At 38.0% G+C, this 72,089-nt stretch overlaps 2 protein-coding genes and 1 long non-coding RNA gene across 4 annotated transcripts; 2 read left to right on the forward strand and 1 right to left on the reverse strand.

Annotated features, from left to right (window-relative positions):
* The first annotated feature begins 201 nt into the window (after nt 1-201).
* rtcb (RNA 2',3'-cyclic phosphate and 5'-OH ligase) lies at nt 202-12,599 on the forward strand. 2 transcript variants are annotated; one of them, XM_066667244.1, is made up of 12 exons: nt 202-361; nt 2,701-2,779; nt 2,871-2,938; nt 4,913-5,012; nt 5,173-5,329; nt 5,776-5,932; nt 6,100-6,259; nt 7,137-7,312; nt 7,918-8,106; nt 9,167-9,277; nt 10,351-10,470; nt 12,201-12,599. In XM_066667244.1, the coding sequence occupies exons 1-12, from the start codon at nt 269-271 to the stop codon at nt 12,306-12,308; spliced, it is 1,518 nt and encodes a 505-aa protein (XP_066523341.1). In that variant the 5' UTR covers nt 202-268; the 3' UTR covers nt 12,309-12,599. The 2 variants fall into 2 exon arrangements, with proteins under 2 accessions (XP_066523341.1, XP_066523342.1); XM_066667245.1 differs by lacking the exon at nt 12,201-12,599 and adding an exon at nt 10,564-12,139.
* A 96-nt stretch (nt 12,600-12,695) lies between these two features.
* Nucleotides 12,696-41,032, reverse strand: xpot (exportin, tRNA (nuclear export receptor for tRNAs)). Its single transcript, XM_066667243.1, has 25 exons — nt 40,662-41,032; nt 38,084-38,240; nt 30,497-30,579; nt 29,965-30,021; nt 28,507-28,576; nt 28,105-28,323; nt 26,783-26,967; nt 26,367-26,535; nt 26,021-26,257; nt 24,335-24,373; nt 24,181-24,243; nt 23,919-24,043; nt 23,665-23,809; nt 20,904-21,023; nt 20,699-20,793; nt 20,500-20,569; nt 20,181-20,419; nt 19,795-20,080; nt 19,256-19,445; nt 19,023-19,139; nt 17,334-17,449; nt 17,192-17,239; nt 16,730-16,801; nt 15,455-15,511; nt 12,696-15,333 (listed from the first exon to the last, which is right to left on the reverse strand). The coding sequence occupies exons 2-25, from the start codon at nt 38,171-38,173 to the stop codon at nt 15,307-15,309; spliced, it is 2,919 nt and encodes a 972-aa protein (XP_066523340.1). The 5' UTR covers nt 38,174-38,240; nt 40,662-41,032; the 3' UTR covers nt 12,696-15,306.
* Nucleotides 41,033-55,813: 14,781 nt separating this feature from the next.
* LOC136695429 (uncharacterized) lies at nt 55,814-60,823 on the forward strand. Its single transcript, XR_010802288.1, has 3 exons — nt 55,814-56,871; nt 57,000-57,066; nt 59,158-60,823. It is a non-coding gene; the product is annotated as an uncharacterized lncRNA (long non-coding RNA).
* The last annotated feature ends 11,266 nt before the right edge of the window (nt 60,824-72,089 follow it).

Consider the following 72,089-nt stretch of genomic DNA (forward strand, 5'->3'; position numbering starts at 1 on the left):
GGGCTCTCTCTCCCTTTCTGATCTCTATTTTTTTCACAGTCTAACTGAGGAGCTATTAAACATCTCTCTCTCTCTCTCTCTCTCTCTCTCTCTCTCTCTCTCTCTCTCTCTCTCTCTCTCTCTCTCTCTCTCTCTCTCTCTCTCTCTCATGAACCAGTAGAGGGCGATGATGTTAACATAGTTCTCTTTGTCTCGATTAAAAAGAGAAGAAGAAGTGAGAGACGAGCTGATTCAACGAATAAATTGGTCTAACTCGATATATATCACAATGAGTCGTTCTTACAACGACGAGTTACAATTTCTGGATAAGCTCAATAAAAACTGCTGGAGAATTAGAAAGGGCTTTGTCCCGAACATGCAGGTAAGACAGACATTTTCTTTACTGAACAGAGAAGAGAAGCGTGGAGGTGTGGATGATGTGGATTTATGGAGAAACAGCTGAGAGTTTAAATTCTGTTTCGCCAGAGTCTGATTGTGGACCCTGAGCCCACAGTGTTTAATATCCGCTCTACTAAATGGTTAGTAAGCATAAATAGTGTGCGTGTGTGACGTATCATGTTGGAACCAAAACCTGTAAAGCTCGCTTTTTTAAATGGAACGCCGTTGGCCTCTAAACGTGTTGGATTCTCCGTGTTAACACCTAGCGTATAATTTCGTGTTAACATGTTTAGATATTTATGTGTTAATGCGTTTTAAACGTGTTAACACGTTAACTTTGTGTGGATCTTTTCGCTGAGGGGAATCATGATGTTTGTGAATTATGATGCTTTACTGCCACCTACTGGTGCATGGCGTTATTGCTGAAAAAACATAATTTACACAATAACTGGAACATTTCATTGTTTAATGTTCTGAACAATGTCTTTTATGAGATTTTTTTTATAAACATTATACATGTAAAAATATGTAGTGTATGTTGTTGAACGTTTAAAAGCGTATATATATATATATATATATATAAACCCCTCACTTCAAATGATGACCACCACAGAATTCACTGCTGGAAAAAAAGCCATTTTTAATTTAGATTTTTTGTTCAGTACCATTTTGAAGGAGATTTAACCTCAGGAGTTTAATGTGTATATATAGAAGTAGATATAGACGATTAAATAAAACAATAAAACATGAGTAGATTGATGTATCTTTAAACATATTATACATGTTTACAGAAAGAGGAGGATCTGGAAAGTTAATTTCACCATGGGTTTGTATTGACACTATGTTTTAGCAGTATGCTATTAAAAGAATTTACATAATTTATCAATGTGAATGAACTATGCCTCAGTGTGTGTCACACACAGTGTGAGTGAATAGTGGCTTGTTTGATATAAAATTAGGAAAAGCTTTAGAGATTTTTATTTAGTGATATAATAATATGCATGTTTACACATTTTAAGGTATTAAACACCAGAGTCTTTTATTGTAAAAAATAAACTTCCAGTTGCCATGGGGATCAGCTTACTAGTATTGTTGTCGTCACATTGCTCACGTAGGGCTCAACATAGCCATATGAACGCCTGGATCACTATGTTATGTATAATTCAGATGAAAGGTAGGGAATACATTCACAAATGATTTATGTTTCGTGTCAGCTACAGTGTGTGATGCAAGTCCTATAATGAATATGTAAGTCCGCCCAGATTTGAGGCCTCCCATTGGTGGAAACCTTAAGACGCATGTAAACTTTTTAATAACGTGTTTACGCACATGTGTTCACATGTTTAGAGCCCAACGGCGATCCGTAATTTTAAGGTGCAGTCTAGTGTCACAATGTTCACTGGAGCAGATATCACCACGTTATGACTTTGTAGACACATCTTATAATTATTAAATTTAGCAAATTTACAATGAATTGTGGGCACATTCTCTGGAGTGATTAGTGACAGAAACATTCAAACAAGTACAGGTTAAAATAACTATTTTAAATTATTCATTAATTACAATAAGAATCTTATTGGTGTAAGAGTCTAAAAGTCAGTCTCATTACATTATAATTTGTCCAGTCAATGTCATAGGATGAATTGCTTATTTGTCTTATGCTCTAATTGTTTGTTAATGTTATTGTTAATCTATATGAAATTTAATTATCTAATATGATTTTGTGTAATTTATCTGTGATGTGTTGATGCAAAATGAAATGTTGTGTCCTGAGGACATGGTGCTAACATTAGTTCTACCTAAAAGCAGCACTGCTGCAAAACAACCCCCTGTAGGAGGGACTAACTCCTTTCGCTGCAGCACTGAATGATGGACAGGTAATTCTGGCTGCTGATTGGCTAAATAAAGGTGACCACCAATGAAAATGTTCTCTGTTTGAGGATCTGCATCTCACTCTGGCTGAGAGAGATGCGTGTTTCCATCGCTATAACAGTATGACCTCAAAAATACAGAACAAAAGCATCCGGTATCGGTTCCAAATGGAACGCAGTATCCAAATACGGGATGACTCCATATGTTACGGGATGGTTGGCAAGACCATGGTCACGTGCATGTTCTGTCAAGAAAGCAATACAGACCGATAGCCAGCGGCATCAAACAGCAGCAGCTCCCCCAGGTCCTTGTGCTCCCCAGGTTTATTACATTGTTAATATGGATACAGAGAGAACTGTTGTTGAAAATGAAAGAACTGTGGGGGGGGGGGGGCTACAGTCCCCCTAAAACAGATCTAACGACATTCAAGCTGTGTGCTGAAATCCATAGGTGGAGGGTGCGTTCTATGTGAATGATGCTCTGGAGAAGTTGATTTTTGAGGAGCTGCGAAATGCATGTCGTGGAGGAGGTACCATCAGTTCATAAACATTTATCCATGCAAAGAAACCAATTACTGGTGTCAGGCAGCAGTGTGTTTCATTCATATTTTATGTTTGCAGGTTTTGGGGGATTTCTTCCTGCAATGAAACAAATTGGAAATGTGGCCGCCCTCCCAGGAATCGTACATGTGAGCATATTGTTTCTTTGAAGATACAAACCCCATTTCTGCAAATATTTATTTGTTTATTTGTTTGGTTAAAAATATATCAAGAATCTTTAATAATTTTTATGAACATTTATGTAAATACAGGGTGGGCCATTTATATGGATACACCTTAATAAACTGGGAATGTTTGTGATGGTAAAAGGGTCATGTGACACATCAAACTTATTGGGAATTTTACAAGAAAAACAATGGTGGTTTTAACATAACTTTTCTTTCTGACCACTTATAAAATGTGTTCAAAGTGCTGCCCGTTGTGTTGGATTGTCAATGCAACCCTCTTCTCCCACTCTTCACACACTGATAGCAACACCGCAGGAGAAATGCTACACAGGCTTCTAGTATCCATAGTTCTAGGTGCTGCACGTCTTGATGGTGTGGTGTGGTATATGGGGTACAAAGATAGTGGGGCCATTCTTTATCTGTGGAAACCTCAAGGCCACTGGATATGCGAAATTGCTACATGATGATGTGTTTTCCTCTTTGTGCACTGAAGCTGGAACGTTCCCTGAGTTTTTCCAGCGAGATGGTGCACCACCACATTATGGGTGTCAGGTCAGAGCATTCCTAGATGAACAGTCTCCTGGAAAGGGGAGTGGTCATCGTGGGCCAGTTGAATGGCCCCCAAGGTCTCCCGATCTGACCCCCTTATATCTTCACAGCATAGACAATTGCCTTCAGATGACCCCAAATATAAAAGTCTGAGATGTGCAGCACCTGAAACTATGGATACTGGAAGCCTGTGCTAGCATTTCTCCTGTGGTGTTGCTATCAGTGTGTGAAGAGTGGGAGAAGAGGGCTTCATTGACAATCAACACAATGGGCGGCACTTTGAACACATTTTATAAGTGGTCAGAAATAACTCATATAAGAATAAAGTTACGTTAAAACCAAGCACACCATTGTTTTTCTTGTGAAATTCCCAGTAAGTTTGATGTGTCACATGACTCTCTTCTCATTGGAAAAAACAAAAGTCCATAAGTTTCACCTTTTGTGCATCACGAAGAGAAGAAACATACAGCAGTGACCATAGACTGTTGATCAATTGAAGTCTTGTTTTGAGCAAGAATGGGCAATAATTCCACTTGCAGAACTCTTAAAAGTTGGTATTTTCAATTTCTTAATTATTAAAATGTGTAATTCAAAGGAAAGTTGATGTAACACGGTAGTAAGCATGCCTGCCCTAATTTGAGTGTGTTGCAGGCATGCAAGTTCTAAGTTTGTTTCAAATGTTTTGCTGTCAATGTTAAAGCAAGCAGTTATTCTGGAGATCAGAAATTTGCCAAATTTGGCCATAACCTAATCAATCCATTTGTCTCTCAAGAGGTTGTTAAAACTGGGGTATGGAGGTGTTTTTCTGTTTGTGGCATGAGCTGCCCTGCTGTAGCATTAATTTTCTCCATTAAAATTTATGTCCAAACTGGTCCAACAATTTTGAATATAAAGTTATTCCTAAAACATTTACTCAGCACATTGACAGATTCTAATTCAAAAATCATTAAAACCACACTGAGATACTGATACACTGAGTGTCATGCCTGCCACACTGCACATTTATTCTCCTTCCCAAAACAAGTACAAGCATTTTAACTTTTAAAAATTGTTTAATCAGTTAACACCTCCAATACATTTATAATCTTCAGTTTAAAAAAGGAAATATATGATTAATCACAACAATTTTGCAATTAATTAGTTTCAGATTGTATTTGACCATATTTTTAACAGCCATATTATATTTACAAACTACAAACAAATTTACAAAAAAGGTATTTTGTCAGTGAAATGTATGTGCAACAGAACTAACTAATCACAGATTTGTTTTATTGCGTTTTACAAAAAATGGGGTTTGTACCTTCATATATCACTTAAGACTGTGACTACAGAACGTACTTAACTGTATGGTATGAGTTTTTATTACATGTTTATTTAACTGTATAGAAATCAATAGGTCTACCTGATGTACATTCTGGATATGGTTTTGCAATCGGAAATATGGCTGCTTTTGACATGAGTGACACGACAGCAGTTGTCTCACCAGGTAAGTAGAACTCAGGTGAAGTCAGTAAAGGACCAATTTTCACAAACCTTCAGTGCATATTAATTATAATGAATTTTTCCATTATGTTTTTATTCCTGTAGTGTATGGACATATGATAGTAGATACTGAGAATTTTGGCTAACATGTTTTTCATTCGTAGGTGGCGTTGGTTTTGACATTAACTGTGGTGTGCGTCTGCTGAGGACAAACCTGGATGAGGGAGATGTGCAGCCTGTGAAGGAGCAACTGGCTCAGGCACTGTTTGATCATATTCCTGTAGGAGTGGGTTCCAAAGGAGTTATACCAATGAGTGCCAAGTAAATATCAGCAAAATAATAAATAATAAAGTTACCAGCCACTAACAGATAAATTAAGATGTGTTTAATGATTTCTAGACATTGTTTATTGCTCCGGATATGAGTTGCAGGGGTTGCATTGTGCAGCCTGGGCTTGCATAACAATTACAGACATATTATTAGCACATTCAGAGAACCTACTTATCTTCTGAATTTATATATAACATTGTTAAATCATTGATGTCACATGGTACTGCAACACAGATAATCATGCCATGTAATATATTTTATTACGTTTCCTGTCTGGTTCATGTCACGATCAATTAAAGTAAAGAAAAATCACTCTGAAAATCACATTTTAACAGTCGAATCATACAGGATTTCCTTGAAATGATTTAAATCCACTTTTAGATTCTAAAGTAAGGAAAATATTTTATTGTGAAGAGAAATGTTTTATGTTTATTTAGAGACTTGGAAGAGGCCCTAGAGATGGGTGTGGACTGGTCTCTGCGTGAGGGCTATGCATGGGCAGAAGATAAGGAGCACTGTGAGGAGTATGGGAGGATGCTACAGGCAGACCCAAATAAAGTCTCCTCCAAGGCCAAGAAAAGGGGACTGCCACAGGTACACACACACACACACATTCATTTTCTATTTTAATGCTTTTTATTTGTATAATTTCTTTTGTTTGTTTGTTTCTTGTAGGTCTGAGAAAGAGTAAATGATTTATTACGTGATCCTTTATTTGGGCTATAAGATTTGATTCTGTGAATCTGGCTGATTTGTTGCAGTTAGGAACACTGGGAGCAGGTAATCACTATGCTGAAATCCAGGTGGTAGATGAAATCTACAATGATTATGCAGCCAAGAAAATGGGCATTGATCATAAGGGCCAGGTGTGTGTGATGATCCACAGTGGAAGTCGTGGTCTTGGACATCAGGTGGCAACGGGTCAGTACTCTCCTTATCCACTAATGTCAGGGTTCTGTCACAGTACACAAAATGTCTTGACCTATTTCCAAAAATACTTGGGACACTGCAAAATGTAATAAAAAAATCATTTAACCGATATACTTAATTGAAAATTATATACATTTACAAAGTTACAGTGCAACATAGAACTGTGTTGCATGATCTCTTGTTTTAAAAGTACCCTGTAGATGTTTGGGAACTGAGGAGACCAATTGCTGTATTTTATTCATTCATTGTCTCTAAATGCTTATCCAGTTCAGGGTCAGTTCAGTGAATCACTGGGCGCAGGGCAGGGACACACCCTGGAGGGGGCGTCAGTCCTTCGCATGGCAACACACTCACATTTACGGACACTTTTGAGTTGCCAATCCACCTACTATTGTGTGTTTTTGGCCTGTGGGAGGAAACCGGAGCACCTGGAGGGGAGAACACACCAAACTCCTCACAGTCACACAGAGCGGGACTGGAACCCCCAACCCCATGTCCTTGGTGCTGTATGACTGTGACACTACCTGCTGAGCCATCGTGCTGGCTATCAATTGCTGTAGTTTTGAATTTGAAATGTTTCTCCATAGGTCAAGGGCTGCATATGTTTTCCGTGATGCACCCTCTAGTTTCAGATATCTCCTTCCAGGCATTCAGCGCAATAAGCATAATATAAAGTCTATTAATTTCAAAAATGTGTTTTACTCAGGATACATACCAGTGTATACAGTAAACTATATTAATAAATACAAATGTGTGAGTGGTATACACTTTTTTGTCAGTCCAGATTTAATATTAATATCTATTTATATGATGTTTATGTGATGTATGAGCAGGAATAATTTAAGTATGCATCTGTGGTTTTGTGCAGATGCTTTGGTTGCTATGGAAAAGGCGATGAAGAGAGATAACATTGTGGTAAATGATCGTCAGCTTGCCTGCGCTCGCATCACTTCCCCTGAGGGCCAGGATTATCTGAAGGGCATGGCTGCTGCAGGCAACTATGCATGGGTCAACCGCTCCTCTATGACCTTCCTCACACGCCAGGTCAACTCACGCACCCACTCTCCACTATATCCTCCAAAGACTACATACATGTATATAAGCTCCAGCCCGTGAGAATATCAGATTATGACCCCAGTATCAAGAACCTATGGGTGCCATTTTTACAGTCCAATCTTCTATTCCATCTTACTCTACTGCAGTCAGATGTGCTCTGGGGTTAAAATGTCGCTGTCCAATTAAAGACCTAAATGGTGAAAAAGATTTTGTTATACTAAGTAATTTTGGAGCATTTATATTGGTCCATTCATCATTAAATTTTTACACAATGTGAAGGACAGTTGCTGTGTTCAAACGACACAGTAAACTAAAATTCCACAAAATAGAGATACATGTTCTTAATTGGACAGCCGTGAAAGTAGGTAGGCACATTTTATATTTATTTATTTATTATTAAGTTTATTTTGTTCTATAGTCACTTTTGGGACATGCAGCACTGCATGCCAGAGTAGGCAAAAACCTGTTTAAGCTTCTGCACCTCATGCATACTGGCCAGCTGTTTTGCACATCAGTTAACCCGGCCAGAGTGAGTTGTAGATCTCTTGTGGTGTCTGTTGCTTATAACCTTGTTCATGCCATGTTTTTGTCAGGCCTTCTCTAAAGTATTCAGTACGACACCAGATGACCTGGACATGCATGTGATTTATGATGTGTCACATAACATCGCTAAGGTAGAGGAGCACATGGTGGATGGTAAACAGAAGACCCTGCTGGTCCACCGCAAAGGTTCCACAAGAGCTTTCCCCCCTCACCACCCCCTCATTGCAGTCGACTACCAGGTAAAATGGAATGGATGTAATTTGCATTTTTGCTGCGCTAGCCATAATAACTCCATTTAAAGTTTTTAATACAGTTTTAAAAGTCTATGTATGAGTATACTGTTATACCACTGAGCCTATCAAGAATGGTTGATAACTCTGTAATTTGATCAAGGAATTATTTGTAATAACACAAATCCTATCACTCGTCTTATTAGTCATTCTGACCAGATGCAATAATGCCTAAAATGACACACATGCAAATGTTTGAACAATGCTGGTCAATTGATAACAATTGTTAAACGAAAATTTACTTCTTACGGAACTTAAAAAGTCAATTCATCTAAATAGTGCACAGTTTCTAAAATCTATTTTAGTTTCAAATCGTTAGGAAAAACTATTTGAAAAAGTCTAAACCTTCCAGTTTTAATGTTATTTTAGCAAATGCAGGTACAGTCAGCCTTCTGTATCTATGGGATCCACATACGCAGATTCAGCCAACTACAGATTGAAATATAAATGTAAACTCAGCAAATTCCAAAAAGCATGCTGTGATCTAGGTTGATTTCATTTAATTTATTTATTAGCGCACTCTTCCCGCGACCCTAAATTGGATAAGCGCTTACAGAAAATGGATGGATGGATTAGCGCACTCTTTTCTTTGATAATAAAAATTGACTAAAATTGTTGTCTGTACATCTACAGACGTTTTTGTCATTAAAGTTATTTGAAGTATATTAGAGGATTTTTTTTTCTCCATCTGCATTTGTATCCATATTCTGGAACCATTCCTGGTACGTGCTGAAGAACAACTGTTATTGCAAGTAGTTGTACATTGCAATTTGTGTTCCCAATAGAAGCGATGTGGAATCTTTTACTAGAAATTATTGCAAAGCAAAATGTCATTTGACCAGAATTGACAAAACTTTTGCATAATAACATATATATTTAAGTAAAAACAGAAAGAACCACTGAATTCCTTGTAAGACAGCTATAATGTATAATAATTGCTTAATTGTTATTGTACTGAAGCCTAACTGTATAAGTCCAAATGTATAAAACTGCAAATTTTTGTCTTCAGCTGACTGGTCAACCTGTGCTCATTGGAGGCACAATGGGCACCTGCAGTTACGTGTTGACGGGCACTGAACAGGGCATGACGGAAACATTTGGTACCACCTGCCATGGTGCTGTGAGTAAAGTGCTTTGTTTTTTTTGTTAACAAAGTTTTCAGAAGTGAACATAAGGATGTTAACTTCACACTCCTCCAAGTCGTAGCATTCACTTATGGCACATTTCCACTTCATGGAACCTACTTGGCTCGGCTCTTTTGCATTTCCACTGGCAAAATCTGGTACTTGGTCCATGGAACCAGGAACTTTTTGAGTCCCTGCTTGCTCTGGCTTCCAGCTGTGTTGAGTAGGTACTAAATTGTGACATGTAAACCCTGCTGAGTGCTGATTGGCCATGGACAAAATGCAGAGCCGCTTGCTGCTTGTGAAATCTCTGAAGTTACAGCAGCTTTCATGTGTACTTTTCGTAACACTACTATCTCGTAACATTACCCCCAAGATATTTTGAATAGTGGTTTAAACACTCATTGGGCCGTTGGCCAATGGAAATCTCCAGCGAAAGTTGAACATGCAACAAGGAAATCTGATCTGTGAGAACCTCGGTGCAGAGCTGGGTTTCAATCAAAAAATAACAACACGCAAATACACATCAGGTAAACGGCGCTTAATTGCGTTGTGTTTTTCAAAGCCTTCGCTTCCCACTTGAGAAGTGGTTTTGCAACATAATTTTTGCAAGTTCGATGCAAACCAAGCCGAGTAAAGCCGAGCAAATCCCACGCAGAGGAAAAGCACCATGAGATGATGCAACGGCAGCCAGTCCACACCAGTATGATCAACACAGATCAGTTAATTGGTAGAAAGATGAGAGTGTAAGGCAGGGGACACATTCTGGACTGCCAGTCTATTGCAGGACATCACATTTACACAGTCACTAATAAACTGGACGATGGGAGGAAATGGGTGCACCCAGAGAAAACCGCTGTGGACATGGGGAGAACACACCAAATAGTCAGTGACCTGAGATGGTATTGAATCCAAGACCCAAAGACCCTGGTGCTTCCTGGAAACAACAGTACATTTGTGGACTGATTCTGATCAGATTTTCAGAACAGCTGGAGATGACTCACATTAACTAATGAAAGTGTATATTACAAAGTGTTGTAATATGTTTTTGTGTGTTTTTCATCTTAAGGGTCGAGCACTATCTCGAGCAAAATCCCGTAGAAATCTGGACTTCCAGGATGTTTTGGATAAACTGGCTGACATGGGCATTGCCATTAGAGTGGCTTCACCCAAATTAGTCATGGAAGAGGTGAGCATCAAAATACTAACATAAAATCATATACTGTCAAATGCAAAATTTGTCAGCTGCTAATAAATTCAGTTTGATCTTGTTTTGTTGTAGTAAACCTACACCTACAAAGAAAACACTTTGGACATTGGACAGTTACTGCTTATATAGTAAATTTAATAGTGCAGTGTAAAAGGCAAAATATTTTTTTGGTTCCCTATACAGATGTATATGTTATTTATTTACAACATGCCCTAAATGTTCAGATTTTTGTATATGACAGTACGTGTCTTATTCTACCATACATTTATCAGGAAAATTAGCAGGAAAGCTTCAGATAAAATGTGAAATTCTTAAAGGTTTATAGCTTATAATGAAATGTTTCAATTGTAACAGTAAGAGCTGTAAGAGCACGTTAAATACTAAGGAGCTGTTTACATATTTTGTAATATTTTATGAAATTAAAAAGGCTGCTTTGAAGAAATAAGGTGGAATAGAGATGACATTTTACAAATGAGGGAGGAGGAATGCTGCATATTTTTACCAAGCCTTAAACAGCAACCTAATGTACAACAGTAGTGCTGTAATTCTACTAAAGGAAAAATCTTTTTAAGGAAGCTGTGGTGTAGATCAGAATAAAATGCAAGTTTTTTTAAATACTTCATGATTTACTAGCATTTCAGATGATTTAGATGTAGTCCTCTATAAGACCACATGAAGCTGTCCAAAAAACAAGCATTCATCTCTGATCCTTCTTTTTTTGTGCAGCATTTGAGCAGAGCGGCTGTCCTGTTTATATTGCATGAATCTTATGATAGAGATGCACACTGTCAGAAAAACTGTCACTGGTGTCACTCAAGGGTATATATTTGTAGCTTTTTAACCAGGGAATATCATTGAATATCATAGTTTTATAATTTACATTTAAAATTGTTACCTCCAAGATGTTTTTGTTATTTGTTTTATTTTACATTTCTGTAATTAAATTGTACAAATATTCACCTCATACTGGAGAAGAGAATGTAATAGACCCTTAGGGAACACAACTGGACTATTAAAAAAAAGAATACACTGTTTTTAATGATTTTTTTAAATTAATTTTTTTTTTTTTTTAATAATATACCTCCACCGTCCTTTGTTCTTTCCCTCCGTGTGGGAAGAGGGCAGCATGGTGGCGCAGCAGGTAGGTGTCGCAGTTACACAGCTCCTGGAGGTTGTGGGTTCCATTCCCGCTCCGGGTGACTGTCTGTGAGGAGTTCTCATCTTGTTTCCTCCCACAGGCCAAAAACACAGGTTGGTAGGGGGATTGGTGACTCAAAAGTGTCCGTAGGTGTGAATGTGTGTGTTGCCCTGTGAAGAACTGGCACCCCCTCCAGGGTGTATTTTCCCCCCTTGCGCCCAATGATTCCAGGTAGGCTCTGGACCCACCGCGACCCTGAACTGGATAAGCGGTTACATATAATGAATGAATGAATGAATGAATGTGTGGGAAGAAGTGGTTCGAAATAACTTGGACATCTAAGCTCTGGACATCTACTTGCATTCATGTTTTAATGTTTTTGTGTTTTTCTGTAAATTTAAAAGAAGCATTTTTTTTATTCACATTCTTTTCTGGGAGTTACTTCAGGTCATGCAGTTCTTGCAGTCTAATACAGTGCTTTATATTTAATAAAGATGGTGGTTTCAAACAAAATGTATTTGCCTCTTTAGTATAAAAAAAACTAAGTTATTGTTTTTCTTGTGCCTCTTAGGCCCCAGAATCCTACAAAAACGTGACTGATGTAGTCGATGCGTGCCATGATGCCGGCATCAGCAAGAAGGCCATCAAACTGAGACCTATTGCTGTCATTAAGGGTTAAAAGCCTTATGACCATCACTACAGGGTTTAGAATACTCACACAAGCTGCCATGAGAAACTGCAGACACAGGGCCACATCAAGCCAAGCACTTAAGAGGATAAAGGATCCTGCCTCAGGGCCTCTGCATTCTCTTTATATTGAGAGTCTCTTCAATATGTGAGCATCGGATTGAAGAGAAAATACAAATGAGTGAATAAATTATTTCCCTTAAGTCTTTATTCTTGTAAAAGCTTTTTGTTGTGTTTAAAACAGATGCATTTTTTGTTTGGGGTTGAAATAAAAGCAGCAATATCCACTGATCTCTTATTTTATTCTACTCTGAGACTTGCAATATTTAAATTAGTTTAACATCAGTTAATAAACAAGGTCCTTCCAGTGGGTGACTAAAAGCAGGGAAAAAACTGAAATATGTAGGGTGTGTTGCCCCCACTGAGAAACACTGCTGTTCATACTAAGCATACCCCTTCCACTATGTGGAGCTGCTCAATATTCTTAGTGGCTATTTGAAAGAAGTGGTAGTTAGCTTTCTGTATTTAGAAGAAAATTTAGTCGCTGTCCAAAGTAAAACAAAATTAAGCTTTTTAGTTAATTACATCATTTTAACACAGCGGCTATCATTCATATATGAAAATTTCATGATGAATGGATCAAAAGAATTACTCCATAACTAATTTTTTACATTCACGTCCATGGAAAGTTAAAGATATTTTTTAAAAACGTTTTTTTTTTGGACAGCGATGCTTTGCTAGTCTTTGCCCTCCCAGCTCGGTAGATTGGTCTGCTAGCTAACAAGAAATGGGAATTACCTAAAATCAGCACCAAATAAATGTAATAAAATCCATTAAAAAGGCATTCGTTTAAATACATTTTATTGGTAGAGACAAATCATTAAGGATGAGAAGGGGATATAAAAAATATGTATTGACATCTCAGTCCAAAATATAATGATCCATTTAGCATTTTTTTCCCCCTCCCTTTGGCATTAGTTTGTTTTAAGAATTTGTTGTACTAATGGATTCTACATCGGTTCAATTGTCTTCTACAAGATGTGCTGCAAAATACAGGTGAAATTGTGCTTTTTTTTAAATTCCTTGATAAGGAGCTCTTAGGATGTATAGACATGCTGGAAGGAGCTCCTCTTGATAGTATGCAGTACGATTCTAAACTGTCAGTCAACATAAATACGAACCGCATTTGAGAAAATTCTTGATTTTGAATATGGCAAGGGTAAAATTTAAGCACTGATTTTATCAGTATAATGTATTTACACTTGCTTTTTTATATTTCTATTATATTAGTCCTAGGTGCACTTTACCAGCTAATTTCTTTATAAAACTGTATAGTTTTAATGAGTGTCTTTTAGAATCTGCCACACTTTCTTCTTGCAAAATCTTACATGTTTTTTAAAACTAAAAAAGTTAGACATAACTTTTTTTTGTAACATTATTATTGGTGAAGTAAATCTTAAATGTTTTTGTACTGACTCAATGCTGAATTCATAAAATAAATATAGCAATGTGTACTAAAAAAAAGGGGTGCCTAAAACTTTTACACAGTACTGTGTATTTATATATTAGATTTGAACAGTGTGTTTTTTTGTGCAGGACCGTTTTAATATTCAGGAAGGGCAACGAGGCTCAGAAGAACTAAATATTAAAATCTGAGCAATCTAAACAGTCACCTCTGCCTACTACAACTTATCTGCCTACTTATCTTTTATTTATTTATTTTTCTTAGTGAAAACAACTGAATGCAATCAAATCTAAGTATGATGCAAACTGCATGTTTTATATGACGCTGCAATGACTCTATATGGAACAGAAGCATTATTAACAATAAATGACCCTGCTTATTATTATTATAATACAAATACTATAACATTACATAGTTTTATTAGCACAGTGTTTTTTATAAACATTTGTGCAATTTCAACATGCAGTCAGCATCATGCTATATTCATTAAAAAGGAGGTTTTACTTTGACAAAATAAACCTCTACAGCACTAAACCGGCTGGCCAACACTGGAAGGTTGCTCTCCAGGATTTGAAACCACACCCACAACTTTGCAGCAACAGAGACCCCAGATGAGCCTTCAGACTGGCAGAATAATACTGGGGAGTTTGAACAACTATGGACACCAAGTGACATTGCATAATGAGAGCTTTAAAATGGATTTTAAAATGTCATCTACTTTTTGCATATTGTCATTTCCTTTGATCTTAGTTTGGATTTGATATTCTTTAAAACAGGATTGTGAGACTGTACAGTTCAAATGGGTTACACTGCACTGAACATGCCATCAACAAAAAGATTTATTTTACAAATCAGGTCATTTAACCACATCTGACAGAGAGCAAAGGACAAAATAATGATTTACAGCTAGAAAGCCAGGATCAAGAACACTTTCATATTATCATCACTTCAAAATAAAACCTAAATGTTCCATTCTATGAAATAAAATTGATATCAAATCCGTCATTAATTAAAGTTCCAAACAGCCTTTCTTTTGCTTCAGTTAATTAGCCCAAACATTGCTTCAACCAATCAAAAAAAAATCTCTCTTTATATGCTCTACAAACTTCTCTCGATTACAAAATGACTTTTGTTTTATATATTCAAGCGCCAACATGTTTTTTTTCTTCCCTTGTTTAGGTAGGAAAGGCTCTTCCCTTTGTGTCAAAGCCACTCCTGTAATCTCCCAATAGCTTTCTGCCTCATCACATGGGCATCCTTCAACATGCCAGGTCAAATCTGCATGAAGAGCACAACTCTGTTTGGGCCTAGGTCACTGGAGGTGTGTGGTTACCATTGTGGTAGGTCATCCTCACAAGAGTCCTGTTTCGGCACCGTTTCCCTTATGCCAGGGATGGGCATAAACTTCTCTTTTAAGTGCAAAAAGCAGCCTATGCTAAGCTCTGTCTTTATGTTGTACTGCGTGGCACTAACAACTGTTGACCTCTTGGACTCGAGTTTCTGTAAACCGTAAAACTTCCAGTTTCTACAGTTTGGCCCGCTGAAAGAATACCTTAGGGACAGAGAGAGAGAGAAATGACAACATTTAAACAACCAAAAGTCCCAATCAATATTTAATGATTCTAAGAGACAAAAATATTTATGGAATAAAATGTTCCATTAGTTGGAAATACCTTCATGTATTTTTTCAGAACCTTGGTGTCTGGTTGCTGTAGCACATGACAGAGTTCCTGAAAAAAGGAAATATAAACAGCAGAAAGATCATGTCACAGGCCAAACTCAATTTACACTTACTTTGCATAGCTTTGCCAAAAGCATGACTATAAACACCATTCTTCTCCAAACAAAATGGCATAATAGGGCTTTGAAACAGGTTTGACAAATTTGTAGCATTGTTTAAGACACTTTGTTAATATTGTGTGTACTAGCACCCAAAGCTCACACTTTATAAAGTTAATAAGTAGTATATAGGGTACAGGGAACTGCAGCTATTAAAGCACAGTTTTAACTAACAGCATGTTATGAACTGTTGCTATGACAATGCACGTAGTAGTAGTTTTATAATATGGGAAGTGCAGAGCCAACATTTTCCACATGTATTTCTGTTTCACGCTGAATTGTGGGATAATAGTGTCCGTCATTACCAAATTAATGTCAACTTGGTTCAAGTATACATGACACTTGTGACGATACTGTATACTAAAACACTAGTTAGAATTAGTATTAAGGCCACAGTTGGGACTCCTATAGTCCCAACTGTGGGACTATAAGCTATAGTCTCAAATGTATGTGGGGTATGGTTTACGGCACTTCTGTTTTAAAAATGCAAATTTCTACTATATTACATTCAACGTGATGAGGTGAGGGAGTTTATTCGCATTTATGCTTTCAAAAAGCATACTTTTTCTTTATAGTTAGTGTGTAAAGTATTTGTACAAATAGCTTATTAATGACATTGGTTTATTGCTAATAGAATATTTGGAATGATTTTTCCCTAAAAATTGCAGGATTTGGGTATTAAAAAAAAAAATCAGTTTTTTTTTTTTTTACCTAATTTAAATACCCAAGTAGTGTTTTCCCCAGTAGTTGTCTCCCTAAATTTCATTTTCCCTATAGTTTTCCCTTATTATTGTTGATTGATTTGTGATTGTCTTTGTGTTTTCTTTTTTCTTTTGTGTTCTGGTTAATAGTGGGGTGAAACTTTACCTGCAGCAGAAGGTTCAGATTTGTAAGTTACAGCTTAAGTTGCTTTCTAAGTGTTTATGACCCATGGCTACTGTATGTATTTTGCACCAAAAGATTTGTGAACAACAAAAATTTTCCTTTATATCAGCCTCATTCCATATTTGGTGTGCCTTACTGAGATGCAACTGTGTTTGCTCTTTGCTCGGGAGTAGAATTTCAGGTGCATATGGATGATTGATAAGAAACTGAGACCTTAAAATTACCTGCGTAATCTCAGGTGCGACCTGCAGAGAGGGCAAGTACTCCTGCTGCAAAAACTGAACAAACTCCAGTCCCTGAAAATACAAATGCTGTTAGCATTGTCAAATAATTATTCTCACAATAATGATTCATTGAAGTAGACAATACTCATTTCTGCTATGGAGTAACATTGCCCCATCTGGATTCCACCCGACAGGCTGAAAAGTAATTATATGCATCATACAGCTTTATAGCCCCATCCTGGTTTGTATTTTAGTTGGTTTTCTTGATGTACAGGCTTGGTGATTTGATTGAGTGGTGTCACATGTAAACTTGAGGAAATGCCATAATCAAGCGTTCCATCAGATGAGTCATGGCATTACAGTAAGGTCAGTAATTTATCTCACTAAGCACTCAACACTATTAGGTTTGCTGTACTTCTAAGCATGAATAAATAAATAAACTGATTTAAACCTTTGACTCACCCTCTTGAGATGAATCATTTTCAGTGTCAACGTACACTCAGACAAGGTCTAAAATGCAAGAGGTTGCATTGAAGATTATGAAAGAGGCATTTGCATTAGTATCTGTGTGACATAAGTTTTTAAATGATCAAAAGAGGTTTACCAGCATAGTCTGGGCATCTGAAAGATCAAAAGTCGGTTTGAGAGGAGCCAGGAAGCATGCTGGGACAATGTGTTTGTAGATAAAATCTGGAAACCCGACTAAACCATCTTTGCCACCTGATTGGGTTAATTAAAAAGGAGGAAGATAAAATGTATTAGTTACACTGCCAATTGCATATAGATAAATCTCTTTAGAAAGCTTTAATTTTAATATGTACACATCCTTTTTCAGGCACACTTCCACAAAACAGAGCAGATGTTGTGTATATAATTGTGTTTCATAAAAATATAACTTATTGCAGAACAGTTTAATGTGACACGGAATACATGCAAAACCCATTCACAGTGAGCTTAGCCCAGACCCCTGGATCCAGAGGCTGTGTGTCAGCAACTGTATTTGAGGCACCATATTGCTGCATATCTTCAATCCATTTTTCTCTTTCTTTCTGGGAGATGTTCTCCACTGTATGCAAGGACCTTCTCAGTGTCCTCCAAAAGTAACTTATCTTTTAAAAACATTTCCTTGTGGCACAAACAGAGCAGTTGGGCTAATGAAGTTGGATAAATCCATATCCAGTTGGCTCATGGACAAAGTGTGGCTGAGCTCACTTTGTGCAGTTGCTGTGCTATGTCAAACTGTTTTGTATGCATTGGGGCTCCATAGGAAACTGTTAGCTCTATTCCTGTATTGGATTTAGGGAAGCATACTCTGTAAACTTAGTAATTAATGTTGGTTATGACAAGGTTGTTGGAAAACACGGTGCATTGCCATTTGTACTAGAGTCTGCTGGAAGCCTGTTGGCTTTGCCGGTGATCAGTGGCCAAAGGATAAATACTGACAGCTGGGCTTGATGGCCAGTGGGGCCTGTTTCACCACTGCTTCAACAGCTACCTTACTGCTTTCCAGGCTCTGTCAGCTGGGACTGTCGACCAAGAGATCCTGTTTCCATCTAATAACTGCTGCTGATATACTGCTGATGTCTACAACAACTTGTGCTTTTCTTGTTTGGCTGCAATACCTTACCACTGCTGACTAATATAGTTTTATTTTAGATATTTTAATTTTTGTCTGCCATCCATTTAAGTTCATCATGTTTCTTGCTTAAGTTTCGTTACCAACAGGAATTTTGGGATTGCGGATGCTTTCATATTGTTGAATAATTCTGTTATGGACTTTGCAGTTAGGATTTGTTGCCTCTCATGGCCAAAATCAATATAGTCCAACATTTAATGTTTTATCATAAGCTGATAAGAAACCTTCAGTGGAATAGTACCATTTGGGCTGGCCATGGCACTCACACATCCTTACAATGACCATGATGATGGTTAACACTTGCTGTCCTTGGACAATTTTGTTAGGTACCAACCATCGTTTGTTATGTTCATGAAAATTTGGCCCTTGCCAAAGTCACTCAAATCCTTACACTTGTGTAATTTTCCTGCTGCCAACACATCAGCATCAAGAACTCACTGTTCACAAGCCACCCCTTAACAAATGCCACTGAAATGAGATAATCATTACTTTACTCATTATTTTACAGTGTTATACATTTACATACACTGACAAATATTACTTACCACAAATGACCATAGCATATGAAATTATGAATTTTGGCAAGTGAAGTAGTGTTCCTTGGCTATGAAAAGTTAGGGTCTAATTTGACATAAAATATTTGAGTGTTCTCAGTACCCCAGAGCTCAACTAGTCTGGAGAGGATGATGAAACAGGTCTTCTGGGCAACAGGGTCAGGAAAGTCCACGGCTCCCTGGATTATTGTGAACAGCACACGCTCAACATTTTCAGCACCTGATATAAACGAAAACACGTGTCACTTGAATTCAAATATCAGTCTTTGCAACTGATTTCTGATATACAGCGCCTGGTATTCCTTGCATTTAAACATGTGTGACTGAGATTCTCACCCTGGTTGGCCATGACTTCATTCATGCCACTGCCAGCAATAGTTTGGATAAAGCTAAAGTAACTCCTCCTTAGCATCTGCTTCTCAAGTGCTGCAGTTTGGTCGTTGTCTTCTGCAGGACGAGACAACACCTCGAAAATTGCCATTACCAAGGGCATGAATATCTGCTGCAGGAAAGGAGACACGTGGTTCTACAAGTGAACACAGACATAGAGAGCAATGGATTAGGCAAAGATGACAAAGATGAAAAGTAGGAGGCTTTTAACTGGTCATATAGTGAAATGTCATCTAACAGCTAGAAATTTACCTGTGTGCAAAATCCTTATATATAAGATTTTAGAACTTAATCCATTATATTAATGAATGAAAATCCATGAATTAATAAATAAACTGTTAACATGTAATAAAACATATATAAATCCTATGTACACAAATATACACAAAAGGCTAAAAGCAGACATAATAACAGTATTTACATACTTTCTCTAAAATTTGAAATAATTGTTACTGTAAAATTCCAAGTTCTCTCTCTCTGCACACCTTAAACTTTGCTGTAATCTGGCTTATAAGGGGAATAAACTCCTGCAGGTCTTTCGGCTCACAGTCTTTTAACATATGCTCAGATGCAGCTGGTATGAATGGCAGCACCTCCTCCTCTAAACAGATGATCATACGGTGGAGAAAGGAACGCACAGCACTGCGCAGAGTGCCCCGCTGGACTGGGCAGCTCAGAGCAGGCAGAAATGTCTGCAAGCAGTCCAGATACACCTCAGAGCAGCCACACAACTTAACAGTCTGCTTGTTACTGAATGCTTTACTGGTCCGGCTGTGTGAGAGAGCGAGAGAGAGAGAGAGAGATAAAGATAAACAATAACAATCCCTAAGCAATACTCATCCCCATTGTGTGTATTGGTTAGGTTAGTCACCTGGCAAAGCCCACAGCATGACTGAGGCAGTCAGCAAGGGCTGTCTGTCTCTCCTCATCAACTTCTTGTGTCAGTTTAGCAAGGAGCATACAGAAAGCCTCCATCAACGGAGTGAGGAGACTGCGCATCAAAGCCTGCTTCCTGTCTGCTGGACTCTCTCCATTCACAATTAGGACTCCAGCAGTCTCAAACATAAACAGCTGGTCATCGCTGGTCAACAATGCTGGAAAACCATTCGCCTGAAAAAAGAGAGCTTGTAAGATAGATCAACCTTATTTGATTGATTTCTGAGTACATATGGGTGAGGACTGCTGCTTACAGGTGGAGCCAGTTCTAGCAAGTCCTGTATTCGACTAAGGATGTCCTCAATATAGGCATTCATGTGTTTACTGTTCAAAACAGAAAAAGGATTATTAAAATAAGTCATCATCCAATCCATTTTCATTGTAAACTGGCAACACGACGAAACCTTATTCAAGGTATTTAGGTAACCTGTGTGATATTGATAACCAACTTACTGTAATGTTTTGATGAACCTGGAGAAAAGGTATGATACTCTACTGCGCACTTTTGGACTGCTGTGCCTCAGACCACGATGGTCTAGAAATGCCATCTGAACAGGAAACACAAATCCATTGTTCATCCAAAAAGGTATGTTACAGAGTAGTTTCTCAGAGCTAATTTGAGTATTAACATGGCAGTTACACAGAGTTGAAAACTCACCAGGACGCTTGGAATGTGCTGTGGTTCCACAATGAAAAATTTATCGTAGCGTACAACAGACTCAAAAAACTCCAAAGTAACAGAGGTGTGCTGATACTCGTTAACCCCACAGGAGATGAGCTGCACAGAGACACAAATGTACTTTATAAACCATTATGTTCATAATTCCTATAATGAAAACTTACATGGTCACTGATACCATTCGTCTTTTCTACTGGGGCTGTAAATATGGTAAGACCTAGACATGAAAGGGTATGAAAATTTAATATTCACAATCATCACAGATATCATTAACCTTATTACTGTTCAAATGTGCTGAAAAGTTATACAATTATTGATTGATACATAAACTGAAGGACAACTTTGCTTAAGTAGCCGATTCCTCTTAAAAGCAGGAAGTTTCTTTCCCTCTATCAAGTCTGTTTCTTGCCCTCCTTCATTTTTAGAGACTGTAGAACTGCTAATTGTGAATTTTAAAACTATTTACTTTAAACAAAGTATCTGGTAAGCGTGAGGCTGGCTCTTCTGCAGGTGTGTATAACAGCCCAACTCCACACCAATCACATTGAGATTACTCCTTAGTTTAAAATGTTGCACATATTTCCATATCAGCTTTAGAAACTTATACATTTTACAACAATAAATAAAGATGAGTGTTTGCCTGAAATAAGTAATCCATGGATAATTTTGACGTTTGAATAATCATTGAACTAAATATTACACAAAAATAGACCTAAATAAGCTTGTAAAAATCATGTGAGATTAAGATAAAACCTAATAAAAATAACTATATATTTAAGGGGTAAGCAGTAATCATAACTTGTTTATAAAACTAGGCATGTTTAGTTGAATCTAAAACATTTACAGTGGAACTGCATCATTTAGGGCAGTGTTTCTTGTGGGGAGCAAGGAATTGAAAGAAATGAACATTTTTATGTCTGTCTTTATTAATGCCTTTCTGTTTTGCCAATAAATCTTATCTTATAAATAAAAAGCACCTACTCAAAGAATTTATTAACTGTCCTTAAACATGTTAAAAGAATATTAGATAAGAGACCAGAAAATTGTATGCCTGGAACCATAATGCGAAAAAGAATTCATGTCGGCATGTTAATTGCGGCAGAACAATATAAACAGTACAACAGGGCAAGAGATGTCTGTCTAAGCTTTATGACTTGACAGTGGCAGTATCAAGCATGCAACCCCTTTTTTAGAAGATGTGTAGTGCAAAACAGACTCATTGCAGTAACTGATGCTGTGATAAGGCACAGTCATTTGTTTACATGCCCATTGGCATAGGAACCACAGTGGTCTTTCAGCCTTCATTAAGGTACCTGTTTAAATATAAAGCTACTCTAATTTCACCAGCTCTGGGCTTGAGGTCAGTAACGAGAGCACAAGAGATAACAATGACAGCTAATTACAGTTATGAAACTGGGTTGTATTTAGCTAACTGTTAGGAGGATTTGAGTTGAACATTAATAACATGCAGCAAGTCTTTGGCTGTCATACTCATCATACTGCTGCACTGAATAGTATGAATATATATACACCAGCCTTAGCAATATTTTCTGTAGTGTAGTATGTAAAGTTCCACAGCATGTTGTTTGGGACACAGCCTCTCTAATGTTAATGTTACTCAAAAGCTGTTCCGCATTATAAATGCAGTATTTTGACATATCTACTATATCTACTTATAGCTATCTAATATTTTGGGTATGGGGTGAGCTTTTACTCAGCAGATATGCCCCATCCCACCAATATCAAACTCACTCCTTTGCCCTTGCACCTGCCTTTGCACATTTTTGCAGACTGAAAAGCAAGAAACTGAAGCACAATTTAATTCATAGGCCAATTTTCTCTATTTTTGATCCATCTGGTGATATAAGGTTAAGCTACTGATTTTGAGATAGAAGCTGATGTTACTTTAATAAATTCCAAAATTATAAACTTGCATGTATATATTATTACCTTTTTGGGGGCGATATGGGACAGGTGGGGCGTGGAAATTCCCCATCTTCTGAGGTGGGGAATGATAGAAAAAGTTTGAGAACAACTGGTTCAAGGTGGGAAATTGAAATTCACAATTGAAGATGGAGGGGTAAATAAAAAAAACAACACCCCCCCCACACACACACAAATTACATAACTGTTTAAGGTGGAGCAAAGTGGCACAATTTAAGCCGGTGCATAATTTTGTTGGAACAAGGCACCGAGTTTAATTTTGCCTATACTGTATTTTTTTTAATGAGATTTGCGGTTTGTATTACAATGTAATTAATTTAGTTCCTATTGTTACTAAATGGCATGTGTTCACAAAATAATCAGTGTCAGAAAGAGTATAGTTAGCTTCCTTTTCAAGTCTTCAGGAGCTGTTACTGTGCCACGTTTCCCCTGACACAAAACAAACAAACATCATATCTGTAGACAGTTGCTAACTTTGGTTGACACTTTGGGTGATATTCCCCCCATACCAGAATAATCAACCATAAATTTGCACTGTAGTAAAATTTTGAAATATTAATATTAGTAATATTAACTGTCTGGAGTTTTCAGTAAAATCGATGACCGTTTCGTGTCTACACTTCAGTATGTTGTAGTGTTAAAAACAATCCTTGTGAGACATGTGATCATTAAATTATTTTGCTAAATTTAAATTATTAAATTAAATTATTTATTTTGATTCATCTTAGTCACAGAAATTAAATTAATAATTTCATACCTATGATGCAGTAATACAAAGGTCCTGAATTCCTCTTACCGTCCTCATCATGTCCTGTAGATTGCTGGCTTTTGTGGCATCCCCTGTAAAATGAGCCCCATGAGATGCAGGCAGTGCCTCCCCCAGCATATAGAACAGTCTGATTGCCACTTCAACCTCCATAAATCTTGCAGTTTGCCAATTCCTATAGACAGGCAAATATCAGAAAAATTACTGCTTCAAAATCCTAAAGTGCAAACCCCGCATGTAAAGGATTCACAGATTTAAGTATAGTTTTATGTGCACGGACTTACTGCATGGTACTGGTGAATACTCTGCGCACAGATTCCAACAATAGCTCAGGGGAGACCAGAGCCAAGCGGTCAAGCAGCATCTTCAGCTGCTTCCTGTACTCAACAAACATGGCCTCATCTTCACCCTAATGACAAAAAAAAAATTAATTCATAATGCATAAAGAACTGACCATGCAAGTTATTATATTCTAATTATTAATATACCTTCTTGATAATATGTTTTAAGATAATACTTGGTCATAAATTTGCAGATTTATATTACCTCATTTTCAAAGTTATACTCATCATCATATGTCAGTTTTTTCATAACAGCCAACATGATTGCCTGTTGAAAAGCAAAATGAACTGTTAAAAAGTTTCCGTCTTCTAAAAAGTCCTTACAAATGATTGATGGTGCTTGAAAGGATATTTCACACCTCAACATTACTTTTCTGCTGATCAGTAAGAAGGGACAGCTGCAGGGGAAAAGAGGAGAGAAGGGGGGGGGTGTTATATATATATATATATATTAATGCAATGATGACAAAAAAATTGTATACATACATGGTGTCTCAAAAGTAAGGCAGTACCTACAGTGGGAAAAAAAGTATTTCATACACTGCAGGTTTTACAAGGTTTTCCCACCTACAAAGAATGGAGAGGTCTATAATTTTTATTCGTAGGTACACTTCAAATGTGAGAGACTGAATCTAAATAAAAAAAAATCCAGAAAATCACATTGTATAATTTTTAAATAATTAATTTGCATGGGTATTTGATCCCCTACCAACCAGCAAGAATTCTGGCTCTCACAGACCTGTTAGTTTTTTTTTAAGCTCTCATATTCTGCACTAAATACCTGTATTAATAGCACCTGTTTGCATTCATTACCTGTATAAAAAGACACTTATCCATACACTCAGTCAATCACACTCCAAACCCTCCACCATGCCCAAGACCAAAGAGCTGTCTAAGGACACCAATGACAATTATCTGCACAAGGCTGGAATGGGCTACAGGACAAAAGGCAAGGAGCTAGGTGAGAAGGCAACAACTGTTGGGGCAATTACTAGAAAATGGAAGAAACACAAGATGACTGTCAATCTTCCTCTGTCTGGGGCTTCATGCAAGATCTCAGTTCATGCCGTAAGGATGATTCTGAGGTCAGGAATCAGCCCAGAACTACATGGGAGGACCTGGTCACTGACCTGAAGAGAGCTGGGACCACAGTCTCAAAGATGACCATTAGCAACACACTACACAGTAACATTACATTAGTAACACACCAATCCTGCAGGGCATGCATGGTCCCCCTGCTCAAGCCAGCAAATGTCCAGGCCCATTTGAAATTCACCAATAACCATCTGGATGATCCAGAGGAGGCATGGGAGAAGGTCATGTGGTCAGATGAAACCAAAATAGAGCTTTTTGTTATTAAACTACCCTGGCCGATTTTGGAGGAAAAAGAAGGATGAGTACAACCTGAAGAACACATCCCAACCGTAAAGCATGGCAGTGCTTTTCTGCAAAGGGATCAGGACATTACTGGAGTCATGGATGGGGTCATGTATCGCCAACAACAACCTTCCTTTAGTAAGAGCACTGAAGATGGGTCATGGCTGAGTCTTCCAGCATGACAATGACCCGAAACACACAGCCATGGCAACTAAGTGGCGGCTCCGTTAGAAGCATTTCAAGGTCTTGGAGTTGCCTATCCCTGCTGCAGTTCTGTTTTTCTATTGTATCAAATAATTATTTCATACAATAAAATGCAAATTAATTATTTAAAATTAACAAATTATTCAAAAATCATACAATGTGATTTTCTGGATTTTATTTTTCCTGTTTCTCACAGTTGAAGTGTACCTACCATAAAAATGACAGACCTCTCCATTCTTTGTAGGTGTGAAAACTTACAAAATCATCGGTGTATCAAATACTTATTTTCCCCACTGTGTATACAGAGGGCAACCCAATTTTAGGCACAAGTTTTAGGAAAAGGACAAAACCTATTATCCCAGGGTTTCCCACTTCCCTCACAGCTATTCACCATCAACTTTGATTATTTCCTTAACTTTAAGACACCTTGTATTTTATTGAGACTGAATTTTAAGCATATAAACCTGTTTGAGTATGTGCAAGTAGTCATAACAGAATCCCACGATATTAGCTGAAATGTCATCATCCTCATGGATTAGCAGCTGCAGCATCAGGGGAACCTTAACCTCCAGTGCTTGCAGTGTTGCTGCAGCACCCTTGACATCTCCCGATTTAGTGAGTTTGGTCCAGCTTAGCACCAGAGCCTGTCCCATCCCATTCACTAAGCGTGAAAACTTTGCCAGGAAATCCACATCCTCCTCCTGACACACAAAGGGGATTTAATGACTCATCAGTTTTACGGGTGAATGATTACAAATACATTACTTATAAATATTATTTGTGAGAAGGTGTATGAGAGATAAAGTATACCTGTTCCACATTGTAGAAGCCAGCAGACTGCAAAACTTGAGAGAGAGATTCCACAAGCTTGGTTTTCTCTACAGGATCCATTCCTTTATTTACTATCTCAAACAGACAGTCACATGCCTCCTCTCTCAGTTCATCCACTGACATATGGCTCAACAGTAAATTCACAAACCTGTTGACACAAACACATAATCAACATCTAATCTGAGCCCATAATGAATTAAAACAATACCTTTGATTTCACTGTGTCAGACTGGACAAAAACTTTAACATTAAATGTTTATGCCTTGAGCTATCTGGGGAAGACAAGTCTGTCCTCTCAGGCAAGGAATAACTTGTTTGGAAACTGATTCTATTGAAGCTACACTTTTAGAAAATCTTCTTCACAGTGCAATTTCTCTTGCTCCTTGTTTTCTCACCTGTCATTGGCAATGAGATTCAGGTCTATCCAGGAGACATACGCTCCTACCACTTCCAGACATTGGCAGGTGAGCTCACTGTGGCTGTGTTGGTAAGTCTGTAATATCTGATACCAGGACTCCACCAGAGCAGGGATGCAGTTCTCCCGCATTCTGTCTTTAATCAGTGTGTTCCTTCGCGTTTCCTGAAGAACAGAAGACATGGAATAAGTACAGCTGCTATAGAGGTCATACAAACTGTTTCAGGCTTCCAGACCAATTACAGTATTTTGAGGCCAGCTATCTTTAGAACATGTGGGGAAAGGGAAGAGGGAAAAAAACCAAAAAAAAAAAAATACTGTAAATTTGTTAATATAAACAGTCTTAAGTGAAATCAGTGCATCATAATCAAGGAACATAGACAATGAAGAGACCACCAAATGTTGAAAATCATGCACTGAAATGAGAATAATGCTCTATTCCTGCTACAAAGGTGGGTTAGTACTGACTTATTTTTGCTGTAGGTGGAACTACATTTAAATTAAGAAGAAAGGAGAATGCTAACTGTATAAGTAATCACCGGCTTAAAAGACAACAAAACTAAACAACTCAGTTTACAAATGAGTTTCTAAGGTAATTCAAACAGTAAATAAAATGTTACAGACAAGTAAATTTTCAGTCATGTACAATCATATTTCCCCCCTCAAACACACCGTTCCACCTTAAAAGACGCTGAGCTTCTGAATGTAAATAAACCAAAGAACAGCATTTCTCCACAATTGTAGACATTCCCTTTAAGGCCAATTTATGCTTTTTGGTTACATGTACTGTAAGGTTGCATATCCTATGCCATATCCTGATGTGCACTACCCCAGAAATGTTATCAGTTCAACCATTTAATGTGGAATGGAATAAGCCAATAAGGACCTAGTAAATAAGTAAGCACTGCATGTGTTGCTTGAAGTTGTTGCTGCTGGTATTAGTGGCATAATATTGGCAGTGGAAAAGCAATTAATCTGTTCGTTTATTTTTACTGTGTACCTGCAGCACTGACCACACACCCTTTTACAAGCAATATCAAGTACAGGGGCATCTCAACAAATTAGAATATTATCAAAAACTTAATTTATTTCAGTAATTCAATTCAAAAAGTGAAAGTCATTATATAGATTCATTACAAACAGAGTGATCTATTTCAGGTGATTAGATTGCTGACTTTACACATGTCCAGAAGGCAACCTTTGACACCCTCCTGCTGTGCCACCTTATAAATAAAGCTTGATTTGAAATCTTTTAATACAAAAACAATGCTTCTTTCAGCCTTTTTTTTGGCCAAGCATTACCTCAGGTGTGTGCAAGATATCCCTGTCCACCACTTCAGCGTCTATTGCCATGAGAGTACGTAAGTAGATATCAAGGCCATGAGGGTTCAGGCCCACCAATGAGAGCAGGTCAAAGAAGAATTTCGGCCACATGGTCAGATACTCCATGATGAACATTAGTGCAAACACTTGGGCAGCCTTGTTCTTGATAAATGGTTTCTCCGACTGTGTAGTTATCAACTACACACACACACACACACACAGACACAAACACACACACACACATTTTTAAATAGTTCAGCAGCACAGCCACAAAAAGCAGATAAACAATCAGAAACACATCCTCAAATAACTGAAATTACTCTGCAAATTACTGTGCAAAAATTACTTAAGAAGTAAGAAAGAGAGAGATTAAGTTCACACCTGCAGCTGTAGCCATTTCATCAGAGCCTCTCTAATCAGCTGCTGCTGGCCTCCGGTGAGACTGCAATGCCTATAAGTAATACAGATTCCAATAACAGTTTAATATTCTACTTCTCTGTGTAACTGATGTATAATATTGTGTGTAGAACAGGTTAAATGACTTTAAATTACCTATCATTATAATGTTTAAAAGTCTAAAATTTATTTAAATCAACTTTTTAATAACATTTTAATAAGCAGCATGGTTATGACCAGGGGTGTGTTTCCCAAAATCATAGTTGCTATGTTAGCAGCTTACATAGTTGCACGATGCAGATGCAATTGTTTCTCAAAATCGCCATTGGGACTATCGAGGTAACAACGTTGGTAACTTGTATAGTCCGAACTATCGCTAAACGACACAGGCGTTTCACAAAACTGCAGTTACACAGAACGTTCGCAAACGTGTGCAGTTTTAGGGGTGGTACCATTTTCTTCCAGTGGGGGAAACATGGGCTAGTCATATAAAAGGGAGAAGAAATTTCATTAGGAGGAAGGGACCAGTGTTTGTAAAACACACTGGATTTGTGTTTGTTTAAGCTCCTCTCAGTGAGACTAGTTGTTTGTGAGACAATGTGTGTTTTTGGACTGTGGGATGAAACCGGAGCACCCGGAGGAAACCCACATGGACAGGGGGAGAACGCACCAACTCCTCACAGACAGTCACCTGGAGCAGTAGGACTCAGTAGGACTTATTTTGTGCGTGTGTCTTTGTGATGAGGAGACATTTTGTGGCATTAGTGTGTTTTTAAAACTCCATATAGCTGCGCACAACCACATTAAACTTTCCATGTTTTACTCTAGTTATAGTGAATAAATAAGTAATTGTAATTAAAATTCGTAAAACCAACAAAATGTTCTTGGTCTTCTTTGTTTATAAAGCAACAAAGCTTCTCCAGATCTTCCAATGACAAGGGTATGTATTTTGGGATTTTCTATTTTTGAAATGCCTGAAACACCTTTGTGACAATGGCTATATGGCTTATGGTGGTCCGGCATACAAGAGCAACGAGAAACTAGAGTAGCCTGAGTCTTCAGGAGCTCCGATGTCGTGCTCAATCTCACCTCTATAACCTCTACATTACTTGAGTGAAATCAGGAAAGGGAGATAAGACTGGGCACATCGTAGCTCTGACACTGCATCATGTTTCCCCTAACACAAAACAAACCCACATTATGTCTGGGAGACTTGCTAACCTGACAACGTATGTGTTTTTTTTCCACACAACTTTACATCATCTTTTCCGTTTTTCCATTTCAGGGTCATGGTGAAACAACTTTACAGGTAATAGGTAATTAAAACATTTTTTAAAAGGTAATACTAATATTCAGGTATTTTACCATGGTTTACAGTGAACCTAGAAAAGGATCTATGTCTAAACCCTTGTAATTAAATGCAGGATATATTCAGAATTTTACCTGTATTTGATCTGATGCTCCAGCACTTGGAAACAGAAGAACTTCACATGGTCATCGCTAATAATAATCATAAAACACAACTCTGTCAAATTGATGAGCATAACTTAACAGAAGATCAAAGCCACACAAAGGTCAACCATTAACAAAATGTGATAAACTACAAAGTTCAAACTGTAATTTCTTAAATCAGATATGCCAACCATACTTTCAATATTCAAATTAGACAATGATGTTGCATGTCTGTACACTGACACTTCTTAACAGACAGAAAGCAAAGGAAAAGTAGCTTTAAGAGATGGCCGTAAAGCAATTTTATATTTATCATTTAAACATATGGCCATATAAATGTATCCATCAGGCTCCATATCTTACAATAAAGAGATTTTTTTCTGAGATTTAATTTGCAAAAATAAATTTGCAAAGTTTTCACTTCAAAACAACCACTGCAGATTCATCAAATTAGACTGTAGTTTGTTTATTTATTTATTTAAAGTAATTCGAATAATTTGTACATTTTATCAGTAGATCTCACCTGTAAATTCCTTTAGCCAAGGCCTCAGCACAGACCTCCCAGCCATCCTGAGACTCCTTTAGCTGTTCAAAATATGCTAGTGCCTGAGAGAGGGGAGACAGAAATGTTGTTTGTTAGTTATTGGCCTATGCACACCTGCTTGTTACACAAGTTTGATATCTGAATCAAAGTTATGCTACTGAAAAATGATGTAACCCAGGAATAACAGTCAGGGGTCAGATTTAGCAAGTTAAGACATACATTAAATGCTTTTGTAGCACATTTTCCACCATCATTTTGAACTATAAAATTTTATTCAACTACTTCAATAGCAGATGTGATGGAAGCATTTAAGTGTCAAAACTATTTAATTTCACATTCTAAATGCTGTTTTATATTATCACTAGGATTGGGCAGTATAAATGGTAATGCCGCTTACCACAGTATTTAAAATTGTGGGTAGCATCTCAAAATAAATGTGGAATTTCAAAATTATGATGCCTGGGTGGAGAGTCAAATGGGGGGGGAGATAAAAAATAAAGTAACTAAAAAAGCCCAGTACCCCACCGCAGCTGTGAGATTAGCACTGAGTTTGAATTCAAAGAGAGAGGAATGATGTTGAAAACAAGCAAAATTCTCAGAAGACCCTTCACTCGACTTTGTGTTCACAGGTATGATGCGTTATAAGTATGATTTGAAATGGAGTGTGCTGGAAAAACTATTTGCTGTGACGTGCTATAAAACGTGCCCGTTAGCAGGCAAGCTATGCTTCTAAACATTGTACAGCCTGTCTTATTTCACTTAATTTCTAACTTTTCTGTTCCTCCAGCACCCGTCGTTGATATTTGCTCTCTCAAAAATGGGTTTTTATTGTTAACACTTGTGATGGTGTGCACTGTCGGACTGCACAGCGCAAAAACCCTTCGATCTACTCTGTGCTCACAGATATGAGGCTCACACAGCCCACCAATGCACCCTTCCCCCACGGTAATACCATATACCATGTTAATATTTTCAGGGTTCATACAGTTTTTCAAGTGTTCAAGCACTTTGAATGTCAAATTTCAACCTTTTCCAGCACCTTACAGTTGCTGTAAATTTCATATTTATTCAAATACAAACGTTCTCGAAATTATTACTTCATTTTTTATATATATTTATAAAAAGGGACAATAAACAACCATAACTGTATTTGGTAAAATAGCAGAAGGATAAGAATTTAAAAAGAAATCAAAGTAACAAAATTTGTCACCTGTTTATAAGTAGACTTTCCTTGAATCGACACTGGCTGAGTCTATGTTTTTATCTTTGCCCTGTGCTTTGGTGCGCAAACTAGGGTGGGGCGATATGATCAAAAACTCTCTCGATAGGCCTAAAAAATGCCAATATACAATATGATATTATAAAAACCATAACAAAATATAATGTCAAAGTATTATGTAGTATAATGTCAAACATGCTGCATTATCTAACTTTAATTATCAACTGTTGGTCTAAGAAAGTGATGTCCCGATCAAATTTTTTGCCCCTGATCCCGAGTCTTTTAATAGAGTACCTGCCGATACCGAGTCCCGATCAAATACTTCGATTTTCCTAAACCTAGACAGTGCTGTTACACAGTGCACACTTCAAGTAAACTCAGCCCAGTGTACCTGCTTGACACTGAATATCTCGCATTAAGAAACAAGCTGCTGCTTAATTTTATTTAACAAAGTAAATAAATGGTGTCTTCACAAACAGACCATATAAATAATTTAATATCATATTTAATCTTTTATTAAATTAAATAATGTAATTTTTATGTATAAAGAACCATTTGATTCTAAAAGTCAGTCAGTTGAGGGAAAAATGTAATGAAGTTTCTACGTGACATGGTGCAAAATTATGATATAATTTAATAAATTAATTTATTTTTAATCTTACCCGTTTCTCTCAGCACCACAACAAAACCAACAAATCCCTGTAGGTGGGACTGTGACTTCATTGGCTGCAGCACTAAATGATAGACAGCTAAGTCTGATTAAGTGCTGATTAACTAAATAAAATTACCAATGACCAATGAGAAGTGCATTCTCTGTTTAGGAGCCGTGGAGTATCTGACCCTCCCTCTGGCTGAGGGAGAACCACGTCTCAAACAAATCATGGCCTTAACAGCTCTCTTTTTTGGAATTAAAGCTTTGCCACTGGTTTCATTTTTGTCCATTGTTGACTTTCAGTTATCAGAGAGGTAGATCTGAATGCACGCGATAAATGTGCTGAGAACTGCTCCAGCGGCATACACGAACAATGGCTGGACAATGTGGTGTGTGTGTGTTTGTGTGTGCATGTACGCGCCGGCATAGGAGGCTACTCATGGGTTTTGCCCTTGTCTATTTCATTGTTTGTATTTGTTGTTTTCTAGCCAGTGCTAATTAAAACAGCAACTTCCCGCACTTTGACGGAGTTCTCTCTGACTTAACTTGTCTTTAGGGAGGTGGGACACATGAAAACACACTGGCAGATCGAAGTAACATTATCTAGCGGAGTATTGGTTGCAAACAAGCTATGTGAGCTAGGCCTTTTAGGTGAATGATGGGAGCAGGCTCCCCATTCAAGAGCCAGTTATTAATTTCTTCCTTTCTTTCTTTCCTGTAACCAGGGCAGAATGTTAGGGTGCTTTTCTCCTCCATGGTATAACGAAGAGCCATTTAAGATCCCAAAGAGTCTGCACTTCTGGGTGAGCCAAGTCAAATGACTTTAGTTCACCAAAAAGAGTCAGAATTCCAAGGATTGTCACATGCATAGGAGCCCATGAGGAGCCGTTTTTGTTTTAGGCTCTGCAACTTATTTTATTTCTAGTAAGTGAACTATTTGGCCATTTGTTGTAAAATAAATATAGTTACAATTTAAAGCATTTTATCCAAAATTCCAGCACTTTTCAAACCTGGAAAATACAACATTAATATTCAAGCATTTTCAAGGATTTCAAGCACCCGTACGAACCCTATATTTGAGATGGTATGACAGTATGAAAAATTTGGATTAGAATATCTTAATTTGATGAGTAAAAGTTTCAGAAAGAGCTTTAGCATTGGACATGGAAAATTTAATGAAGAAAATTAACACTACAGAGCAACTTAGTAGCACCACTGTGTTTGCATAGTTAGATACTTCCACTCTGATTAAAAAACAAAAACAAAACACAAATACACCATAAGGCTTTGTAAAAATGGTGAATTACGAGAGGAAGATTAGCCAAATTTGGTACAACGATTAATTAGACTTTAAAAATTAATGCATTAATTAACTGTGTTTATTAACATGCACTAACACATTCACTTTGACAGAACTACTTGTAACTAATGATATCATTTCAAAATGATGGGAAAGTAAAATATATATTACCACAGATGTTCACACTGGCTAGCATCTGCAAAATGTTAATATTGGCCCCTTATTAAAAGTTAGCATTTAATTACTAAATATGCAAAATACATCTGGAAAAGCTGGTTCAGTTCCCTGAAAGCCCTTTTACACAAACGTGGAAATGCTTCATTTCCCATTCATTTGGAGAATGACTCAGAATTTGGCAATATTTACACATTTGTATCATATCACAATGTTCTGAACCCACTGCAAACTGCCCTTATTGGTTTATATATGGCTCTAGGGCTGAATTCAGCCTCAGCCTGTTGGAACCAAGGAACCCCAGAAATTCGAGGCGAATATTAAAGATTTTTTTTTTTAAATCATTCATCAATTAAAAAAAATTATAGAAGCACCAATATTGAATTTTGGGACCAATACGATAACCAATTACTCCAATAACTAATAATTAGTACAGTACAGTAGATACTGATATTAATAAACAATAACTTGATCTTTGCAAGTTCACTTTAGATTAAAACAAAAATAGGGTCATAGGCCAACCCTTCGGTTCAGTATATGTACATTTCTGTACTTTTTAATTTTATCTTTAGGCTTATTAGGGGTAGCTCATTTATATTTTATCAAAGATTTACTGATGGTTCCACATGAATGGTTTCTAGAGGGGCGCTCTATAAGGATGATATCAGTCTTCATGTCTGAGCACCACTTAATGGACCTCCATGAATATTTCACATTATTTTAGTTACTGACATATACAAGTATGAATTAAAATGAAAATAGCAGCTTAATTTGCTTTAAAACTGAATATTATTAAATTGACGGAAAAACCCAAGCTCGCTACGGAAATTCTTGAACATGACCGTGACGTCACTGGTGGACAACAGCTGAACAACGCCGCGGTAAAACACTTATGACAATATCTAGCTAAATAACCAACATTATTCATGACAATAGCCTAGCAATAAGCTAAACTCAAATTTAGAGGTACCGTTATTCTTATAAATGTGATCGAAGTTTAGCGAGTTTAGCGAGTCAAACGTTAACTAACACCAACTAAAACAGGCGAAGTGAGTGTCCTTACCCTGTTTACCTCCATGTTAAAGAGGCTCTTGAACACCTTTCGTTGGTGTCCTTACATGCCCATATTGTTGGAAAAGCGCCAGTGAAATGAGCTACAGATAACGGAGTGAGCGGACGGTCCTTTCCAAAGTGCCCGTTTAAAGTTGACAAATTTAGTCCATTTTCTGGATATTTTGGGATCTTTGGGTCATTTGTGCACAGATGTCCCACTGTACATTGAATGATTGCAGCCAAAAACAACACACCTTTTCGTCATTTTGCATTAAATTAAGTGCAACTTCTAGAGTTGTTGTCCACCATCTACGTCACAGGCAAGACGCCTATTAGAGTTTCCGAACACCGTGGGGGGGGTCTTTTAAACCTTATTCCTTCAATTAGTAAGAAATAACATGTTTTCTGACTATCAATAAGCACAAGTTAGGAACTCAAATTCCACTATCTATTTAACACTTTTATATAGCTGGTGCTTAGCCTTTAAGAAGGGCTCCTGCACTGTTGTCGAAGAAGTTATTTTCCATTGTTGTAACCTGCTGTGTGCATGTGTGTTTTTTACCCGCTATCCGAGAGTAGTGAACACTTCACATTAGTTTTACCCAGAAACCGGCAATAAAACCAAAAGCATTTGTAGTGAAGAATAGCTTTAATCCCAGAGCCTGTTTTCTGCAGAAACTGTGAAAAAATTTCCAGACAGCAGACATAGTTGTGTAGTTACAGGCATCAGTGCATATGAACAAGCCAAGGTGCCAAGTTATCAGCTGTAACGTCGGCTAAAATTTTAATAATGGGCTGATAATAACACCTAAAAAAATCCACATATCTGAATAAAATATTAGAGAGGCCTAACATCCTCTACTTATGTTTATCAATACAGTGATAAACAAACAAATCAAGAGAATTGTTCTGACGATGCTGCAATACTGTTTACAAAATAGTTTTAGATGACATCAGCATTTAAGTGTAAACTTTTAAAAATATGAACCATATCGACAATCACTAATTCCATATTGAAAGCTTGCTCATTGTTATTTTTTCTGCCATCACCAAACCCTAATATGTAATTAGCTGTAACTTTACACTGCTTTCCTCTCTAAACAGGGTGTTCAGCAGTGCTTTACAGTTAGGACAAAGTCATCCACCCCCCTCCCCCTACAATTTGTGTCCTGCAATTCACTCAGTTTCTTATCAAGGTTTCCAATGTGTTTGCGCATGGCTTTCTGCTATGTCCAATGATCCGTGATTAATCAATCCATTGTAAAAACACTCAATAATAAGACATCCTTCTAAGTTCCAAAGTACTTTCTGTGACTCATTTAAAGCATTATTCCTCAGTTTTCAGTCGCAAACACGCGCTCTGAAGTATATTCCAGTATTTAAGACCAGCTGTACGTCATCTCCGAGTTGAATAACTGATTTTAATTTGCACTTGATTCGAGAACTGATTCACTCAGTGAGTCGACTCTACACAACCTATTGTGCAAGTTCCTCAAAGCGTCCAAATACCACACAGAGCACATCATTCACAAAATATCAGTGGACTTTTATAACACCCAATGATGACTTGGTTCTTTTCATGAGCAAAGGTAGTGTGCATGGGGGCTACAAAGTTGTTGCCCTGTTGTCCACCACCACCCGGTCACGAAGAAGAACCAGTGAATCACAACCACCACTTCCCCACTCCTCCAGTTAACAAAGGCACCACCTTGAACACCACCATAAACAACAGGCAAAGCAAGAATTGGGAACTCAATATCTGATGCCTCTACCTCTTGCCGGACCACCTACTGGGCCGGCCAAGAAAAGGCATTTTCGCTTACAGACTTGACTGACTCCTAATGCTGAAACACGCACGTGCGAGTAGGAACGTTATTTCATATCTGCTAATAGTTCAGACATATTTCGCAAGGTGGCGCACCGTCTGTTGTTGGTTCAAACATGTTTCATATAACGCTTTTCCACCAGCAAGGAAAGGGAGCGGTTCCAGTCCGTTAACTAAATTTGGAACCATTCAGTGTGTTTCTGCATGAACCAGAACAAATTAGTTCCCAGCTGGAACCAAAAAATAGTAGGTTCTTCAGTGCAAACTGATTTTGCAAATAGTTTGACAAATAGCTCACACACAGCGTTATCACCCAGTGGAGCTGGATGAGTTAATTTACAAAGGTTCATATAAATAAATAATAAATAAGGTAATAAACCAGGAACACACTTGATTTGTGTGTGTTTCTGGGACATTATTTGGCGTTGAGTTAGTTCCGTTACTCTGCTGTTATCAAGCTCAGCATGACGGCTCAGAACTCAACATTTACACATGTATTATATCTCACAGAGAGGAGGACTACTGAATTTGTCTTATTTTACATGAGTGTGAGTCTTTGCATAAAAAATTGTAAAGGGAAGTAATGGGGAGACATTGTGGTGTTAGTGTGTTTATAAAACTCCAGCTAGTATTTATTTCAAAATAAAATGAACAAGAAAAATACTGATGCCGGTGTTATATATTATGAACAAAACGCTGTGCTCCTTTTTTCATTTCTGAACAATTAGCCTGATAGTGTACAACACTATGAAATAATAAACGCTACATGTAAATAAAGACATTGATATGAAACACCAAAGGTTCTCCAGACCTTCCAGTGACAAGGGTATGTATTTTGGGCTTTCCTGTGACAATGGCTATATGGCTAGATGGCTAATGGCGATCCGGCAAACCTAGGCTTGCCTAGTTTTTGTTTGCTCTTGTTCTGTCAATGATTTTTTTTTTACCAATTTGCTCAGTTCAAAAGATTCTCTAACATGACTTGAGTTCGAAATTTAAAAGTACTCTACTTCACACAATGTGTTTTAGAATGTCTTACAAAATATAAGTGAGCTGATCACTTCTAAACTGAACAGCTTCACTGATCTCTGCCCAGTGCAGATATAGGCACTTGTTCAAAGTATTCTGATGGCATCATTACTGTGAATGCATAAGCCTGGCACTGTCAAAAAGACTTGTACTAAACAGCAGTGATGACTCTTGGGTGTTTAAAGGGTGATTCAGCGGAGACCTGACCCTTCTCTTAAATTTTGGTTCTTGTGTAGTTTCACATTATGGACTATATCAGACCAAGTTTGCCAAATAGCTCCACCTCATGAATATGATGTGTGTGAATATCTTACTCTTTGTCGGTAGCATGCATCAGCATTGGGGTTCAGTCCCATGAGGGCCTGCTCGTCCATGATGGCAGGTAAAGCCGACTTGCAGGCCATATGTGGGTTAGCTTATTTCCACTAGAGGATCACTCCAATCTTCTACACAAACACAGGTTTCACACATCTGTCAAATACAGAGACACAGAATTAATCCCAGACTATAATCGTGCACATGAACGTGAGAACAGTGAGGCTGTACTGTGTCCATTTCTCATTTTATTGATTAAACGAGTGTGTACAAACAACCTCTATGCACCCTTACTGCAGCCTTTTACAAGGGCTGCAAGGATACAGGCTCAACAGAAGCCTACTACATAAAATTCATTGAGATACATGCAAGAACCCATCAGAATAGACCGCTTTGTTTACAGTCTGCAACATGGAGATGAAGGTATTACAACGTAAACATTCGTCCATCTGCTTATCAATTTAACGTTACTGATTAGTGCTGGGCGATGTGAGCACAAAGCAATATCACAATTAATTTATCAGTTTACCACAATTACGGTTAATGAACGATTTTTTGTTTTTGTATTTTTGACCCTCATAGTTCAGTGACGAGTGTACTGCTTGGTCCTCTTGTTTTCTGAGCACTCTTTATATTTGGTGTGTGATTGTGCTTTGGTTGCTGAAATTTTATTTTTCCCTCAGCGTTTACATTTTACTTCTTTTTGTTCAGTGACATCTTATTAATTATAGTCAAACACAGACCGTCCAAACCACAGACACTGTTTTTCTTTGGTACAAGCTGCTCAAGTTGCTTGTTCGGCCTTGAGTCGGTTGCTTCCATGTGCCAGACGGGCAGGATCACTTGACTACAGCTTGATAGCATGGTTTTAAAGGGACAGTACATGAACACACAGTGGGGACATAACAAAATTAAAATAATCGATATAATCAATATAGACAATTGCCAGTTGTGTCAATTAGAAGTTCAGAATGTCAATTTCAATTCATTTCCAGCACTATTACTGACACATTATCCAGTACTTATGTTATTCTAAATTGAAGTAATCTGGAAGATAAAATTAGCTCATTTTAACCAGCTCTAGAACAACAGGCCCAGCAAACATATCCTAAACCTTTAATAAAGCCCCCTTGAAGCATTTTGCCCACAGGTATGTTGTTGACATCAATACAGTGTAAACCTTCCGAAGGACAACAAGGCCATAAGTATCCGTTCGGGACTGGGCTAAAGTGGTCATAATTTCATCATACTTAATGAAATGACATTAAATACAATCAATTAGTAGTTTTTTCTAATAGTAGCCATAGCTAAAAGTTATTCAATTAACAAAAAAATTGTTTCATGCTGCTTACTAAAATCTAATCCTAGCTTGAAATCCTAATTTAATCATGAGAGAAATCTCACCAATATGTACCAATCATTAATGTAGTAACTTAAGGCTTAAGGGACCTCTTCTTGCAATATAACTACAGAGAATATTTCCTGACAGCCTTTATCATTAAAATATGTAATGCTCCCTAAAATAAAACGGTGGGTAGAAAATTATCACAGCCTAAACGACAAAACCGCCAGCATTAAACCTACATGTAGGATACGTTGGTACATGGGCCTTGAAAACTTGCCCCTGCAGCCTGAATAAATGGGAAATGGGAATTACAAAAACATTGTTACACCATTTGCTTCATCGAAGGGCGCGACTGACTAAAACAGCAGAGGCGCAAGTCAAAACTCCTCATCAGCACAATTTCCTCGGCACAAAAAGTATAACACAACAACCCCCCGGCCAGACTGACAGGTGGAAAAAAAGAAAGTCAAGGATTGTCCAGCTACCAGTCTTTGTGGCATGATGCAACATAGCTCCAATATTTTGTCCACACACACTGACTCGTATTAGCGAGCTAGCTAACGTTACACCTGCCACAAGAACAAACTCGGTTTCTACGGCCCTTTAAGCTTCAGTTTGTAAATTAGGTTCATATTACTGAACATCGGGAGCTGGGAGTGGTGCTCATGTGTGACTAAGCTATGCTAGCTGATCTGGGGCTGAGTTTACAAGTGCCTTTAGCTCGTTCGCTAACCGATTAGCCCTTTTCGCACGAGTCTGGTTTCGACTCTCTGTTCGGTTCAGTAATGTGGCTGCAGCTGCTAATGCATCACGGTGAGCAGCAGAATCCATAGAAAAAAACTTTAACAACATATTACTAGACAAACACTACCCTCTGCGGTGGTTAAATTAAAGCGGTGCTGTTTGTTAACGGTTAGACAACGTGTGCTCTTTCAATGGGCAGCGGCCGATTCAACAAAGCACATGTAGCTACATTTCTTTTTAAAATAAAGCCCGGTTTTGCTTCTTCCTCGAATTACTTCTTGCACCTTTAATGGTGAAGCCATTATTTTTAGTTTCCACATCGGATACTTTCTGGTGTCCACGAGACACCTGACTGTAACTGCAGTACCATTTAAGGTGGAAGGTGAAGGTGGAACACGCCAAAAAGCTTTCAGACAAAGTTCCCGAAGTTTTCGGCAATACTTATCAAATTACAGCAACGGCAGAAGATGATGCTTTTATGTGTGTACCTTAATGTGAACTTCAGGGTTCCATAGTGGGTCTGTCTTCAGTAGAGTGGGAGTTTGATGCAGAGCGGCACTGCCGGACGAAAACACTGCTCTCATGCAGCTCGCAGCGACAGGAAGGAGTCCACATGAACTAACGTTCTATGATCTGCGTCTCTTGCCCGATTTGGTCTGCGCATGCGCAGAACTTCACGCAAGTGTACACGTAAGCTACCAGATTTGTGTTACTTTTTTTGACAGTATTCATTTAGACATTTCACACCAAACTTGAATTGAAGATGTTTATGTAGCATTCACCGTCAACTTGTTAAATTAAGGAATATCTAACCCTACTGAGCTGCCTAAGTACTGACTACAAAATTGTTTATTTAGGCAGCTTTCTAACGGACGTCTGTCCCCACCCCTCCCAATATCCCTGCAGTACCGGAGGCTGCAGTTTTAGGATCTCAATTCTTCCTGTGTTTTCGTAACACTGCCCCCAAATGGTACAGGAGGCGCGAAAACTGCAGTTTTAGGATCGCAGTTCTAGGACCCTATAAACATTAGCGATATGGACCTTACTTCATAAAATTTTGTTATAAGGCTTATTCCGCCCAAAATAAGCTTGTAGTTTCAATGCTTAGTTCCGCCCCAATACTATAGCTGTTTTAAATGCTTATTCCGCCCAACTATAACTATCTGCTTAGTTCAAAGGCTTATACCGCCTATATAACTACTTATAGTTCAGTGTTAAAAGCTTATTTCGCCAAATACTACTGTATTTAACTTCCTATTATTTACTTTGAAAGCCCTATTCCACCCAATATGCTATATAGTTTAGTTTTAATAGTTTATTTAATTATTTAAATCCCCCCCCCCCCCCACACACACACAACGTTGTCTTCTTGGTTGTAGGGGTCAGTGATAAATAATTATTATTTAATTAATAATTGATTATTTAATTAAGTTTGTTAAACCCTATGCTTGTCAGCCATTATATGTGTCTTCACCTGACATCATGTCGAGCGACATTATATAATATTGAAGAATGTTCTAGAATTAGTTATTATTAATTTATTATTATGCTCATTGATCCGCTGAAGGTTCTTGGCTCTGAAATGAAATCTGACCAGAAAGTAATAACTTATTTAATAGTAAATAAGAAAGATGCACGCACAAACAAATAACCAAGGATTGGTTTTTATCACACAACTGGTTTATTAAATGTAATATCAAATTATGAATATTGATTATAAATTCATATAATGAAATGGACTACAGAAAAACACATGAGGGAGGAGGGAGATAATAGATGAGGGAATTTCTCTAAGATAATTACCCTAAATTCTAAAAAGGCTATAGTTTATCCCAGCAGAGCATTCAGCACCAATCTCCTGAGCTATGAAAGAATTTAACCAATGACCTTACATGTCCTATGAGCAGCGTGGAGATGATGGACTTGTGAAGGACTGGCGCCCCCTCCAGGGTGTGCCCCACCTTGTGGCCAGTGATTCCCACAACCCTGAACTGGATAAGTGGTTACAGGCAATGAATGAATGAATGTTTACCATGTGATAAAATTAAAGAATGTTTGATTCTTTTAGTTTTAACAGTCTTTAAAATGTGTGAAAAGAATTTGGGAATTAAAGTTGATCATTATGTGAGTCTTTGTTTCTCTCTGCATTCCATTGAGGGGAGCTGGTCCAGTTGTAAATAAGAATATTGTCATTTTTATGATTCCTGATAAGGACTCTTAGGCACCAAAAAGTTATCTCTGGATTTCTGATCCTGGGGAAAAGGGGTGAAAAGAGTGACTGAGAGTGAAGAGAGGTCACTGATAGTGAACAGGCTACATTTCTGCAGATTAAGTCACAAAAAGTCAAATTTCTTATTACAAATTAAAGCACGTGCATCTCACTTTGCTACATGGTTGTCACGACAATGTCACAATGTTAAAATGAAATTCCTCAGAAGGTTGTGACAACCTCCCAGAAAGTTGTCAGACAACGTTGTCACAACCTTCTAAGGAATTGCATTTCAGTGATGTGACAATGTAAGTGTGTTTGCTGTACAGCTAGTGTGAAGTGTAAATTAGATGTTAGTTTTTAAAGGAACAAGCTTGTTTTTATTAATATTACAGCCCTAGCATATTCATTCATTCATTCATTCATTGTCTGTAACCTCTTACCCAGTTCATGGTCAAGTTAGGTCTGGAGCCTACCCGGAATCACTGGGCACAAGGCAGGAACACACCCTGGAGTGGGCACTAGTCCTTCACAGGGCAACACACACTCACACATTCACACCTAGGGACACTTTTTGAGTTGCAAACCCACTTACCAACATGTGTTTTTGGACTGTGAGAGGAAACCCACACGGACAACACACCAAACTCCTCACAGACAGTCAGGAGGGGCTTGAACCCACAACCCGTAGGTCTCTGGAGCTGTGTAACTACATGTTGGACTGTATAACTTGTATAACTTGTAACTTATATAACTTGAAATAAAAATTAATAAATTAAATGACTGTCTAGATAGATAGATAGATAGATAGATAGATCTTTATTGTCACATACAAAGTTTTACAAGTACAACATTGCAGCGAAATTAGCTTCCGTCTGTACACTCACATAAACAGGGGTTAGGTGAGTGCAACAGACGCGACCGCAGCAGATTACCCGCGCCATCGTATAGTTAGAAGAAACAGCTAGATTAACATTGGGGAAGTGGTGGTAAAAAAAATGAAGGTCCCAGACTGTGCCTAAGAAGCACAGTGTGTGATCTTGAAAAAAAACAACACCTTTAGCACACAAAGCAATACACACAAGTAGTTTCAGTGACCTAGACAAAAAGCAGTAGGAGGCGTGTTCAACGGGGAAGGGGGGGGACCAGGTTCAGTTCGTGAAAATGTCCAGATGTAGTAGTGGTCACGTGTCCTTGAGCCCCAGCTCAAGTCTCTGACATTTGCACAGTATTATATATAACAGGAATCATTCGTTTTGCTGTCATCCAAAATTCACACCTGTGGGTTGATTCTATCTAAAAAGAACTATCAAATATGTCTGAAATCTCACCAGGCAATTCTTTAATACTGGTTCACACTTCCTTACATTTTGGCAATCCACGTAGAGCTGTAGACCTTCTGTGTCTGTTGTTAACAAGATGGAAGAGAATTACATATAAAGTGCACAACTACAGAATAAGACAAGTCCATTTACTGTAAACCAGGGATGCTCTCCTCAGATCCTGAAGAGCCTGTATCTAACATTGTTGGATAATTTACTTACATAGAAAGACCCACCTAAACCCAGCAATTAATAGAGTTGGAGTAGAACATAAAAAAATTATCAAACTGTGCTGGACATTAACAATTTTTTGAACAGTTTTGTTCATAAAGATATTCCAGATCTAAATATACTGAATTACATTTACCCATAATCACCTGGGGCCTTATTTATAAAAGGTGCGTAGAAAAAAAAAGGGATCTGAGACGTGCATACGTATCATCTCATGCAGAAACTGTAATTCATAAAGAAATACTTTGAGTACAAATGTGCCTTGTGCCCAATGATTCCAGGTAGGCTCTGGACCCACCGCGACCCTGAACTGGATAAGGGTTACAGATAATGAATGAAGAAATACTTTGAGTACAAATGTGTGTATATTTAAGCAAGGTTTGGCCCATGTGTAGCCATAAGACTTTGCGGAGAGAGCGCAAATTAGTGACATTATGTGGTAAAAAAGAGAATTGCAAGTAAATGTGCAAACAATCCTCACCTATGTTTATAACGCATAAAAAAACAGAGATTAAAGATGAATTAAGGGTGATTAAAAATGCAAAATATGAAAAAACAATTAAAGTTATATTGCTTGCTGTATATAATTCTACTTTATTTGTAGAATTGTTTTGCTGTATCTTGTTTTATTTCACTCTGTATTTTATTCATATTTTCCCATTTAAATTATTTTATCTATTTTGTTTCATCTCACTGTAATATATTCATTTCAAAAAAGAGTTACAGAGTTTAAAAAGCTCTTAGTAAAAGTGCTATAAGTTCATTGTTATTATTATTATTAATATTATTATAAGTATTTAAATTCCATAATAAATAGACAGGGCAGCAAGGTGGCACAGCAGGTAGTGTTGCAGTCACACAGTTCTAGGATCCTGGAGGTTGTGGGTTCAAGTCCCGCTCTGAGTGACTGTCTGTGAGGATTTTGGTGTACTCTCCCAGGGTCCATAGGTGTGTCCATAGGTGTGAGAGTGTGAGTGAATGTGTGAGTTTGTCACCCAGTGAAGTACTGGCACCCCCTGCAGGATGTGTTCCTGCCTTGCGCCCAGTGAATTCGGGTAGGCTCCTGACCCACCACCGCGACCCTGAACTCGATAAGCAGGTTACAGACAATACATGAATGAACGAATGAATGAATAAACAGTAAATCGTTATGGGCTGGTAATAGCTGCAAATAATTACGAGCCTAATCAGCTGTAATTGGCACAGAACCACAAGTCTATATAAATAGGCAAGAGGCTGATGCACTGTGTCATAATGACCTTTTTGGCACTTCTAAAACTTAGCTCACTGACAAATAAGATGACAACACATTTTCAGAGATCCTGAAGATTTTTTAGAGAACGATGGTGACTGTTACATTCCACATTCCACAAATTAGTTTTAAATTTGCACTTAATATCAGACAAGTAAATCTAAATGAACTTTTACTTATTCTCCCAAAAAGAGACAGGGCCACCTTTCCTTCACAACAGACCAGAAGCTGCTCGCTGACTACTACTTTTCTCCAGAGTGAGATTGTATTTTCCATTCTTGAATTCCATTCATGTCCATGTTCTTTTTCTCCCCATCATTTTGGAGGTATGCCTGCTCTCTGTCTCCAGTGTGGCATCATCTACCAACAAGGTTGTCAGGAAAAAGGTTCATCTCTGTACTTTTGATCATTTTACTCTATCCCAGATTTTGTTCATGATTCTGAGAGAGGCAAGTCTTGAATGCATGAGTGATGGCTGAAATATAATTGGCAGGTTTCTGCATTAAACACCACTATATTTATGACTGGAATCACAATTCGGACAGCTACTAAAAACGACCTGTGACCTCTCCTGATTCAAAGATAAAAACCACTCTACCTTAACCCTTTCATTCACATGAATTACTGTTTTTGAACGACACATAGATACAAACTCCCTAATAAATGTACAATTCGGTCATGTCTAAGAATATAAAGTCCCTTAAGAGCTGGACAACCCACGCGGACAACACACCACAGTCTTCACAGACAGTCATCCAGAGGAAACCCACGCAGACACAGAGAGAACACACCACACTCCTCACAGACAGTCACCCGGAGGAAACCCACGCAGACACAGGGAGAACACACCAACTCCTCACAGACAGTCACCTGGAGCCGGAATCGAACCCACAACCTCCAGGTCCCTGGAGCTGTGTGATTACGACACTACCTGCCGTGCCGCCCCAGTGACTAACTTGGCTGGGATTATTGTGTTAATGGTTCGTTTTGTCAGATGCATGAACATTTTTTGTTGAGTAGAGTGATAGATATCATTGTACTAAATAAACAAATTTACAAAATTTTATTTTAGACTATTTTATTTATTTTATAAATGTTACATTTATACAGTATTTAATTCATACAATCCCCAGACTCTAGTTGTTTTGTAAACCCATTTCAATCACCAGAACAAGTCGTCCAAATGAATAAAAGGATGTTTGATGAATGATATGAAGAGTTTCTAAAATCAGATAATTTCAGGGTTAGAGACAGATGGTCTCTTCATACATAGCTGTAGCTCACATGGGCCTGTTTTAATGAGAGAGCAGAGATTGTTCTGAACATTTTGATATAAAACAATGTTGGGCATTATATTATAATAAAAGTCCTTTAAAGGCTTTAAAATAAATTTGCAAAAATTGAGAAAAAGTCTCCAAAGGGTTTAATGTAACTGTTTCCAAGGTTGGGCGGCAAGGTGGCGCAGCAGGTAGTGTCACAGCCATATACCTCCAGGGACCTGAAGGTCTTGTGTTCAATTCCCGCTCCGGGTGACTGTCTGTGAAGACTGTGGTGTGTTCTCCCCGTGTCCGCGTGGTTTTCCTCGGAGTGCTCTGGACCCACCGTGACCCTGAACTGGATAAGCGGTTACAGATAATGAATGAAAACATACAAAAACGTGTCATGGTATTGCTTATGGATTCATAAATTTCTACATGGAAAATTATTTTACTTAACCCACTTGCAGTTTTACTTGTTTTGGGATGTACATTTACATGATTCAGTAAAGTAGAAGATTTTAACCAGCACAAAGTGTGGAACAGTGGATGTCAAAGCAAAGCAAAATACATAGAGTGTGACTGGAAAAATATCAAGGGTCCAGATGTGGAAGGCCTGTTGTTACGCTGCGCTGTGTATGTGTATGTTTGCTCTCTCTCTCTCTCTCTGTAAAATTCTAGGTTCTGCAGTCTGTTCCAGTCCGTGTGCTAGTTCATCCGTATAGAGTTCGTTCCAGATTCCAGTCCATGTATTTGTTCAGAGTCCTGAGTCTGTTCCCAAATCCAGTCCATGTGTTCTGTCTGTCACCATTTCCTCTACGTCATCTCGGCGGGAATCATAAATACGTCTGGGTGTATGCTGCTAGTCAGTCGTGTTTTGTGCTCTATGATTTCATTGTGTATATTGAAATGTGTGTGTTTGGCTGGTTTTGACTTTGTGACATTCCTACTTTGACTGCAATTTTGTTTTTGACCCTTTTTGCTTACTGACATTGAGATATGTTTTTGTAACACTGTGTATATATCTTTCACCAGAGTAGGGTTGGCTGCCGATTGTTTTGGGAGTGGGTTTTGTGTGTGTTTTTGTATATACCTAGGGAGTGAGGTAAGACCTTGTCTTTCGTTTCCTTTTGTTTTCACTTAGGTAAGTTAGAGCTGTCTGTGGGTCAGTTAGGTTGGGTGTGTGTTTATTGTTTTTGTCGGCTTACAGCCATCCTGAAGTTCACTGGTGTTTTTGTCATTGTAAATATCACATATACTATATATTCAATTCATTATACATTCAGTGTTTCCGTTTGTGTCCTTCCACGTTTTTGTCCACATTCACATCTTTTACAGTTATTCCTTTGCCGTACATTAATCCTAACACACACCTCATTCTTTTATGACTCAACCCTACACTGAGTCATAAGACTGTGCTGGTGTGCAAGCTGCGCTTAACACCTGTAAGGCTTTCTGCCTCAGCAGGAGGCCAGGGGAGTTATCTTAACAGAAAATATAGCAATTTGCATTCTGCACCCTTATTCTGTCATTTATAAAGAATTAGTAAAGCAATAATGAGTTCATACATGATAGAACATAACAGTACACAGAAGCCCTAAAATTGTATGTTTTCTGTATTGACATTTTGTTGCATAAAGCCTTATAACTTTATTCAGTGTATATATTACACAGTTGTTTTTATGTTATTGTTACATGAATTCACCTTGATGTTCTCATGTTCAATTTTTTCTCTTTTTGGCAAGTAAAGTCACATCAACCCCAATATGTCATGTGACATAAAAAAAGAAAAAAGAACTACAGCATCAGTTGTCATGACATACTATGTCATGTCACCCCAGAAAATGTTATGACACACCATAATGTCACCAGATGTCTTTGACAAAGTTATATCAACTTGACATCAAAGTTGACAAACGCAGCCTTAATGACAATTGACACTTTTTGGAATAAGCGTATATAAATGTTTATGTATGCTTTTTTTCAGTTGTCATAAAGGCTTTATGTAGATAGTGTTTAGCATTAAGAACAGTACCTTACAGTAAAGTGTTACCAAATTTTTTTTAGAGTATTAGCATGGAGACTTACTGTTTATTGGAAAGCAAACAAATTAATTGATACAACAGTATAGGCAGGGGTTTCTGTATTTGCAGGATGTTTGGAACATAGCAGCATGATCTGGCATCAAATTCAGACAGGGTAGGTATTTACATGTAATTTTCGTAGATTTAGCTAATGCATCTGGCTCAGTTCCACAAACTGTGTAAAACATTTGAATTCTTCCAGGTGTCAGATAAGGTTACTAGGCTGTTTACAGCATACTTTGAGGATATTCCGTTTTGCTTTAGTACTGGGGAATTTGTTACATCATGGAAGTGATTAGAAATCTGTATAATGTATGGATTGTATGATTTCACCATTAGCATTTGCAATGGCAATGGTGGTAGTAAATAGGGCCTCTAAGTGGGTCATAAGTGGGAGAGGTTGCATGACGGAACTTGGCTCCCCCCAATTAGGCTGTACTTGGGTGACATGACCACACTAACGACTATTGTGCCTTGTACATGGCAGTTGCTGGAAAAGTTAAACAATAGATAAGGTTGTCTAGGCTGAAATGTAAACCAAGCAAGTCTAGAAGTCTGTTTATTTTAAAAGGACACCTTGTACAGGAACATTTTTAATGGAAGGAAAAATGATCGCTATGTTACAAGAAAAATTAGTGAAGAGTTTATGTAGATGATATAGTTCAGCGCTAAATGATACAGAGCAAGTTGTGGGACTATAAGCTCAACTGGTGAAGGCTGTTAATAGCATTGATAAATCATATTGATAGCCCCAGGCTGACCCACTGCGACCCTGGATAAGTGGTTACAGATAATGAATAAATGAATTTATTGGTTGATTTCTCTGCTTTTTCTTGGTGAAAATTTCCCCTTGTTTATTGAACTATGCAGAGTCTGACATTTGGCTGTGATCAAGCAAAAGAGCATTCACAACTGTGACATTCACGCACCACACACTTGCAGCATATTATCACAAGAGCTTATCTCCTGCCAAGTCATGTGCATATATGTAAAATAAAACCTGGACAAGCAATAAGAATAAATAAATGTAAAAAACCATGGTGGCACATCAGATAGTGTTGCAATTGCACCAGGGACCCAGGGTTGGGGGTCCGAGTCCCACTCCGGGTGACTGTCTGTGAGGAGTTTGGTGTGTTCTCCTCGTGTCTGTGTGGGTTTCCTCCGGGTGACTGTTTGTGAGGAGTGTGGTGTGTTCTCCCTGTGTCTGCATGGGTTTCCTCCGGGTGACTGTCTGTGAAGAGTGTGGTGTGTTCTCCCCGTGTCTGCGTGGGTTTCTTCTGGGTGACTGTATGTGAGGAGTGTGGCTAGCTGTAAAGTTAGTGTGTCACACCCAGCTGGCCACCAACGTCAAAAGACGTTGATATGTGGTTGAATGTTGGTCGTGACGTCGGATGACCAAAATTTTACGTCAGGGTAACGTCTAATACCGATGTTAAACTGACGTAAGAAACTGACGACATATGACACTGATATTTTGTTAGTTTTAAGTCATGATATTATGTAACCACAATCCAACGTCTAATAAACATCATATCCTCATGTCAAATAGACGTAAATTACCAACATTTAGTTGTAAGGTATGGTGACCAAATCCCAACGTTTGATAAACGTCTGAATTTTAACGTCAGTTCAACCTGCCATTCTAACATCAATAGACGTTGATAATTTGTTGGTTTTAAGTAGTGATGTTATGCAACCAAAATCCAACATCTTCCAAACGTCACATCCTGATGTCAAATTGACGTAAATTACCAACATTAAGCTGTAAGGTATGGTGACCAAATCCCAACGTCTGATAAACGTCTGGATTTTAACGTCAGTTCAACCTGCCATTCTAACATCAATAGACGTTGATAATTTGTTGGTTTTAAGTAGTGATGTTATGCAACCAAAATCCAACATCTTCCAAACGTCACATCCTGATGTCAAATTGACGTAAATTACCAACATTAAGCTGTAAGGTATGGTGACCAAATCCCAACGTCTGATAAAAATCTGAATTTTAACGTCAGTTCAACCTGCCATTCTAACATCAATAGACGTTGATAATTTGTTGATTTTAAGTAGTGATGTTATGTACCCAAAATCCAACATCTTCCAAACATCACATCCTGATGTCAAATTGACGTAAATTATCAACATTAAGCTGTAAGGTATGGTGACCAAATCCCAACGTCTGATAAACGTCTGGATTTTAACATCAGTTCAACCTGCCATTCTAACATCAATAGACGTTGATAATTTGTTGGTTTTAATTTGTGCTGTTATGTAACCAAAATACAACATCTTCCAAACGTCACATCCTGATGTCAAATTGACGTAAATTACCAACATTAAGCTGTAAGGTATGGTGACCAAATCCCAACGTCTGATAAACATCTGAATTTTAACGTCAGTTCAACCTGCCATTCTAACATCAATAGACGTTGATAATTTGTTGGTTTTAAGTAGTGATGTTATGTAACCAAAATCCAACATCTTCCAAACGTCACATCCTGATGTCAAATTTACATAAATTACCAACATTAAGCTGTAAGGTATGGTGACCAAATCCCAACGTCTGATAAACGTCTGAATTTTAACGTCAGTTCAACCTGCCATTCTAACATCAATAGACGTTGATAATTTGTTGGTTTTAAGTAGTGATGTTATGTAACCAAAATCCAACATCTTCCAAACGTCACATCCTGATGTCAAATTTACATAAATTACCAACATTAAGCTGTAAAGTATGGTGACCAAATCCCAACGTCTGATAAACGTCTGAATTTTAACGTCAGTTCAAGCTGCCATTTTAACATCAATAGACGTTGATAATTTGTTGGTTTTAAGTAGTGATGTTATGTAACCAAAATCCAACATCTTCCAAACGTCACATCCTGATGTCAAATTTACATAAATTACCAACATTAAGCTGTAAAGTATGGTGACCAAATCCCAACGTCTGATAAACGTCTGAATTTTAACGTCAGTTCAACCTGCCATTCTAACATCAATAGACGTTGATAATTTGTTGGTTTTAAGTAGTGATGTTATGTAACCAAAATCCAACATCTTCCAAACGTCACATCCTGATGTCAAATTTACATAAATTACCAACATTAAGCTGTAAGGTATGGTGACCAAATCCCAACGTCTGATAAACGTCTGAATTTTAACGTCAGTTCAACCTGCCATTCTAACATCAATAGACGTTGATAATTTGTTGGTTTTAAGTAGTGATGTTATGTAACCAAAATCCAACATCTTCCAAACGTCACATCCTGATGTCAAATTTACATAAATTACCAACATTAAGCTGTAAAGTATGGTGACCAAATCCCAACGTCTGATAAACGTCTGAATTTTAACGTCAGTTCAAGCTGCCATTTTAACATCAATAGACGTTGATAATTTGTTGGTTTTAAGTAGTGATGTTATGTAACCAAAATCCAACATCTTCCAAACGTCACATCCTGATGTCAAATTTACATAAATTACCAACATTAAGCTGTAAAGTATGGTGACCAAATCCCAACGTCTGATAAACGTCTGAATTTTAACGTCAGTTCAAGCTGCCATTTTAACATCAATAGACGTTGATAATTTGTTGGTTTTAAGTAGTGATGTTATGTAACCAAAATCCAACATCTTCCAAACGTCACATCCTGATGTCAAATTGACGTAAATTACCAACATTAAGCTGTAAGGTACGGTGACCAAATCCCAACGTCTGGTAAACATCTGAATTTTAACGTCAGTTCAACTTGCCATTCTAACATCAATAGACGTTGATAATTTGTTGGTTTTAAGTAGTGATGTTATGTAACCAAAATCCAACATCTTCCAAACGTCACATCCTGATGTCCAATTGACCTAAATTACCAACATTAAGCTGTAAGGTACGGTGACCAAATCCCAACGTCTGATAAACGTCTGAATTTTAACATCAGTTCAACTTGCCATTCTAACATCAATAGACGTTGATAATTTGTTGGTTTAAAGTTGTCCTATTATGTGACCAAAATCCAACATCTTCCAATCATCACATCCTGACGTCAAATTGATGTAAAATACCAACATTTAGTTGTAAGGTATGGTGACCAAGACCCAACATCTTGTAAACGTCAAACTTCTAATGTCAGATCAACCTGCCATTCTAACATCAATAGACATTGATAATTTGTGGGTTTTAATTTGTGCTGTTATGTAACCAAAATACAACATTTTCCAAACGTCACATCCTGATATCAAATTGATGTAAATTACCAACAATAAGCTGTAAGTTATGGAGACCAAATCCCAACGTTTGATAAACATCTGAATTTTAACGTTAGTTCAACCTGCCATTCTAACATCAATAGACGTTGAAAATTTGTTGGTTTTAATTTGTGATGTTATGTAACCAAAATCCAACATCTTCCAAACATCACATCCTGATGTCAAATTGACGTAAATTACCAACATTAAGCTGTAAGTTATGGAGACCAAATCCCAACGTTTGATAAACGTCTGAATTTTAACGTCAGTTCAACCTGCCATTCAAACATCAATAGACGTTGATAATTTGTTGGTTTTAATTTGTGATGTTATGTAACCAAAATCCAACATCCTCCAAACATCACATCCTGATGTCAAATTGACGTAAATTACCAACATTAAGCTGTAAGTTATGGAGACCAAATCCCAACGTTTGATAAAAGTCTGAATTTTAACGTCAGTTCAACCTGCCATTCTAACATCAATAGACGTTGAAAATTTGTTGGGTTTAATTTGTGATGTTATGTAACCAAAATCCAACATCTTCCAAACGTCACATCCTGATGTCAAATTGACGTAAATTACCAACATTAAGTTGTAAGGTATGGTGACCAAATCCCAACGTCTGATAAACGTCTGGATTTTAACGTCAGTTCAACCTGCCATTCTAACATCAATAGACGTTGATAATTTGTTGGTTTTAAGTAGTGATGTTATGTAACCAAAATCCAACATTTTCCAAACATCACATCCTGATGTCAAGTTGATATAAAAAAATGCCAACTTTAAGTTATAATATAGGGTGACCAAAACCCAACGCCTGGTAAACATTAGACTAATATCAATAGACATTGATATTTTGTTGGTTTTAGGTCGTGGGGTTTAGTACTTCAAATTTAACGTCATCTTGATGTAAAATACCTACATTTATTTGTTAGGTATTGGTAATAAAAACCCAGTGTATGATAAACATCATAATCTAAATGTCAACTCAATGTGACATTCTAACAATATTGGATATACTTAGTTGGTTTAAGATGCAACATTCATTCATTCATTTATTAAATGTAACTGCTTATCCACTTTAGGGTTGCAGTGGGTCCGGAGCCTACCTGGAATCAGTGGGGCACTTTTCCTTCACAGTGCGACACACACTCATTCACACACTTATACCTATGGACAGTTTTGAGTAGCCAACTGAGCTACCAACATGTGTTTTTGGACCATGGGAGTAAATTGGAACACCCGGAGAAAACCCACATGAACACAGGGAAAACACACCCAACTAATCACAGACAGTCATGCGGAGCAGGGTTCGAACCTACAGCTGCAGCACCCTAGATTTGTGTGACAGCAACACTACCTGTTGCAGTCCCAAGTTGAATTTTATAAAAAATTCCAAACATCATTCTGATACTCTACCATACTGAAATTAATTAATTAATTAATTCATTGTCTGTAACCGCTAATCCAGTTCAGGGTCGCAGTGGGTCCTGAGCCTACTCAGAATCACTGGGAGCAAGGCAGGAACACACCCTGGAGGGGTCGCCAGTCCTTCGCAGGGTGACACACACTCATACATTCACACCTATGGACACTTTTGAGTCACCAATCCACCTAACAACATGTGTTTTTGGACCTTGGAAGGAAACCTGAACACCTGGAGGAAACCCCCGTAGACACAGGAAAAACACACCAAACTACTCACAGTCACCTGCCGCTCCAGGACCCTAGAGCTGTGTGACAGCGACAGTACCTGCAGCACCATCGTGCTGCCCCAAGCTGCAATGTTAAGAAACCAAAATGCAGTGTGTTCAAAACATTATTCTAATGCCATATTGACATAACATAACAAAATTCAGTTGTGAGATACCATGACCAAAATGTAAAATTATAGAATAAGAAATCATTAAAATCATTTAAAATTAGTTTAAAGAGATCAAAAACTACTGAGATGTTCTTAAGTGGGCAATAATCTGAGCGGTCCAATGGTGGACCAGCAGTGGCCTACCATCAGTGGGTTACCAACATTTTCAAGCCATTTGATAGGTATATGCTTGCCGTCTTAAGAATACAAAACACACTATAAATAAATGCTGTATCGAGTTTGCTACTGTATTGTAATGTATTTTTGAATACAGTATTTTACTGTGTATTGTAATGTATCTTGGGTAACAGACTGGAAGCAGCAATGAAGCTAGCTTTACAGTATTTCACTGTATTGTGAGCTGGGGAGGCTGAGGACTGCAAATGGCATCTAAAGGTGAGTAACTTATTTACACCATTTATTTATCACTTATTTTATTGTTTTGACAACGTAAATATAGCTTAGTTCCAAAATTACATTCGTAATTACATTAGTTCCAAAATACCCCCCCCCCCCCCCTTGGGCAATGGTACAATTTATTTTTGTAACGTCAGTTGTAGGCCTCACTACAAAACAAAACCAGAACAGGACAAGTGAATACTTTTCGTCCAAATAAAAAAAGAGAAAGAATTGTGTTTTTTCATTTAGTTACACCGCGACCCTGAAATGGACAAGCTTAAAAGATGATGATGATAATGATGATGATTTGCGTTAATATTGTTTTATTTTATTTAAATTATTTTGTTGAGGGTGGGGCGGTTAGCGAGAACGGGGCTAACGGTTCCCTGGGGGCGGGGTGACGAGAACAGAGACGGAGAGAAAGAGACAAAACGTATTCAGAGGCTGCAAGCGTCATCGTACTTTAGGGATTTTGGAACAAAAGTAATGAGTAAATGTATGTTTTAATCATACAGCTCTAAACGTTTCCAACCACATTGTCTTGGTACTGCTTTTTAGCAAGATAGATGGTGCTAGTTATGATAGCCGCGAACATTTAACCAGATAACTCCTGTGGAATTTGCACACTTGTTTGCTCCCAAAAAATGTTAATGTTTTATCGTCGCAGATATCGTCAACTGGCGTTTCCCCCCCTCAAATTAGTCCGTTGGAGGGGATTGAAGCCGGAGACATCACCAGTTTTGTGACGGCTTACAAGCAGGAGACTGAGGGAAAGGTAGGAGAGAAGAGGCGGGAAGAAAACTAAGAGAGGGTTCTGCTCCATTGAAACAGGGTGCCAGTGAAAGTACGGGTCAGTCGTAGCATTATTTATTTATATTTAGCGTAGTAGAGAACGATAATTTGACTGTACAAACAATTGTAAACTCAAAGTCCAGTTTTGGGCTTCTTGCGGGTACTATTCGAGTTTTAGTTAGCTAGCAGAGTAATGCTTTTTAAAGAAGAGAACGGAGGGAAATATAAACATAGAGATGGACAGGGATTCTGGTCATTGATATTGGTCAGTTTGGTAAAATTAGCTACGTTCATTATAACAGAGAATTGTAAACGTAGATGTTGTAGACATTGTAAACATGTAATGTTAGCTACAGACAAACTCCATTCCAGATTATTAGCTAATATATATTTGGAGTGTCAGGTGTGAATGAGGTGCAAGATGGGGGGAGTGAAATAGATTTTACTTTGTGCTGTGTTGAGAATTATAGACTACTGTATTTTGCTGCAGAATTTTGAGCTCCATTCTACGGAGCCCCTAAAGGGATTGGGGGAAAAAATTAAAAAAAGACTATTGTATTTGCGAGGTAACGCAATTGTGTTTGCGAAGGAACGCCAAAGTCTTTTTTTCCCCAGTCCCTTTAGGGGCTCCGTAACAAAGACAATTGTGTATCATAAAACATTTGCAAAGGAGCGCAATGTATTTGCGAGGGAATGCAATAATGTTTGCAAGGGAACACAAAATCAATAGTCTTTTTTTAATTTTTCCCCCAGTCCCTTTAGGGGCTCCATACCATTCCAAATCTGATTTCAGACTCCCATTTTTGTTATTTAGTTTATATAGAGTGTACATTTTAATTGTTTATCAGAGTTTAAGAGTATTGCATTTAAAGTGTCTAAATACTAAATGTTGGCTACCAGTTCTGTGATCACAAATGTAGTGTGTTGGTTTTTGTAATGCATATGAAATGACATCTTATTTCTCTGTACTATATGTTTTAAATGTGGAGAGTCTCGTCGTGCCATGACTTTCAGGAAGTTGGCTGCATTTAAGGCTCACATTTACAGGTATCATTAAAACAGGAAAACTGAAACTAGACCTAGGCTATATCATATAGGTTTTAATTTGACATGTCATTGAAAACTGCAATGGTAAATGTTGAAGACTTAAAATAATTTATATTCTCATCATTTAGGCAAGTGCCACAGTTGCTGATTTTGAAACCCTTAACCTGCTTGTGAGTCCTCTGATTTTTATTCTGGGTATGTATATATAATTGCAAGATACTCCAGAATGACAAAAGTTTAACATTTGAATTAATTACAGTGGAATTTTTGACCAATGCAAGATATTTGCTGACAGTGGAAGGACAAGTGACCTATGTTTGCTCAAGCCTCCATTAATTTCTGGAAAGGCAGCCCTATTCACCTTGTACTAAAATTTCAATTTCCAATATCGACAGGAAATTTCTTTCTTTCTCTCTCTCTACTTGTTTACTTCCTTCTCTGAATTAAACTAGCCTCTATTTCATGTTATCTTACCTGTAATTAAAAGTATTATTATATATAAAAACCTTGAAATATGATAACTTTATTGATGCAGAAACCCCATGTATGAAAATGGATTAAAAAATTCTAAAATTATCTGAAGGTAATTGCTTTTTAATATTTTGACCCGTTTCTGTTGGATAATTCTTTATGAAATTATTATGAAGGGCAGTTACTGTTTACTGTCATTCATTCATCTGTTGCAACCATTTAATTCTAATCAGGGTCATTGTGGGAATCATTTGATGCAGTTGAAATTTGTGCTTTTGATATGTGAAATTAAAGGTCAAATACAGGATTTTCTGATTACTATGATACATTGAAATATTGCATAGCATATCAGTATACATGGCTTTTAGATCAGGTATCAAATTGAAATTGCAGTACTTTTGGGAAAAAAAATGGTTTTGTTGAGTTCGTATTAATATCTATCCTCAGTCTTCACTACAAAAAGTGTGAGCAAGCGACAACTAGGGCTGGGCGATATGACCAAAAATTCATATCTCGATATGCCTAAAAGAAATGGAGATATATGATACGATATGACATTATGAAAGCCATAACAAAATACAATGTCAAAGTATTAGTGTTTATTTTTAGCACCAAATAAGACATGCTGCATTATCTAACTGTAATTATTAATGTAATTCACCCTTTACCTCACTCATTTGCTCTGATTACTTGCAGAAAAATAAAAATAAACATAGCACAAAAAGTAAGAAAATTTGTGTCTGGTTGATTATTTCTTTGTTGTAACAGTACTTCTTGCCAATAAACCTTATACCATTACTGTTAATTTCTCTTTTAAATGGTGCTACATTTGTAAGAAACATGCTTTTGTGAGATGAGCAGTAGAGCTGAGTATGTGGATTGCGACAGTGAAAAATTTGTCAAATACTCACTGCCAGTGCCAAACAGCTTATTTTGTGTAATGGTGTGATGTGGCATCTCCTTCACTTGAAAAATGAGGTTTATCGTCATTGCAAGCAATCTCAATGCAGAAAAAGATATTGAGATGAAATTCTACAACCAGTGGCAATCCCATATCTCCACAGTCTGGGACCAAACTCTAACCTCCAAAATGACAACACTTGCCCCCACAGAGCGGTGTTTATCAGAGACTACCTCCAGAATTTGGTAGTGGAGAGGATGGAATGGCCTGCTAGCTCCTGACCTCAACCCCAATGAACACTTGTGGGATCAGCTTGGGCGTGCTGTTCATGCCACAGTGACCAACACAACCATATGTGTGACCAGCAGTGTGTAACCAGGATGGTGACCATCATGAAGAGAAAGTCCTGGGCTGTTTTGGCTGTTTATGGTTCTTCCACACGCTACTGAAGCTCCTATTTGTTTTTTTTCCTATTTGTTCCTATGTCTTGTTTCTTCAAACTTCAGTCAGCCAGTCACAACTCACCAAACGAGTCAATGGCAGAATAAACTCTTTGGCATTGGCAGAGAGGATTGGGCTAATGTTTCATTGGCACAACCCACATACTCATTTCTACTGCTCATCCCACAAATGCATGTTCCTTATAAATGTGGCACCATTTCAAAGGGAAATTAACATGATTCCAACAGTATAAGATTTATTGCCAAGAAACATTGTTACAACAAAGATATAATCTACCAAACAAAAATATCCTTATTTTTGTGCTATGTTTAGTTTTAAAAAATGTCTTGCCCATGATGTCATCTGATCTTCCCCTTACTGTATCCTCTTGTGTACAAAATTTTTATTGCAACTTTTTTGTACTTTTATTTCCACATGCTATGATACTAACTGTGGATTTTTTATTTTTATAGACGCCTCATTGTTAAAAATTCCCAGGGGTGGTAAACGTAGAGAGCAACCAAGAAGTCCTGGACCATGCATCTGTGTGTATCCTTGCTTTAAAGAAACTGATGGACTTTGAATTAAATTTTATTTACAAACCGGATTCCAAAAAAGTTGGGCCACTAAACAAATTGTGAATAAAAACTGAATGCAATGATGTGGAGATGGCAAATGTCAATATTTTATTTTTAATAGAACACAGATGACAGATCAAAAGTTTAATCTGAGTAAATGTAACATTTAAAAAAAATATATGTTCATTCAAAATTTCACAGTGTCAACAAATCCCAACAAAGTTGGGACAAGTAGCAATAAGTGGCAAAAAGGAGGAAATTGAGCATATAACGAACAGCTGGAAGACCAATTAACAATAATTAGGTCAATTGACAACCTGATTGGGTATAAAAAGAGCTTCTCATGGTGTCAGTGTCTCTCTGAAGCCAAGATGGTAAGAGGATCACCAATTCCACCATTGTTGCAGATGTTTGCTGTGCAGCGATACCAGAATGGTGTTACCCAGTGTAAAAAAGCAAAGATTTTTAAGTTATCATCAACCGTGCATAACATCATCAAAAGATTCAGAGAATCTGGAACAATTGCTGTGCATAAGGGTCAAGGCCGTAAAACTCTACTAGATGCTTGTGATCTCCGGGCCCTTAAACATCACTGCACCTTGAACAGGAATGCCACTGTCAAGGAAATAAAAGAATGGGCTCAGAAATACTTCCAGAGAGCATTGTCAGTGAACACAATCCACCGTGCCATCCGCCGTTGCCAGCTGAAACTCTACAGTGCAAAGAGGAAGCCATTTCTAAGCAAGCTCCACAAGCTCAGACATTTGCACTGGGCCAGGGGTCTTTTAAAATGGAGTGTGGCAAAATGGAAGACTGTTCTGTGGTCAGATGAGTCACGATTTGAAGTTCTTTATGGAACACTGGGACGCCATGTCATCCGGACCAGAGGACAGGATAACCCAAGTTGTTATCAACGCTCCGTTCAGAAGCCTGCATCACTGATGGTATGGGGTTGCATGAGTGCTTGTGGCATGGGCAGCTTGCGTGTCTGAAAAGGCACCATTAATGCAGAGAACTATGTTCAGGTTCAAAACATATGTTCAAAACATATGCTCAAAACATATGCTCAAAACATATGCTCCCATCTAGACGTCATCTCTTTCAGGGAAGACCCTGCATTTTTCAACAAGATAATGCCAGACCACATTCTGCAGCAATCACATCATCATGGCTACGTAGGAGAAGGATCCGGGTACTGAAATGGCCAGCCTGCAGTCCAGATCTTTCACCTATAGAGAGCATTTGGCGCATCATAAAGAGGAAGGTGTGACAAAGAAGGCCCAAGAGGCCTGTATTAGACATGAATGGGAGAGCATTCCTATTTCTAAACTTGAGAAACTGGTCTCCTCTGTCCCCAGACATCTTTACATCTTTTGAGTGTTGTAAGAAGAAGGGGGGATGCCACACAGTGGTAAAAAATGGCCTTGTCCCAACTTTTTTGGGATTTGTTGATGCCATGAAATTTTGAAACAACACATTTTTCCCTTACAAATGATACATTATCTCAGTTTAAACTTTTGATCTGTGATTTGTGTTATATTCTGAATAAAATATTAGATGTTGGCACCTCCAAATCATTGCATTCAGTTTTTATTCACAATTTGTTTAATGTCCCAACTTTTTTGGAATCCAGTTTGTATTTAAAGGGTCATGTTCAACACAAAACTGACTCTAAGTCAGTAACATGTTGGGTTCACTGATGATATTTGAAATACAAAGTTTTAGCAATCCAGATTACATATTTTTTATTACATTTTTCATGATGTTTTACGGTCACTATTTGTGTTGTCTGGTAAGATCAAAATTCATGTGATATAACGTAATGTTTTACTATAAAGATTTGGGCACCTTTCTTGTAATTCATCAAGGCAATAATGTAATTGGATATTGTGAAGTATTTTTGGTTAGAAAAAAAAGCAAATATCATAAGGGGCAAAAATATTAAGTTCAAGTAAAACATAAATGATTTGAACATGTTATGTAGTACTTGAAATTTGTCCACATTTTGCATATATTCAGTTTTAATAAAGCGTGTTACTGATTTTAATTCTGAATGTAGATTTGGACTTCTTTTGTGTATGTTATGGTTATAGTATTTTTAAAGTATTCATGCTTGGCAGACTTGATTTTTTTTTATTTAATAGTAACAATAATCTTAATACAAAAATATTACGTGCTGGTATTGTTCAGTATATATAAAGAATTGAATGTAATTTAGATACTGTTTGTAATTAGTGTTCCTCTGTAAAAAGGTATTGTTTCTGAAAAAGGCAGTAAATGGCTGGCAATTCTGCTGAAAATATTACTGTACATTTAAATATTTAGAGTAAAACATTGTATTATGCAATTACAGTAGTATTCTGTAAATTTTAAATACAATCTTGTTCCTGTACAAATGCAGTAATTGGCTGGAAACTCTGTTGCCAGGTATTTACTGTAAATCCTAATATTTACAGTTAAGTTTTATTCATTTACAGTAGTATTTTGTAAAGTTGAAATACATTTATGTTCCTGTAAATATACAGTAATTGTCTGGGAGCTCAGCTGACAGTTATTTACTGTAAATCAGTTTTTACAGTAAAGTATTGTATTATTTAATTACAGTAGTATGCTGTAAATGTGAAATACGGTAGTGTTGAGGCTCTATGTCACACCAGTGATGGGTTTAGACGTCGACCCGATTTTCATTACAACTAAAACAACATTGGAGCTTGACGTCACCCGAATGTTAATTTTTGAGTAATATCTTACTTTGATTACTAACCATAATTCAATGTCTAAACTACATTGAGTCTTGATGTCACACCAATGTTGGGATTTGACGTCAACCCAAATTTTCATTTCCAACTAAAAATCAACATCTATACAACATTGGAGCATGACATCATCCTGACGTTAAATTTTGAGTAATATCTGACTTTGATTACTATTCATACTTCAACGTCTAACCAATGTTGGTTCTTGATGTCACATCAATGTTGGGTTTAGATGTCAACCCGAGTTTCATTTCCAACTAAAAATCAACATCTACACAACGTTGGAGTTTGACGTCATCCTGACGTTAATTTTTGAGTAATATCTGACTTTGATTACTAACCATATTTCAACGTCTAACCAACGTTGAGTCTTGACGTCACATCAATGTTGGGTTTAGACGTCAACCCGATTTTCATTTCCAACTAGAAATCAACATCTACACAACGTTGGAGTTTGACGTCATCCTGGCGTTAATTTTTGAGTAATATCTGACTTTGATTACTAACCATATTTCAACGTCTAACCAACGTTGAGTCTTGACGTTACATCAATGTTGGGTTTAGACGTCAACCCGATTTTCATTTCCAACTAAAAATCAACATCTACACAACGTTGGAGTTTGACGTCATCCTGACGTTAATTTTTGAGTAATATCTGACTTTGATTACTAACCATATTTCAACGTCTAACCAACGTTGAGTCTTGACGTCACATCAATGTTGGGTTTAGACGTCAACCCGATTTTCATTTCCAACTAAAAATCAACATCTACACAACGTTGGAGTTTGACGTCATCCTGACGTTAATTTTTGAGTAATATCTGACTTTGATTACTAACCATATTTCAACGTCTAACCAACGTTGAGTCTTGACGTTACATCAATGTTGGGTTTAGACGTCAACCCGATTTTCATTTCCAACTAAAAATCAACATCTACACAACGTTGGAGTTTGACGTCATCCTGACGTTAATTTTTGAGTAATATCTGACTTTGATTACTAACCATATTTCAACGTCTAACCAACGTTGAGTCTTGACGTCACATCAATTTTGGGTTTAGACGTCAACCCGATTTTCATTTCCAACTAAAAATCAACATCTGCACAACGTTGGAGTTTGACGTCATCCTGACGTTAATTTTTGAGTAATATCTGACTTTGATTACTAACCATATTTCAACGTCTAACCAACGTTGAGTCTTGACGTCACATTAATGTTGAGTTTAGACGTCAACCCGATTTTCATTTCCAACTAAAAATCAACATCTACACAACGTTGGAGTTTGACGTCATCCTGACGTTAATTTTTGAGTAATATCTGACTTTGATTACTAACCATATTTCAACGTCTAACCAACGTTGAGTCTTGACGTCACATCAATGTTGGGTTTAGACATCAACCCGATTTTCATTTCCAACTAAAAATCAACATCTACACAACGTTGGAGTTTGACGTCATCCTGACGTTAATTTTTGAGTAATATCTGACTTTGATTACTAACCATATTTCAACGTCTAACCAACGTTGAGTCTTGACGTCACATTAATGTTGAGTTTAGACGTCAACCCGATTTTCATTTCCAACTAAAAATCAACGTCTGTCCAACGTTAGAGACCAACGCCTTTCTGACGTCAAATTGACGTCCTGTGCCTGCTGGGGTACAGGGTCGTTACACATGGAGACATAATCAGGTGCTAAGGGTTTTAGCATGTTTGTTGGACAGCAAACAACTAGAGGTTAATGCATTCATGAGTGGCTGTAGTAATAAAACGTTTTTAAGTTTGTGCATGCGGGGAAATTGGTAGATGGAGTGAAGCAAATTGCTGGGGGACATAGGTAAAAAAATATATAAACGTCCCAGAGTGCATTTTGTTAACTACTGAGAGAAACTATGTCACATCATACAGGTCCCCTCACCTTATTTCCTTGACCATCACCCTTATCACACCCTCCTCTCACCCCTCTTCTTCATCCTGCTCCTCCCCCCAACCCGATTATCATATACTTCATCCCCCTCATTCTATGTACCCCTCCTCTCACTCCTCTTCTTCCTCCAATTCCCTTCCCCCACTACTCCAATGTATATAAGGCCCTCCTAAAATATTTGGTGTCAGACTGGATCGGGATCAGACTGAACTGGTGACAAACTGATGACCAAGCTGTGCCCATGGAGAGTAAACTAGAAGAAGCTGAGAGGAAAGTTTTAGATCTTACTAATGAGTGTAAAAAGCATAAACAAGCTGCTATTAATGCACAGAAAACCTGTGAAAAACTTCAGAGATCACTGAAATCCCTTGAACTGCAACATGCCAAATGTAAAAGTCAGTCTTGTCCTTCACCAATAGGCCATCTACAAAAGAAGTCTTTTTACTCAGTTTTATATCCTCCAGATTGTATCCACAATGGGTTGCAACCAGCATGGGTGAAGAGACTAACTATTCTGATGGCAGTGCCATTCATCTCCGAGGAGGACTCTGAGCATGGGCTAAGTACTAGCCATGGTAAAGTGATTGTCAGAAGGAAAGCTGAAATGAGGCCAGTTACAATCACATCCGCTGAGGTACTTCACAAGAGAGGGGAAGTTAATAAAACCAGGCTAGACATTGGCCATGTTCCTTTAGATGCAGCAACCCTGGACAACCTGTCCAAGGAGTTTAAACCTCCAAAGCATATGGGTCTTGAATTTATAGATCTCATGCAGAAAAAAAGAATGACTGGTGCCAAATAACTAAATGCAGGCAGAAAAAGGGAGAATCAGCTGCAGATTTCTGTGAAAGGTTTAAAAGAGTTTGATTCCGTCACTCAGGTATAGATACATACAATAGTGGCAACTTTGATGATACAACTGAAGGTCCTCATTTTACACAGCTGGTAGAATCTTTGAGACCAGATCTTAGACAGACCCTGGTGACATCACTTCCCAACTGGCGTAATGTTAAATGGGGTAAAAATTAAAAGTGAACTTGACAGGCTGGACCTTGACTTAGAACCAGGCCATGTGCCAGCTTCCATACATGTCTTATCCCAGTCTAGGTCTGTATGTATCTGTCTCTCTAGTTTAGGTTTCTCTGTTTATCTCTCCATGTCTAGGTCTCTGTTTAAGCCCTTTCTGTCTAGGTTTGTCTGTTGAAGCCCTTTCTGTCTAGGTCTGTCTGATTAAGCTGTCTAGGTCTGTCTGTTTAAGCTCTCTCTGTCTAGGTCTGTCTGTTTAAACTCTCTCTGTCTAGGTCTGTCTGTTTAAGCTCTCTCTGTCTAGGTCTGTCTGTTTAAGCTGTCTAGGTCTGTCTGTTTAAGCTGTCTAGGTTTGTCTGTTTAAGCTCTCTTAGTCTAGGTTTGTCTGTTTAAGCTCTCTTTGTCTAGGTCTGTCTGTTTAAGCTGTCTAGGTCTGTCTGTTTAAGCTGTCTAGGTCTGTCTGTTTAAACTGTCTAGGTTTGTCTGTTTAAGCTCTCTTAGTCTAGGTTTGTCTGTTTAAGCTCTCTCTGTCTAGGTCTGTCTGTTTAAGCTGTCTAGGTCTGTCTGTTTAAACTGTCTAGATTTGTCTGTTTAAGCTCTCTTAGTCTAGGTCTGTCTGTTTAAGCTCTCTCTGTCTAGATTTGTCTGTTTAAGCTCTCTCTGTCTAGGTTTGTCTGTTTAAGCTCTCTGTCTAGGTTTGTCTGTTTAAGCTGTCTAGGTCTGTCTGTTTAAGCTGTCTAGGTCTGTCTGTTTAAGCTCTCTCTGTCTAGGTTTGTCTGTTTAAGCTCTCTCTGTCTAGGTCTGTCTGTTTAAGCTGTCTAGGTCTGTCTGTTTAAACTGTCTAGGTTTGTCTGTTTAAGCTCTCTTAGTCTAGGTTTGTCTGTTTAAGCTCTCTTAGTCTAGGTCTGTCTGTTTAAGCTCTCTCTGTCTAGATTTGTCTGTTTAAGCTCTCTCTGTCTAGGTTTGTCTGTTTAAGCTCTCTCTGTCTAGGTTTGTCTGTTTAAGCTCTCTGTCTAGGTTTGTCTGTTTAAGCTCTCTGTCTAGGTTTGTCTGTTTAAGCTCTCTGTCTAGGTTTGTCTGTTTAAGCTGTCTAGGTCTGTCTGTTTAAGCTCTCTCTGTCTAGGTCTGTCTGTTTAAGCTCTCTCTGTCTAGGTCTGTCTGTTTAAGCTCTCTCTGTCTAGGTTTGTCTGTTTAAGCTCTCTCTGTCTAGGTTTGTCTGTTTAAGCTCTCTCTGTCTAGGTTTGTCTGTTTAAGCTCTCTCTGTCTAGGTCTGTCTGTTTAAGCTCTCTCTGTCTAGGTCTGTCTGTTTAAGCTCTCTCTGTCTAGGTCTGTCTGTTTAAGCTGTCTAGGTTTGTCTGTTTAAGCTCTCTCTGTCTAGGTTTGTCTGTTTAAGCTCTCTTAGTCTAGGTCTGTCTGTTTAAGCTCTCTTAGTCTAGGTCTGTCTGTTTAAGCTCTCTCTGTCTAGATTTGTCTGTTTAGGCTCTCTCTGTCTAGGTTTGTCTGTTCAAGCTCTCTGTCTAGGTTTGTCTGTTTAAGCTCTCTGTCTAGGTTTGTTTGTTTAAGCTGTCTAGGTCTGTCTGTTTAAGCTGTCTAGGTCTGTCTGTTTAAGCTCTCTCTGTCTAGGTTTGTCTGTTTAAGCTGTCTAGGTTTGTCTGTTTAAGCTCTCTCTGTCGAGGTCTGTCTGTTTAAGCTCTCTCTGTCGAGGTCTGTCTGTTTAAGCTCTCTCTGTCTAGGTCTGTCTGTTTAAGCTCTCTCTGTCTAGGTCTGTCTGTTTAAGCTCTCTCTGTCTAGGTCTGTCTGTTTAAGCTCTCTCTGTCTAGGTCTGTCTGTTTAAGCTCTCTCTGTCTAGGTCTGTCTGTTTAAGCTCTCTCTGTCTAGGTTTGTCTGTTTAAGCTCTCTCTGTCTAGGTCTATCTGTTTAAGCTCTCTCTGTCTAGGTCTGTCTGTTTAAGCTGTCTAGGTTTGTCTGTTTAAGCTCTCTCTGTCTAGGTTTGTCTGTTTTAAGCTCTCTCTGTCTAGGTTTGTCTGTGTAAACTTTCTCTGTCTAGGTTTGTCTGTTTAAGCTCTCTGTCTAGGTCTGTCTGTTTAAGCTCTCTTTGTCTAGGTCTGTCTGTTTTAAGCTCTCTTTGTCTAGGTCTGTCTGTTTTAAGCTCTCATTGTCTAGGTCTGTCTGTTTTAAGCTCTCTTTGTCTAGGTCTGTCTGTTTTAAGCTCTCTCTGTCTAGGTTTGTCTGTTTTAAGCTCTCTCTGTCTAGGTTTGTCTGTTTTAAGCTCTCTCTGTCTAGGTCTGTCTGTTTAAGCTCTCTCTGTCTAGGTTTGTCTGTTTAAGCTCTCTGTCTAGGTTTGTCTGTTTAAGCTCTCTGTCTAGATCTGTCTGTTTAAGCTGTCTAGGTCTGTCTGTTTAAGCTCTCTCTGTCTAGGTTTGTCTGTTTAAGCTCTCTGTCTAGGTCTGTCTGTTTAAGCTGTCTAGGTCTGTCTGTTTAAGCTGTCTAGGTCTGTCTGTTTAAGCTCTCTCTGTCTAGGTTTGTCTGTTTAAGCTGTCTAGGTCTGTCTGTTTAAGCTCTCTCTGTCGAGGTCTGTCTGTTTAAGCTCTCTCTGTCTAGGTCTGTCTGTTTAAGCTCTCTCTGTCTAGGTCTGTCTGTTTAAGCTCTCTCTGTCTAGGTTTGTCTGTTTAAGCTCTCTCTGTCTAGGTTTGTCTGTTTAAGCTCTCTCTGTCTAGGTCTATCTGTTTAAGCTCTCTCTGTCTAGGTCTGTCTGTTTTAAGCTCTCTCTGTCTAGGTTTGTCTGTTTTAAGCTCTCTCTGTCTAGGTTTGTCTGTGTAAACTCTCTCTGTCTAGGTCTGTCTGTTTTAAGCTCTCTCTGTCTAGGTTTGTCTGTGTAAACTCTCTCTGTCTAGGTCTGTCTGTTTAAGCTCCCTCTGTCTAGGTCTGTCTGTTTAAGCTCCCTCTGTCTAGATTTGTCTGTTTAAGCTCTCACTGTCTAGGTTTGTCTGTTTAAGCTCTCTGTCTAGATTTGTCTGTTTAAGCTCTCTTAGTCTAGGTCTGTCTGTTTAAGCTCTCTCTGTCTAGATTTGTTTGTTTAAGCTCTCTCTGTCTAGGTTTGTCTGTTTTAAGCTCTCTCTGTCTAGGTCTGTCTGTTTAAGCTCTCTCTGTCTAGGTCTGTCTGTTTAAGCTGTCTAGGTCTGTCTGTTTAAGCTGTCTAGGTCTGTCTGTTTAAGCTGTCTAGGTCTGTCTGTTTAAACTGTCTAGGTTTGTCTGTTTAAGCTCTCTTAGTCTAGGTTTGTCTGTTTAAGCTCTCTTAGTCTAGGTTTGTCCGTTTAAGCTCTCTGTCTAAATTTGTCTGTTTAAGCTCTCTTAGTCTAGGTTTGTCTGTTTTAAGCTCTCTCTGTCTAGGTTTGTCTGTGTAAACTCTCTCTGTCTAGGTCTGTCTGTTTAAGCTCTCTGTCTATGTCTGTCTGTTTAAGCTCTCTGTCTAGGTCTGTCTGTTTAAGCTCTCTTTGTCTAGGTCTGTCTGTTTTAAGCTCTCTCTGTCTAGGTTTGTCTGTTTTAAGCTCTCTCTGTCTAGGTTTGTCTGTTTTAAGCTCTCTTTGTCTAGGTCTGTCTGTTTAAGCTCTCTCTGTCTAGGTCTGTCTGTTTAAGCTCTCTCTGTCTAGGTTTGTCTGTTTAAGCTCTCTCTGTCTAGGTTTGTCTGTTTAAGCTCTCTCTGTCTAGGTCTGTCTGTTTAAGCTCTCTCTGTCTAGGTCTGTCTGTTTAAGCTGTCTAGGTTTGTCTGTTTAAGCTCTCTCTGTCTAGGTTTGTCTGTTTTAAGCTCTCTCTGTCTAGGTCTGTCTGTTTAAGCTCCCTCTGTCTAGATTGGTCTGTTTTAAGCTCTCTCTGTCTAGGTTTGTCTGTTTAAGCTCCCTCTGTCTAGGTCTGTCTGTTTAAGCTCCCTCTGTCTAGATTTGTCTGTTTAAGCTCTCACTGTCTAGGTTTGTCTGTTTAAGCTCTCTGTCTAGATTTGTCTGTTTAAGCTCTCTTAGTCTAGGTCTGTCTGTTTAAGCTCTCTCTGTCTAGATTTGTTTGTTTAAGCTCTCTCTGTCTAGGTTTGTCTGTTTTAAGCTCTCTCTGTCTAGGTCTGTCTGTTTAAGCTCTCTCTGTCTAGGTCTGTCTGTTTAAGCTGTCTAGGTCTGTCTGTTTAAGCTGTCTAGGTCTGTCTGTTTAAGCTGTCTAGGTCTGTCTGTTTAAACTGTCTAGGTTTGTCTGTTTAAGCTCTCTTAGTCTAGGTTTGTCTGTTTAAGCTCTCTTAGTCTAGGTTTGTCCGTTTAAGCTCTCTGTCTAAATTTGTCTGTTTAAGCTCTCTTAGTCTAGGTCTGTCTGTTTAAGCTCTCTCTGTCTAGATTTGTCTGTTTAAGCTCTCTCTGTCTAGGTTTGTCTGTTTAAGCTCTCTGTCTAGGTTTGTCTGTTTAAGCTCTCTCTGTCTAGGTCTGTCTGTTTAAGCTGTCTAGGTCTAACTGTTTAAGCTGTCTAGGTTTGTCTGTTTAAGCTCTCTTAGTCTAGGTTTGTCTGTTTAAGCTCTCTTAGTCTAGGTCTGTCTGTTTAAGCTCTCTCTGTCTAGATTTGTCTGTTTAAGCTCTCTCTGTCTAGATTTGTCTGTTTAAGCTCTCTCTGTCTAGGTTTGTCTGTTTAAGCTCTCTTAGTCTAGGTCTGTCTGTTTAAGCTCTCTCTGTCTAGATTTGTCTGTTTAAGCTCTCTTAGTCTAGGTCTGTCTGTTTAAGCTCTCTTAGTCTAGGTCTGTCTGTTTAAGCTCTCTTAGTCTAGGTTTGTCTGTTTAGGCTCTCTCTGTCTAGGTTTGTCTGTTCAAGCTCTCTGTCTAGGTTTGTCTGTTTAAGCTCTCTGTCTAGGTTTGTTTGTTTAAGCTCTCTCTGTCTAGGTCTGTCTGTTTTAAGCTCTCTCTGTCTAGGTTTGTCTGTTTTAAGCTCTCTCTGTCTAGGTTTGTCTGTTTTAAGCTCTCTCTGTCTAGGTTTGTCTGTTTTAAGCTCTCTCTGTCTAGGTCTGTCTGTTTTAAGCTCTCTCTGTCTAGGTTTGTCTGTTTTAAGCTCTCTGTCTAGGTTTGTCTGTTTAAGCTCTCTCTGTCTAGGTTTGTCTGTTTAAGCTCTCTGTCTAGGTTTGTCTGTTTAAGCTCTCTGTCTAGGTTTGTCTGTTTAAGCTGTCTAGGTCTGTCTGTTTAAGCTCTCTCTGTCTAGGTCTGTCTGTTTAAGCTCTCTCTGTCTAGGTTTGTCTGTTTAAGCTCTCTCTGTCTAGGTTTGTCTGTTTAAGCTCTCTCTGTCTAGGTTTGTCTGTTTAAGCTCTCTGTCTAGGTTTGTCTGTTTAAGCTCTCACTGTCTAGGTCTGTCTGTTTAAGCTGTCTAGGTCTAACTGTTTAAGCTGTCTAGGTTTGTCTGTTTAAGCTCTCTTAGTCTAGGTTTGTCTGTTTAAGCTCTCTTAGTCTAGATTTGTCTGTTTAAGCTCTCTCTGTCTAGGTTTGTCTGTTTAAGCTCTCTCTGTCTAGATTTGTCTGTTTAAGCTCTCTTAGTCTAGGTCTGTCTGTTTAAGCTCTCTTAGTCTAGGTCTGTCTGTTTAAGCTCTCTCTGTCTAGATTTGTCTGTTTAGGCTCTCTCTGTCTAGGTTTGTCTGTTCAAGCTCTCTGTCTAGGTTTGTCTGTTTAAGCTCTCTGTCTAGGTTTGTTTGTTTAAGCTGTCTAGGTCTGTCTGTTTAAGCTGTCTAGGTCTGTCTGTTTAAGCTCTCTCTGTCTAGGTTTGTCTGTTTAAGCTGTCTAGGTTTGTCTGTTTAAGCTCTCTCTGTCGAGGTCTGTCTGTTTAAGCTCTCTCTGTCGAGGTCTGTCTGTTTAAGCTCTCTCTGTCTAGGTCTGTCTGTTTAAGCTCTCTCTGTCTAGGTCTGTCTGTTTAAGCTCTCTCTGTCTAGGTCTGTCTGTTTAAGCTCTCTCTGTCTAGGTCTGTCTGTTTAAGCTCTCTCTGTCTAGGTCTGTCTGTTTAAGCTCTCTCTGTCTAGGTCTGTCTGTTTAAGCTCTCTCTGTCTAGGTTTGTCTGTTTAAGCTCTCTCTGTCTAGGTCTATCTGTTTAAGCTCTCTCTGTCTAGGTCTGTCTGTTTAAGCTGTCTAGGTTTGTCTGTTTAAGCTCTCTCTGTCTAGGTTTGTCTGTTTTAAGCTCTCTCTGTCTAGGTTTGTCTGTGTAAACTTTCTCTGTCTAGGTTTGTCTGTTTAAGCTCTCTGTCTAGGTCTGTCTGTTTTAAGCTCTCTTTGTCTAGGTCTGTCTGTTTTAAGCTCTCATTGTCTAGGTCTGTCTGTTTTAAGCTCTCTTTGTCTAGGTCTGTCTGTTTTAAGCTCTCTCTGTCTAGGTTTGTCTGTTTTAAGCTCTCTCTGTCTAGGTTTGTCTGTTTTAAGCTCTCTCTGTCTAGGTCTGTCTGTTTAAGCTCTCTCTGTCTAGGTTTGTCTGTTTAAGCTCTCTGTCTAGGTTTGTCTGTTTAAGCTCTTTGTCTAGATCTGTCTGTTTAAGCTGTCTAGGTCTGTCTGTTTAAGCTCTCTCTGTCTAGGTTTGTCTGTTTAAGCTCTCTGTCTAGGTCTGTCTGTTTAAGCTGTCTAGGTCTGTCTGTTTAAGCTGTCTAGGTCTGTCTGTTTAAGCTCTCTCTGTCTAGGTTTGTCTGTTTAAGCTGTCTAGGTCTGTCTGTTTAAGCTCTCTCTGTCGAGGTCTGTCTGTTTAAGCTCTCTCTGTCGAGGTCTGTCTGTTTAAGCTCTCTCTGTCTAGGTCTGTCTGTTTAAGCTCTCTCTGTCTAGGTCTGTCTGTTTAAGCTCTCTCTGTCTAGGTTTGTCTGTTTAAGCTCTCTCTGTCTAGGTTTGTCTGTTTAAGCTCTCTCTGTCTAGGTTTGTCTGTTTAAGCTCTCTCTGTCTAGGTCTATCTGTTTAAGCTCTCTCTGTCTAGGTCTATCTGTTTAAGCTCTCTCTGTCTAGGTCTGTCTGTTTAAGCTTTCTAGGCTTGTCTGTTTAAGCTCTCTCTGTCTAGGTTTGTCTGTTTTAAGCTCTCTCTGTCTAGGTTTGTCTGTGTAAACTCTCTCTGTCTAGGTCTGTCTGTTTAAGCTCTCTGTCTAT

Source organism: Hoplias malabaricus, chromosome 4 (genome assembly GCF_029633855.1).
Source record: "Hoplias malabaricus isolate fHopMal1 chromosome 4, fHopMal1.hap1, whole genome shotgun sequence".
Taxonomy (NCBI): Eukaryota; Metazoa; Chordata; class Actinopteri; order Characiformes; family Erythrinidae; genus Hoplias; species Hoplias malabaricus.

Excerpts from the sequence above, each read along its gene's own strand:
- rtcb (XM_066667244.1), top strand. The coding sequence starts at position 269 with ATGAGTCGTTCTTACAACGACGAGTTACAATTTCTGGATAAGCTCAAT. Across the intron at positions 5,013-5,172 it reads GACAGCAGTTGTCTCACCAG|GTGGCGTTGGTTTTGACATT; the intron begins GTAAGTAGAACT and ends TTTCATTCGTAG. Across the intron at positions 6,260-7,136 it reads TGGACATCAGGTGGCAACGG|ATGCTTTGGTTGCTATGGAA; the intron begins GTCAGTACTCTC and ends GGTTTTGTGCAG.
- xpot (XM_066667243.1), bottom strand. The coding sequence starts at position 38,173 with ATGGCCTGCAAGTCGGCTTTACCTGCCATCATGGACGAGCAGGCCCTC. Across the intron at positions 26,536-26,782 it reads AATCTCATTGCCAATGACAG|GTTTGTGAATTTACTGTTGA; the intron begins GTGAGAAAACAA and ends TTGTGTCAACAG. Across the intron at positions 20,794-20,903 it reads AGCACATTCCAAGCGTCCTG|ATGGCATTTCTAGACCATCG; the intron begins GTGAGTTTTCAA and ends TTTCCTGTTCAG.